Source organism: Rutidosis leptorrhynchoides, chromosome 1, assembly GCF_046630445.1.
Source record: "Rutidosis leptorrhynchoides isolate AG116_Rl617_1_P2 chromosome 1, CSIRO_AGI_Rlap_v1, whole genome shotgun sequence".
In the NCBI taxonomy this organism is placed as follows: Eukaryota; Viridiplantae; Streptophyta; class Magnoliopsida; order Asterales; family Asteraceae; genus Rutidosis; species Rutidosis leptorrhynchoides.
Window position 1 is genome coordinate 35,747,550 of NC_092333.1, and position 72,089 is coordinate 35,819,638.

General features: G+C 32.6%; 2 protein-coding genes, 1 non-coding gene and 1 pseudogene across 3 annotated transcripts; 2 read left to right on the top strand and 2 right to left on the bottom strand.

The window, feature by feature from the left end:
* Positions 1-13,759: 13,759 nt before the first annotated feature.
* On the bottom strand, positions 13,760-14,697 carry LOC139859018 (uncharacterized). Its single transcript, XM_071847858.1, has 2 exons — positions 14,528-14,697; positions 13,760-14,402 (listed from the first exon to the last, which is right to left on the bottom strand). Exons 1-2 carry the CDS (start codon positions 14,695-14,697, stop codon positions 13,760-13,762), a joined length of 813 nt encoding a protein of 270 aa, XP_071703959.1.
* A 993-nt stretch (positions 14,698-15,690) lies between these two features.
* LOC139859089 (cyclin-B2-1-like) lies at positions 15,691-44,091 on the top strand (annotated as a pseudogene).
* LOC139887394 (small nucleolar RNA R71) lies at positions 25,662-25,768 on the top strand. The gene has a single exon (XR_011773229.1). It is a non-coding gene; the product is annotated as a small nucleolar RNA R71 (small nucleolar RNA).
* A 338-nt stretch (positions 44,092-44,429) lies between the features above and the next one.
* On the bottom strand, positions 44,430-45,395 carry LOC139859159 (F-box/kelch-repeat protein At3g06240-like). The gene has a single exon (XM_071847981.1). It carries the CDS (start codon positions 45,393-45,395, stop codon positions 44,430-44,432), a length of 966 nt encoding a protein of 321 aa, XP_071704082.1.
* Between the last annotated feature and the right edge of the window lie 26,694 nt (positions 45,396-72,089).

Below are 72,089 nucleotides of genomic sequence, written 5' to 3' on the forward strand. Positions count from 1 at the left end.
AATTGTCATAACTCATAAACACATAAAGTAGGTTAAGTTTCACTTTTATTAATCTCATTAACCCTGCATAAATGATATAATAGTGTTAACTAACTTATATAATCAAACCAAACATTTTCAAAATCTATAAATTGGGGCTATTGCATTAGCATCCCCCATACGCTAATATATCAAGTTCTTCTAATCCTTAATTTACTTTAAAAAGTCCTACAACTTTTTGTTCACATAGACTCAAATTAATCTTCAACATTCGACACAAATGTATTCGACTTCACCGACCATGAAGACTATACAAAAACTTTCATCGATCGCCTCAAATAGCAGTTTGCTTTCATTTTAATCATTGCGGAATTTGAGAGTTGCAGTGTGTTTAGTAGGCGGAGCACGACAGTTCTGCTCTCGTGTGTATCTCTCTTCATCCTATTGGTCCTCATCCTTTTGTGGGTTTGTTTTTGAATTTTATATGCTCTTATCACATATTTCTCTCTCATGTGGATTTGTTGAAAATTAGCCTCATGACGTTCAGGTAACTTTAATTTATTTTATGTTTTCATTTTATAGTTTTATATTTATATTATTTTGAAGACAAAGTCAGAGGTGCATACATGATTTTTTTTTTTTTTTTTTACGAATATATATGTCAAGGTATGCCTAAAGCCGGATCAATGTGATCGACGGCTAGGAGCTCAATTTTTTTTAAGGTCCAAATATAACGCATTTGACTAGGTCTAAAAAAAATTAAATACCATGAACTATATATATATATTATATATATATATATATATATATATATATATATATATATATATATATATATATATATATATATATATTCTTTTGGTCTAGTAAAATGTGTAGCCCTTTGAGTCTATTTTTTTTAACGGCAAGCTTGCATCACATCAGTGTATCATTTATTTCAACGACACTCATCATTTACTCTTTGGATATATATATATATATATATATATATATATATATATATATATATATATATATATATATATATATATATATATATATATATATATATATATATATATAACGCCTTAACCTGCATCTCAGCGAATTATCTTTGCTCGAAATTCTCTGATCTTGTTCGTTGATTCTGGAAGCAAAGAGATACTTTTTATTTTATTTTCTCAAAACATATATAACATAAGTGATATACACATATTATTTATGGGTTACTCAATTAAATAAAGTTATTTTTTTGTATCAGATTTGTTATCATATTTGTAATATTTTATTTTTGTTTCTATTATATACTCTTTTATTATTACAATCTTTTACTTTTACCTTTTACTTTAGGCTTTTGTATGTAAAGATTTATAAATTCATTATGAAAGCCCTAAACATTTTTTCATAATTTTTGATTTATTGTTAATTTAAATTTTAAATTGGTTAATCTAATATTTAAATTGGTAAATTTTGAACGCAAGGATTGCATATAAAATATTATTCTATTCCAGTCACAGTGGCAATTATGAAAATGAGCTTTTCAAAATTGAAATTATTGAAATATTATTTACGGTCTACAATGTCCCAACAAAGACTGCGTGGATTGACGATGATGACTATTGAAAATGAAATCTTAGAGAGTATATCTCTTCTAAAGAGGTGATTAGATAATTTGCTACTATGAGCTTCAAAAATCATTGGTTAGTTATTACCGTATGTAATTCTAATGAGATAGTTTTTCCTTTTTTTTTGAACGACGGATTTTATTAATAAAATTAGCAAGGAGCTAGAAATTACAAAGGATTATAGTACCAAAGATTACAAATAGTAGCTACTTTAGACCTAGACCTTAACCATAAAAAGCCGATAGTCTAATGTTATCATATAACTCCGAAATTTTGATGTCATTGTTGCTAATCATAATATCGTTACGCAAGCGCCAGATCCACCAAAGAGTGCAAATAACGACACACGTGGCACGAATCCTTTGAACACGAGAAAAAGGGTAACCGTCAATCCAAGTGAAAAGGTCTTCAACAGAGATAAAAGAAGGCGGGTCTAGATTAAGCCAACCGAAAACACAACGCCATAACCTGAAGCTAACACTGTAATCCATGAAAGTGTGTTCTCGAGTCTCCCCTCCAACAATGCAAGTCGAGCATAATATGGAAGAGATGTCGATCCCCTGATAAAATAACTTGGTTGAAAGTCTATCCAATAGGAGGCGCCAGATAAAAATGTTAGCCTTGATAGGAACGAACGCGTGTCATCTAGTAGGAAAAAAAGATGGAAGAAAAACGTTATCTAGGTGAACACGAGTTCCTTTAACACTGAATATTCCATCTGTCTCGATCCCAATTCCATGAATCCTAAGCATTAACGTCTGTTCTACAAGTGGCAAGATCACTCAGTAGTCCGTCAAAATTAAATGAGGGGTGGCGGTTGTAACACCCACAATTATTTATCAAACTCAAGTTCTTAAAACTCCAAAAACCCATCATGATTTTATAATCCATAATCTGGTGTTACGTTATTACAAAACAGTGTCTTAATATCAAAATACGACATCAGAGTAACGACGTTTTGTCAAACTATCATCAGCCGCCCATCTTTACCTGTAACTCTAGCATGCAAAAAGTCAACAACCTGCAGGGAAGATGTAGAGGATTAACACGAAGCTAAATGAATGAAACTATTCTAACACCATTAGCATACATTATCAAATCATACAACCATGGGTAACAACTAACAAAAATCACAACAACTAACGTCCCCAGAGGACCGACGACTTGTACGGGCCTGCAACCCTAGCTGATCGGGCTAGAGTATACTGATAGTTCCTGTTACTCGCTCCTTCGCATAGTAATCCATACGCAATGAAAGCATCATTCAAAGCTATACTACACAGATAGTAACACTCGAACCCAACCTCACAAATCATGGTTAGCCTCATGAGTCCCGCCTCACAAATCAAGACCGACTCTTAACACCAACCTCTCAAAACAAGGTTAAATCAACTTTTGCACATACAGTCATATAATCAACGTAGCATATCAACAATATACTATCATAAAGAACTAATCAGGTGGTCATGACAACAGTAGCACAACTTGCTACTCAATACTAGTATCCGGAAGGATAGTTCCACTCATCGATATATGTAAGAACTTAGTAGTCTAATATTACTGAGTCTTCTGCTTTCCTTTATCACCTGAGAATAGTATAATTCAAGTCAATAATCCGCAGATCGAACATAGCACAACAGAACTCAAAGTCATAGATCAATCTGTATAAAGAGATCCCCTAATACGAAGTGATCACCGACTTCGTACGGACACAAGGTCTCCGTAGGAAGTGATCAGACATCACAGGTTTGGTTCACCAAAAATCTCTTCGCACGAGGTGCTACTACTTCGTACGAAGTGTCACTGACTTCGCACGAAGAACAATTCATTCGCACTGTATATACATACCAAATTCAACATAAACTCAACTCATAATAGTCTATAACCCATTTATGACAAGTATACATAATCCCCCCTTTCAATAGTAACACCCGTACATGCATAAAACGAAGCATACACACTATATTACATTTTTGGCCCCATTTAAACTATTGTAAAGTAGACCTCAAGACGATTCCAATGATAGTTTATTTGTCAAAAACGGAGTTACGGTTTGAAAGTTATGACCATTTCAAATTTCCAAAAATCTGATAAACGGCCCGTACGAGGAGAATCCTCTTCGCACGAAGAAGACTCACCTCGTACGAGGTGAATGTTCACTTTGTACGAGGACATCAGAACACCCATTATCTCATTTTTTGGCACTTTTTTACCTAAATTTGATATACAAACATATTTTGGTCAATTAAATTCAAGGGCATTACATAACACTTATAGAAGCTCTATCAAGCAACAATCAAGCATTACAAACACTTAAAGATCATGAATCAAGCATAAACCCATATGAACTAACTTATGAACATAAACCCTAATTATCACATGAAGTAAGGCATGAATCAGTTAATTGCTTACCTTATCTTGATCACGATATCACAAGGAAGATGAATCCACAATTTTATTTTAACAAATCCACGAGAATAAAAAGCTAGATTTAGAGAGAAATATATGTTTGTGTACGTATGTGTGTATGATCAGGTTCTAAATGAGGAAAATGATAAGTCTCAGGAGACTATCAGTCACTACATGGGTTTGAAACTCACTCCCCACATCACACAGGTATTTATCAGTTATCTGATAACTTACACACCTCGTTAAGCAGCCCTAACGGGTCCAAATTTAACAAACATATTTTGTGACCCTTCTCACAAACTGGCCTTAAGGAAATAGTTCAATAATAACAAACATATAACTATTCAAATTACATTTAATAACACATAAGGGCAAAATAGTCATCTTACGGCTAGGCCCAGATTCAGGATGTTACACAATCTTCATTGGAAACCGCTAAATTCACCAACGCGATCCGCAATGACGCCACATCTTTTAAGGTTATAACACAAGACGTCCCCTACATCAACTAAGTCGTTACTATCTACATGAACATGAACAGGTGTAAAATAGTTAACCGAGACCCCAGAATACATGTTCTCTCTATCACAATTCGCCATGTGCGTGAAACCAGGTGGGTATGGTGTACTGGAAGATGCAGTAGTTGCACTCTTTTCTTCTTTGTCACTCAATTTAATGCAACTGTTAAATAAAAAGTCAACATGTCCCGTTGATCTCACCTCAGATTCAGCTTCATTCGATTGCACATCGGCATTAGATTCAGATAATCTCACACCCAAAACTCCTTAAACTGATCAGGATGGTCATTTACCCCATCCTCATTTGACTCATCAAACGAACTACAACTCAAATCATCTTTATCCGAATCCACATTGTCATTAGATGGAGATGACAGCGTAGAATCAATATCAAACATCCAAATCCCACTTCCTGAATGTGGATCTCCACATCAATCCCATTAATCTCCACCAATTCTGTCTTGGAAATATGTTTCTTATCATAAGTAGCAATACAACCTCTTCCCATAGACAAAGGCAGTTTACAATTAGCTTCGTAAAGATAGAAAACGACCTACACAAGAGGCTACTTTTTTTGAAGCATTGGAACCCCAAGCACATGTAGGCATGCCAAATATATCAATCCACACAATTCTGTTATCATAAGCATCTTTAACAAATGAAACTAAAGATATAAGGTTTACGTTACCTTTAAATGCCATATAACTAGTTATCGATGCAAACTTAATCCAAATTCAATATTCACCCACATATTGGACCTTAATGTTCAGAAAACATTTAACATTAAGGAGTTGATACACAATACAAAAGGCGCCAATATCTTTCACTTTAGCCATGATCAGATGATTATCTTTCTTGACTGAAACCAGATTTGTGTCATCAATTTTAAATTGCTTAACATCAACTTTTACCCCTGCCGTCATCGAAGTATAAGAATTTTCTGGATGAATGACATTAACGTGAACAGATGGTTGTTTAACATGGCCCCTTTTCGGAAATCTTCTTCTCCTCCGCACGTTTAGGAATTTTCGATGCCCTAGAATATTTTGATGCTTCCACGTACAAGTGGAAACTTCCCATCCAAACGTCCGCTAACCTGTTCTCCATAGATAATTGATTTTTTAACACCCATAAAACGGATGAATGAGAATCTCTTACCAGACTTTGCACGTTTCTTAGGGATGGAAACTTCATAAGAATCAAACATTTTCCAAAGTGATTTATGTCCGCTTGTTCTGGAAACTTCATAACAAAAACGATGTGTAAGCCTTATCGTATTCATTATAACAACTGATGTCGATCTTACGATACATTGGCTTAACCTTCCTTCGATCCTTAAAAAACCAGCCATCATTTAAAGGTAGGTTACGCGTATTACCTACCATGTTGAATCGCGAGAAGAAAACAGAGGGGATTTTTAGTGGTATATATATATATATATATATATATATATATATATATATATATATATATATATATATATATATATATATATATATATATATATATATATAAAGCAGTCTTACTAAGCAAATGTAGATTTGGCTTCAAAAGCAAGAAGCAACGCCTTGGAAGGAGTAAAGAAGATGGGTCTAGAAAACATATAGCTAAAAAATTAGTTACATTACTATTATGATAAGTGTAGTGGCATTAAGCATTAGAAAGTATTCTTAACTTAAGATGTAAGCACATTAAAATTGAACACGAATTGTATTGTAAAAAATTATTTAGTATAAAGGCTCTCAACTACGTAAATTTAATAGGTGATAATGGCTGTAAAATTAAAATCTATATACAGATATATGATAAGAAATAAATGAAAAAGAGTTTTAGACTTCCATTTCTAAAGTTTGGGCCATTTGCATTTTCATAAGGAAAATAATTACAACTAAAAGTATATAAATGTGCATGGGGAATTTCTGTTAACCACACACCGTCTTTGATAAAGAACTTAATAATTAAGCGTATCTTTTAATACTATTTCTGGCAGAATCATAAAACTTTATATATAAAATAACTTGTATGCCTGAAGTGTACTATGAAATAATTTTCATACAGTACGTATTCAACTTTATTGTGCTTCCATCTTAAATAAGAATACCTTCTAATGCTTACTGCCACTACATTAATGTTAGATTACAATTAGATAAGATTGCATATGAAAACAGTATGTTATTTTCATTAATGTTAGTAACATAGATTTTTAATTCTGAATATCATATTATGCAGATAGTGATATTAAGGTAACAAGTGGATTCAGTTGATCGTATGATCTTTCCATGTATAAATTATTTTCGCTACACAATTCTATGTAAAACTTCCCTTGTCTATTACCTTAACCGATGAAAAGAATAAAGACCCATAGAATATAAAGAATGATCCAATTCACCTTATGAAAATTGAGTTTTTCTTCTTTTAGAATTTTTTCACCAGTGGTCCCTCATTTATACATCAAATTGCATGCCGCATCCCTGTCATTATTTTTAGCTCATGTGGTCCCTTAAATTTACAAATGCTGCCTTGGTATTTAACGAGCATTTTGAATGAAAAATAGGCAGAGGGACCGCCAATGCAACATTTGTAAAATTAAGGGACCTCTAGAGCTAAATCATAATGATAGGGACGCGACATCTAATCTGATGTATAAACGAGGGACCACTAGTGAAAAGATTTAAAAGAGGAAAAACTCAAAATTTTCATAAAAGAATCAGCTAAATTGGAACATTCTTTATATGCTATGAGTCTATATTCTTTTCATCGATTAAGGTATTAGACAAGGGAAGTTTCACATAGAATTGTGTAGCGAAAATAATTTATACATGAAAAGATCATACGATCAACTGAATCCACTTGTTATCTTAATTTCACTATCCACATCATACGATCTTTAGAATTAAAAATCTACGTTAGTAACATTCATGAAGATAACATATTTTTTCATATGTAATCTTATCTAATTGTAATCCACTGTTGGTACGATTTTCCGTATAGCGGCTGTAAGGTACTAGTACAAGACAATAGCTGCTCAGCGTGTGGCGTATATTGTTGATTGTTGTTTGCCCTCGAGAAATAATCTCTGCAGACCCGGAACACAGATGTAAGATCTGTGGGGTGGCCTCAATCAATCTGTGGATCAATCTGTAATGATCCGTCTAGTGTACTGCTGCTAAGCGGCTAATGTTATTTTAGAGTGAGAAAGAACTGTGTGAGAGAGAAAGTGTAATTCTCTCTGACTGAAGTTCAGATCAGAATGATGATGTGAAATGTGGTGACCCAGGGGGTCTATTTATAGGCACAGAATGTTCGAAATTCACGGGATACACGCGTCAATCACTGAATGGTTCTGTTACGTGAAGTATCCGGAATGTCGGTGGCGTGTGCTAATGTGGCTGCGTGCCGTTCACGCGCTGAATTAAAGGGCTTAAGCATAGAAGCTACCTGCAGGGCTTAAGCTTGACGCTGGGCGACAAACTCTGAAAACTGCCAAATTTCATTATGTTTTATGTTGCCTGATCCATTTTTCTGTACAAAAATAGTGCCTTTATGCGTGTATCCTCTAGGATACACCATTAAGTCCCCCCAGTTTAATGTCTTTATTTTTGTAAAAAATAAAGTCATTAAACTAAAAAATAAGTAATGCCTTTTCCTCGGGAACAAGAATCTGCTGTAGCCGAACTTTTTCTGCCATGTCAGTTACTTTTTGATCATGACCTGCAGAAAGTACCTTTTTGAAATTTGAATTTCATTTTCAATTAAATTTACTTCTCCCGCATTTTTGTACACCCGACACGTGGTAGCATATCAACCAAGCGATTAACCATCAGCTTTTCATCTTCTGCTTGCTATTTAATACCCAATTTTTACTGTGTCATATTTACTTCAATATGTATTTATTTCCTTCATCTACCTTAAACTTCTGTCACAAAATTCCTTTCTTAACTTCCCAATCAATGGCTATCTTTAATGTTGAAGACATTCCAAGCAGAATTTCCTCAATCTACCTCGATCGTGTCAGAGTCGCTTTTCCCAAAAAATTTTGGTGCCGATGTTGTTGTTCCAGGCCCACATGATCGTGCCTGTCACCCTCCTTCTGGAAAGGTTGCTCTTTACGGCCGTGCTTTATACTTTTCTTACCTTCGTATTCCTTTTACAAAATTTTACCTAGACGTTTGCTGTTTTTATGGTGTTAGCGTTGGACAATTTGAGCCTATGTCCATTCGTAAAATCATGCTGTTCGAGATGTATTGTATGGCTCGAAATATTACCCCCTCTGTTCGTCTTTTTTCTAATCTTTCAACCATAAAACGTTATGATAAAGGATGGTTTTGTCTTACTCTGGATGGGTTTTTGCTTAATTCTGGTGACACAAATGAGAATAGGCAGAGTACATTTTTCTTTATTAATAGTGAAGTTATCCCCAATGATTGCCTGCAAGCTAGTTATTGGCGTACATCGCTTGATCCTCCCAAAGTTATTCATCCAAGGTTAACATCTGAGGAACGAAAAGTACTAAATGTAATTAAAAAAGAGAGGATTCCAAATCGTCATTATCCAAAACATATGCTCTCTCTATGCTCCCTTAATGCTGAATGGGATGAAACACGTGGCTGTGCCATTGTTATGGTGAAAAACAAAGGTATAATCTGATTAGAATTTGGTTATCTATTGTTATTATCTGTATAATAATTACTGTATACCTATGATTTTTAGTGATTACTCCGCTCGTCGCTCTGCGTTACACCAGATTTAATGAACTGCAATTTAGATCTGAAAAATTGGTTGATGAGACGCTCGAGAATAGTTTATGTGAAAATGAGCTTGAGGATGATGATGATGTTCCTTTAAATCGAGCAAATTCGAGAAAATGTCGTGCTGCTGGTAACCTCTCTTTTGAATCAATAGCAGAAGAAAACCTTTATTGCTTTTTCCATATGCCTAGCAATGGTGGCTATTATAATGTTGATCCTGATAAATATGCAATATTGAATTGTGAATCTTCTTTTCTGGATTGGAAAAACTTCTTGAATAACAACTGTTATTTTAATTCAGCCCTGGCAGCGAAAGAAGAAGCACAAAAGAAACTTGCTCTTTCGCCTCCCGCTCAGCGTAGCAGAATAGGGGAAAGCAGTTCACAAATTAGCATTCCCAATTTAGATACTACTGGCTTAACAACTCTCTTAGCTGGTCCTCCTGGTAATTATGAGGATTTTATGAAATATATTGAAGCAATGCTGTCGACTTCACTTATTAAATTCTTTGAGAGTTTATCTGATGGTGACGCTCGAAAATGTCAAGCACAAGGCATTATTTGGAATATTGCATCAGAATTCAATAATCTAAGGCGTTTAGAGCGTTCTGAACAAGTGCATCGTGACAAGTCTGAAAAAATTGAGAAAAATACAGAGGCCCTGAAAGCTGCAGAGCTTGAGTTAGATGCTGCTATTGCTGCAAAGAATGCTGCTGAGGCTCGTTATGTTGAATTGGCCACCAAAGAAAAATGGCATCTTCACAAGATTGGGACATTAACTCAATCTGAATCATCATTAAAAGAACCATTGGAATCAAGCCAGAATGAAACCAAGCATCTAATTGAAGGTGTTCCGAAAATTGTGAAGAGTGCTTTCACTTCTGAGAAGTTAACTAAGCCGTTCAACGAATTTATAACTGTTGCGGTGGACGCTGATCGGATACGGTTTCTTGAGAGGTTGAAAAATTATATACCTGACTTTCCAAAGTCGTTGCCGGAGTCTCTTATATCTCAGTTGAAACCAGATGCAGAAGATAGTCTTATAGTGCTTGGTGATGAAATAGAACATCTGTCTTTTCCTGAATTAGAGAATTTGTGTAATAATGCTGCTACATCGGTAAACGATGTTCTAAATTTGAAGTTGTAATCTGTATTGCTTGTGTTATCTGTTAATTATGTAATGTATATAAATGTTTTTTACTTTGCTGATGATTTTGTCAAAGCTTTATATGTTTGATTTGAACAATCAAAATTATGACTAGTCATATACTGTTTGTATAATTTTTACGTCATGACGGTCGTAGATACATTCTATTGCCTGGATGTTCAGCGGAGTTCTACGTTATCCACTGTCATTTCAATCTTTTGTTTATGATTTAACTTCTACCACCGAGGAAAAAACTTCTCTTTTGCGGGCAGAGATGACACACAGCTTTGTGACATCTGATTAAAATCCTTGGCCGGATAAAAATTATGAATAATATGCCATAAGAAATTTTTCTGAATTCTTATTTCTTTAAAGAAATTTTTATATTTATGATTGCATCTCATGCTCTAAATAGTTGATCAAGCTATTCGAACATGCAATACTACGCATAAAATTTCTTTAAACTCATTGCATTCCATGTTCGTGGAATTTCTTCGCCGGAGGGCGCTGAGAGGGTGTATGACCCATTAGGATGTGCCTTTACAACTTTATATGGGCCTTCCTAGCGTGGTCCTAACTTCCCTTGTTTTTCCTGCCTACTTGCCTCATTATCTCTTAATACTAAATCCCCCTCCTTGAATTGCACATATCTGACTCGTTTGTTATAATATTTTGCCATTTTTTGTTTTGCATCCGCTTGACGGATGGCGGCCATGATTCTCCTTTCTTCCAATAAATTCAAGTTTTCACGTAAGATAGATGAATTATTTTCTGTATCAAATGCCAAAATCCTTTGTGTTGGAACACGGATTTCAGCTGGTATCACTGCTTCGGTGCCATATACCAAACTGAATGGTGTTTCACCCATGCTCCGTTTTGGTGTTGTGCGGTGAGCCTACAATACATATGGCACTTCATATACCCACTTAGTATGACTCAAACCCAACCTAGCCTTTATGTCGGCTACAATTTCTTTGTTCGTTACCTCAACTTACCCATTGGCTTGTGGGTGAGCCACTGAGGTAAATGTTTGCTTGATGTTTAGCTCTTCACACCAACTTCTGAAGGGGTTATCTGCAAATTGTTTTCCGTTATCACTGACAATTTCATTTGGTAATCCATATCTGCACACAATATCGTTCCACTCGAATTTCTTTATATTCTCACCAGTTATTTTTGCCAATACCTTCGCTTCAACCCACTTACTGAAGAAATCAATTGCAACAACCAAGAATTTTGCATTTCCCACACTTCTTGGAAATGGGCCTACTATGTCAATTGCCCATTTACAAAATGGCCATGCCGATGATACTGAAATTAAATCATACTTGGGTAAGCGCTGTACGGTTCCATGCCGCTGGCAGGCATCACATGTCTTAATTACGTCTGCTGTATCTTTGTAAATTGACTGCCAATAATACCCTTATCGTATAATCCGTCCAACTATAGTTCTATAATCGGAATACTATGCACATAATCCTTCATGCATTTCCTTGACTACATCAATTGCTTGCTGTGGTGTTAAACACCTTAAATTTGGTCCACTGAAGGATTTTCTATAAAGTATTCTGTTTTCCAGAACGTAAAGTGGGGCACTAACTCTTATCCGTCTTGCTTCCATGGCATCTGTTGGCAGTGTTCCGTCCTGCAAATATTTCACATAGGGGGTTATCCAACATGGTTCCCTTTCTTCAACTATTGTAACCACTACCTTTTCATCAACCGATTTATCTTTTAAGACCTCCACCAAAACTTTCTTGTGAAAATGATCAAATGTTAATGTTGCTAATTTGCTCAAAACATCTGCCTTCTTGTTTTTATTTCTTGGTATCTGCACAATCTCTAAGGTCTCAATTTTTTTTGATAGTTTCTCAACTAATTGCAAATATTGTTTCATAGAGACATCTTTAGCTTCAAATCCTCCATTAACCTGTTGTGCTACAATTTGAGAATCAACATATGCACGCAAATGTTTTATTCCCATATTTGACGCTATGCGGAGGCCGGAAAGCAATGCTTCATACTCTGCTTCATTGTTAGATGCATAGAAACAAAACCTCAATGCATACGTATGCTCTTCACCTTTTGGACTAGTAAGTACTAACCCTGCACCAACACCTTCCTCACTTGATGCACCATCAGTGTGCAACTCTCAAACATGATTGCTATCTTTAACGTTTTGCGGATGATCAACCTTTTCTGTTGTTTATAATAAAAAATCTGCCAAAATTTGACCTTTAACTGCATGTCGAGGCGGAAAATTTATTTCATATTCTCCTAATTCAATTGCCTATTTTGCTAGTCGTCCTGATGACTCTGGATTTCTCAAAATATGTTTTATCGGCTGGTCTGTCATTACCAGGATTGAATGTGCTTGAAAATATCGTCTGAGTCGCCTAGCTGTGTGTGTCAAAGCATACACCAAATTTTCAATTGGTGGATAATTAACTTCACTTTGTTGCAATATTTTACTGACAAAGTATATAGGCATTTGTATTCCCTTCCGTTCTGTGATCAAGACCGAACTGATGGCCTCTGCGGAAGCAGCCAAATACAAAATTAACGTTTCTCCTTCTATTGGTGCAGTTAAAGTAGGTAATTCTTTCAAGAGTTGCTTAATATCCTGAAAAGCTTTTTCTGCTTCTTCTGTCCATTTAAAATCTTTTTTGTTCAAACAGCTCTTTAAAACCTTCATAAATGGTAGTGATCGATCTGCTGCTCTTAATAGAAACCTTGTTAAAGCTGTCAATCTTCCATTCATGCTTTGAACTTCTTTCTTTATTTTAGGAGATACCATATTTTCAATTGCTTGAATCTTTTTTGGATTAGCCTTGATTCCCCTCTCTGTAATAATATAACCTAAGAATTTGCCTTCTTCTACACCAAAAGTGCACTTCTTAGGATTCAATTTCATATTGACCTTTCGTAATGATTCAAACGTTTCAAGAGTATCTCTGAGCATACTGTCTTCTGTATGGCTCTTGATAACAATGTCATCAACATAGGCTTCTACATTTTTACCTATTTGATCTTTAAATGCTTTATCAATTACGCGCTGGTAAGTTGCCCCTGCATTCTTCAATCCGAAAGGCATCATGATATAGCAAAAAATTCCATCTGGTGTGTGGAATGTTGTTTTATCTTGATCACGTATTGCCATTGGGATTTGATGATATCCATTGAATGCATCCAAAAAGGATTTAAATTGATATTCACTAACGGACTCTACTTTCCAATCAATTTTTGGTAAAGGGTAATTGTCTTTTGGACATGCCTTATTGATATCTGTAAAATCCACGCACATCCTCCATGAATTATCTGGTTTTCTAACCATCACCGGATTCGCTACCCATGTCTAATATTTTACTTCCCGTAATATCCCAGCCTCCACAAGTTTTTTGACTTCATCTCTGAGAAATTTTGTTCGGTCAGGAGCCATTCCTCTTTTCTTTTGACATACTGGTGAGATATTTGGATTTACACCAAGCTTATGTTCAGCTATATGACGTGGTACACCAGTCATATCAGAATCTTTCCACGCAAAAACGTCTAAATTGGTTGCTAAAATTTTATAAAGCTTTTCTCTTGTTGCCTTTGCGATTGTGTTTCCAATTATGATTTTCTGATCTGGAAACTCTGGATTTGGTGATATTGACCCATCTTCATGAATGATTGGGTTAACAGCTATTCTGTTTATTTGTACACATTCTATTGGTCTTCTCCGTTCAACATACAGCTTGGCGATGCCAGCCGGTGTGGGAAATTTCATCATTCTGTGTACCGTTGACGTCACAGCTCCGAATTTCATCATGGCTGATCGTCCTAAAATGGCATTATACTGCGAATTTGCTTTCACAACCACAAATTCGATATGAGCAGTTCTTTTAAATGGCGGTTTTCCCAATACTACTTCTAAAACTATGTTTCCTTCTGACCATGACGGATCATTAGCAAAATTTGCTAAGGGAACAAATGTGTCCTTTAGTTTTTCCTTAACTCTGTTCGGTAGTTGTATAAAACAATGTTCATACATGATATCTGATCTGTATATATTCCTCCAACAACACAATTTTCTATTCGAGCTTCAATCACTACAGGAGCGTCAGATGGATTGGTGTTAAACATGGAAGGAAAAGCAATCATTCCTTGTTTCCAATCCTCTAATGTTTCTGCTTTTCTCCGCTGTCCGGCTTGCCATGAATGTATCATGTTTGCTTCAATGGGTGCTATCTGACAATTACGCCTTTTGGTGCTCTTGAAAGTTGAGTGATTCTTTAGAACGGGTGGCGCCATTTGTTGGTACGATTTTCCATATAGCGGCTGTAAGGTACCAGTACAAGACAATAGCTGCTCAGCGTGTGGTGTATACTGTTGATTGTTGTTTGCCCTCGAGAAATAATCTCTGCAGCCCCGAAACACAGATGTAAGATCTGTGGGGTGACCTCAATCAATCTGTGGATCAATCTGTAATGATCCGTCTAGCGTACTGCTGCTAAGCGGCTAATGTTATTTTAGAGTGAGAAAGAACTGTGTGAGAGAGAAAGTGTAATTCTCTCTGACTGAAGTTCAGATCAGAATCATGATGTGAAATGTGGTGACCCAGTGGGTCTATTTATAGGCGCAGAATGTCCGAAATTCACGGGATACACGTGTCAATCACTGAATGGTTCTGTTACGTGAAGTATCCGGAATGTCGGTGGCGTGTGCTGACGTGGTTGCGTGCCGTTCACGCGCTGAATTAAAGGGCTTAAGCATAGAAGCTGCCTGCAGGGCTTACGCTTGACGCTGGGCGGCCTGATGGACGCTGGGCGGCAAACTCTGAAAACTGCCAAATTTCATTATGTTTTATGTTGCCTGATCCATTTTTCTGTACAAAAATGGTGCCTTTATGCGTGTATCCTCTAGGATACACCATTATCTACCATTAACGTAGTGGCAGTAAGAATTAGATGGTATTCATACTTGAACACATATTATATTGTGAAACATAATTTCAAAGTACATTTTAGGCATACGAGTTATTCTATATATAAAGTTGTATGATTTTGCCAGAAATAATATTAAAATATACGCTTAAAAATAATTGTTTTACCAAAATTGTAATTATTTTCCTTATGAAAATCGAATGTACATAGTTGGGACTTCAGAGCCTATTTACGGTGTATATATTTACACCAATATCAACTCCTTCCAACGTGTTGCTTCTTGATTTTGAGGCAAAGCGTACGTTAGTTTAGTAAAGTTGCATCTTTTTCTATCTCCTCGAAATCAAAGACCACTAAAATAATGGCCGGAATAAAAGAGATATTTTCAGATGTCATCCGTTTGGTTTTACGTTTCCTAGGATTTTTCGGTTCATTTTACTCGTTGTTTGGAGCAAAATCGACGCCTAAGTTAGAAGCCAACAAGAATGATCCACTTGATGTGGTCGAGTATATCGATGATATCTATGATCATTACCAAGAATATGAGGTAATGTTTACGAGTTTATGTTAGTAACTCGGATAATTATTTAATTGCAATAGTAATAACATAGAATAAACAATTTATTATAATATCAAAAAATCTTTTTGGAATATTGTCTTAATTAATCGCATTTGAGAAAATGTTTTGTAGATATAATTTTATTTTTATATGTAACAAACTACCTCTAACCTCCCGTAACAATTGTTAAATCCCTTATACCAATTGTCCTTAACTAGCTATATATAATATTGCAGATGTTGTTGAGAAAAGCGACACCGAATTATAGCAAACCGCTATTAATAATTGAAATAAGGACAATAAAGGGACACCGAGATTTAACGTGGAAAACCCCAATAGAGTAAAAACCGCAGGCAAGGAAAGAAACGTTTCACTAATAAGAATAATAGGAATTACAACTTCTCTCTAATTACAAGGATAATTACTAATCCTTATATCTCTTGTAATTAGGAGACTAAACTCAAACTCTCTATTACACTCTTAGAATATAAGAAGAAGAATGTGTTTTTGGGATGATTTGAATGCTTGCTTATGGCTCTATTTATAGTAGTAAGAATTAGGATTTGGTGAGAGTTAGGCAAGTTAGGTAATGAAAAGTCTTACCTACAACTCACCAACAACCATCCACTTATTTCACCAACTACATCCACCAACAACCAATTTTATTATTATTTCAACAATCTCCCACTTGAAGATTTGATTTAAGACTCAATCAATCTTCACACAATAATCCTTCCTTGCCGATGATGTTGCTTACGTTTCTGCTAGGCCGCATGAGGAACGGCACCAAACAAACTTGTCACGGTTGATTGACTTTGTTAGAAAATCAGCTACATTGTCGTCAGTATGAATTTTCTGCACATCCACTGTTCCTTCTTCCACTTTCTCACGAACGAAGTGATACTGAACTCGTATATGCTTTGTCTTTGAATGAAATGCCGAATTCCTTGCAAGATGCAAGGCACTCTGGTTGTCACAAAATAGAGTGATATTCTCTTGTTTGTACCCGAGTTCCTCCAACAACATCTTTAACCATACTGCCTCTTTAGTAGCGTGAGTAGCTGCTACATATTCTGCTTCTGTTGTTAATGTCGCCACAACTTAGTGCAGTTTTGAAACCCAGCTTACTGTTCCACCACAAAGTGTAAAAACATATGCAGTGGTAGATTTACTTTTATCCATATCACCTGCATAATCTGAATCAACATACCCTTTGACAATAAATTCCGATTCCCCATAACATAATGCAACATCCAAAGTACCCTTAATGTATTTTAGGATCCTCTTTACCGCATTCCAATGCTCTTTACCAGGATTCACCATGTACCGACTAACTACTCCCACTGCATGTGCAATGTCTGGTCTTGTACATATCATTGCGAACATTAAACTTCCCACTGCTGATGCATATGGTACTCGAGACATCTCCTTCCTCTCGTATTCACTGCTAGGACACATAACGGAGGATAACTTGAGATTAGTAGGAAGTGGGGTTGAGATTGGCTTACTATCTTGCATATTGAAACGCTCCAAGATTTTCCTCAAATAATTCTTTTGAGAAAGCCAAATCTTCCTATTATTTCTGTCTCGGTGAATTTGCATCCCTATAATCTTGTTTGCGGTACCCAAGTCTTTCATTTCAAACTCCCTAGCCAATTGAGCCTTCAGCTTATTAATACGATCTTTGTTGGGGCCTGCAACCAACATGTCGTCTACATATAACAGCAAAATAACAAAATCATTGTCCCTAAACCTCTTGAAATATGCACAAGGGTCTGCATAAAGTCTGTTATATTCAAGGCTCATTATGAAAGAATCAAATCTCTTGTACCAACATCTCGGCGCCTGTTTGAGACCATACAGAGATTTCTTTAACCTGCAAACCAAGTTCTTTTTTCCTTGTAGTTCAAAACCTTCTGGTTGAAGCATATAAATTTCTTCTTCAAGATTTCCATGAAGAAATGCAGTTTTCACATCTAGCTGCTCTAGATGTAAATCAAATGTAGCACATATCACTAGAACTACTCGAATTGTTGTAAGTCAAACCACATGAGAACATATTTCATTAAAGTCCGTACCTTCTTTCTGAGCATATCCTTTAACCACCAGTCTTGCACGATACCGCTCCACTTGATCATCGCCATTTCGCTTGATCTTATACACCCATTTATTTCCAATAGGTTTTCTACCTTTCGGCAATGGCACAAGTTCCCATATTTTATTTTTATGAAGAGCTTCAATTTCTTCCTGCATAGCTGTCATCCACTGAGATGCATCTGAATGATTTAGTGCCTCGCGAAGAGTTGTTGGCTCTGCTTCCTCTGTTAAAAGACAATATGCAACATTGCTTTCCATAATATAATCTGAGTGCCACCCTAGACGTTTCCTTTCCCGATTAGAAATACGAGTCGCTGGAGCTTCATCAACGACTACTTGATTTTCATCCTGCTCTGGTAGTGCTTCAGAAGAATCTTTATAAAATCCATTTCCAACCTGTATCGGTGCAGTTTCTTTTGAAGTGCTAACATCTTTAAGATCTTTATCTTCCGTAAAGACAACATCTCTGCTGATGATTACTTTGTGGGCAGTGGGGTCCCACAAGCGATACCCCTTAACTCCATCAGCATACCCCAAGAATAAACACTTTCTGGACTTCGGATTCAACTTTGTTGTTTTTTGAGAATTGTACATTGTGTACACAGGACTTCCAAATATATGAAGGTCTGAATAATCAACTGGTTTTCCAGTCCACATCTCCATCGGCGATTTCAACTCAATTGCAGTTGACGGTGACCGATTTATAACGTATCAGGAAGTACTGACCGCTTCTGCCCAGAATGAAGTACTGACCGCTTCTGCCCAGAATGATTTCCTCAAGCCTGCAGTTGCCAACATTGCCCTCGTTCTATCTAACAAGGTTCTGTTCATCCGCTCTGCCACTCCGTTTTGTTGAGGAGTGTATGCTGTTGTGAACTGCCTTTTGATGCCTTATTGTTTGCAGAACTTATCAAATTCATCACCAGTGTATTCTCCTCCATTATCTGTCCTCAAACACTTGATCTTTTTACCAGATTCAAGTTTAAACCGCACTTTGTAAACTTTGAAAACTTCAAACACATCTGCCTTCCTCTTGATTGGGTACACCCAACATCTCCTAGTGTAATCATCAATAAATGATACAAAATACTTTGCTCCTCCTAGGGATTGAACTGGTGCTTGCCACACATCAGAGTGAACCAATTCTAGAGCCAATTTACTTCTAGAATTTGATGTGTTAAACTTCAGGCAATGCTGCTTGCTGATTACACAATGCTCACAGAAAGGTAGTGATACCTTTGTAAGACCAGGAATAAGATTTCTTTCAACAAGAATCTTCATACCTTGTTCAGACATGTGTCCAAGCTTTTGATGCCATGTCATAGCAACTTTATCACCTAAACTATTCGAAGAAACAGATGCTTCCGATTCGTGTACCGTCTCACCTTTCAGAATGTATAGATTAGCACACACCTTTTCTCCTTTCATAAGTACAACCGCGTCTTTCTTGATTATCATGATCTTCTCATGTATCACCATCTTACAACCAAGATCATCTAATTGTCCTAAAGACAATAAGTTCTTATTCAAACCCTCCACGTGTCGTACACCTTGAATAGTATGAACTGTACCATCATGCATCTTCAGAATGATATCTCCAATTCCAATGATCTTTAGTTTGTGATCACTGAAACTGCATATAGATCCTCCCGAGATACGTTCATATTGTTTGAACCATTCTCTTCTAGGGGTCATGTGAAAAGTAGCTCCTGAGTCAAATAACCAGACATCAACAAATGTCTTTCTGCCTTCATTTGCTATTACTGCTTCACTAACCAAAGCAGTCCCATCTTCTGAAATGCTTGCAGTATTTCCTTGAGGATTAGAGTTATTTAAACTCCGACAATCCTTCTTCAAATGACCTTTCTTGCCACAATTGTAGCATGTATATGTCTTCTTCTTTCTAGACTTCGGTTTACCATGATTGTGACTCCCACTTGGGCCACGTTCCGTTAATCTCCCTCCTGACACCATTAAGGCCTCCACTTGACGTGAACCGGCCTGTCTGTCCTCCTTGTTATTGCATCGATTTTCTTCTTCTAGAATCGCAGCAGCAACATCATCATAGACTAGATAGTCCGTGAGAACATTATTGGTGATGTGTGCGAGGTGTAGTACGAATTACTATTATTTTTATTACGAAATACGATACAATTTACACAAGTTTTATTTATTTATATAGATGGGATATACTTAAACCTTGCTACAACACTTATAGGCAGTGTACCTAATCGTAGAGTAGTGTAGTTTTTAGTAAGTCCAGTTCGTTCCACAGAGAGACGGCTTATTGCGTACACTATATTTTTAAACAATTATATTTGTATAAATATATATATATTAGTAATATAGTAGTATTATTTTTTATAAAAGGGGGGTTTTACCGTTTAATGACCGGTTTGTCAATTTTAAATAAATCGTAAAGATAAATGACGATAATATAAATGACAGAATTTAAATTGCGATAAAGTAAATTGCAGTAATTAAAATGACAGTAAATAAAGGTACGATGAAATATGAAGTATTATGCTTATTTAAACTTTCGTAATCATGATGTTTGACGTTTTGATTAATTGTTATCCGGGTTAATTGTCCTTTGTCCTGGTTTATTTGATACCTATCTGGTTTTTGTCCATAATAGTTCATCGGTCATAATAGCTTACAGTGATTATTTATCGCGTAGCGTTACACGGACAGAGTTCCGTCTTACAAAACCTTAAAACATTTCTTACATTAACCTAATTATTATTAAACTTAATTTAAACTTTAAATTATAAATATAAATATATATAATTCTTTACAGAGGAAGAAAGAAAATTGAGGTGTGTTGAGCTCGTCCGAATTCGTGGCTATTTATAGCACTTGGCCAAATTCTGATGCCCATGCGATCGCATGGGCTTTGTGCCTATATGCCATGCGATCGCATGGCTACCTAATCCAGCTCACAATGCTTTATTTTCTAGTTTGCCGACACTTTATTTAAATATATATATATAATATATATAATTTTATATAATTATATATATATATATATATATATATATATATATATATATATATATATATATATATATATATATATATATTATATTCTTGTGCATAGTTGACTTGTAATTTTAGCTCCGTTGACTTGCGCGTTGATGCTCGGTTTATGTCCCGGTTCCGGATTTTCGAACGTCCTTTCGTACGATTTAATATCTTGTACTTTGCGTTTCGCGACTTGTACTCTTGTCATTTTTGGACGTTTCTCATCAATAAATTGAACCACTTGAATTATATCTTGTACATTTGAGCTTTTTGGTCATTTGCGTCTTCAAATCGTTGTTTTCTTCTTTTGTCTTCGCACTTATTTATTTAAATGAATATTACATAAAAATAGAACAATTGCAACTAAAATCTTTACATATTGGGATGATATTGCGCCTAAATATATGTTCATTTGGAGCATTATCAAATATCCCCACACTTGAACGTTGCTTGTCCTCAAGCAATACAGAACTTGAAATTAAATCACACTTCACTCGAATCACTTTTTTATTCTCACACTTTATACATCAGTGATTTTGATACAGCGGTATACACAATGATAGTAACGATGTGGTTTACAGTCCCGCATGACTATGAAAATTTAGATCCTTTAAGGAAATTGGATCTTTATGAAAACATTTGTTCTTTTGAAAATTCATTCTAGCTTTTATCCTAGATAAGTTTTTCGGAATAACCCTTCACCGGTGTTTGCAAAATATTTTTGTGGGTTTTGTGGGTTTCAGATTTCAAAATTTTAACTCAAAACTTGCGATTTTGTGTCACCCACTTGCTAACCTTGTATTAGGAAAGCAACACGTTCAGTATACTTGCTCCGTATATTACCTTTCGGTAAACTACCATCCGGTAATAAAGGAAAGTGATTAACAAGCAACTGTTAAGGCATTGTCTAATGACATGCATTTGTTCATGGTCCACAACGTGTCGGATGCAATTACTATCCTTTGTAGGAGAAATAGTAAAGATTACCCTATAAGTTTTTGGTCTGGCACAAGGTCCTGTCTTCGACCATGCTATGCAACCACCGTTCTTACAGTTGACACCCTATTTGGTTCAGGTGACCTAATGAATTACAGGTGAATTCCTAGGATTTTACGTTCAATGGTAATGAACGTATTGAAAATAGATTTTTCAGAAAACAAATCGGTTTTAATTTGATCAAAATATTTTCTCGTTCAAGCTCGAGTTTAGATATCATTGAATTCCATGAGTTTGTAATTCTCAATATTTAAGGTCAATCTCAAGGATTGAGTGATATCAGGCTTAAAAGCTGATTTTTTGAACTTTTAGGAGATTATCCTTTCTGGAGGTCTGATTCATTAGTCTTATCAAGCTAATTTGCACGGCGCCCTCCCCATTTTATGAGACAGATCCTCTCATGGTTAGGATAAGTCTGACCACTTGGCGACCCTGTTTAATGCTGAGGTTCGTGGATTTCCTGCTGATTTTAGAGATGACTTTTCTAGATTTTTCGTCAACCTACAGCGGGTCTGGATGACAACTTCCTGACCTAAATCAAGACGTGTCTTTTTCGGAAGACTTTACTTCCTTTTAATGATGGAATTGATTCATCGTGTAGATCCATCTTTCTTTCAAATATATTACAGTAAATCGGGTAAAACTGATTAGTTTAGTCCAAAGCAAAAGTGCCTGCAATAATCTTGTACAAATATGTGACATATGTAAATTCTTCCCACACTTAGCTTTTATTTTTCTTTGCCTTTTTATTCTCCTTTATTCCATTTTAAATGAATTTAAGCATTTTGGGTTGTTTCTCCATTTATGTTCTCTCCGAGGTAACAATAATTTCAGCATTAACACCTAGTTTTATCGTTCATAAATATGTATAAACATGATTTTGAGTTCATTTAGTTGAAAATTTTTCAAATTTTCACAAAATTTGGCAATTAAACTAAGTGTAAACCCGAGAGAATTTATAACCCTTCCCCACACTTGAGATCTTGCAATGCCCTCATTTGCAAGAAATCAGTAAAAATTTAAATTCATGAGGGTGATTAGTGTAGAAAAATGATTAAAAATACCGAGTTTGCAAACATATTGTTTTATATCACATTTGATATTTTACGTCTTGTCGTTAAAATTAGTAGCTTTTGCTGAACTTAATGTCAGTCTTTGAAAGTGCGCTGTTTTACCCTGTTTTGTACATAAGATAAACTACAAACATATATAATATATATATATATATATATGTATATATATATATATATATATATATATATTATAAAACCTTTATTTATTAAAACAATTTAAATGAATAATTAAAATTTGTCGTTTTAAAGCGAGTGTTTTAAAAGCAAAGATTTTCGGGTTTTTTAATTTTTTGGCATACTTTAGATCAATAATATTAAAATAATGATAATAAAATTTTTCGCCCCGCCCTCGGGTAAAGCAATTTCGATTCTATGATCTAGTCTTTAACTCACGACGAATTTTAGAAATCATTTTTTAAACTTAATGAAATAAAGCAAATTTTTGTTTTTAAATTCACACAAAACATAAATTTAAAAAGCGTATTAATTTCATACAAAACCTACAAAACAAAAAAAATTCAGAATGGGGGGAGAAAACTAGTTCTTTAGTGTCTGCTAGCGGAAAAGACCAATCGGATTTCATTCTCGAAACTACACGAGAACAGAACAACTAACTCTAGACATCATTTTCTTTTTAGAACATTTGAATCTCCCCACACTTAGGTAGCTGTGGTGTTGAAATTGTGATTAACTTCATCATCAATTTCTCTTGGACCATAATCAACTTGCATATCTGTGACTTTTGCTTTAAGCCATTGGTCGGATTCTTGTGTAATATCCACAAATTCAACTAGTTTCGCCTTTTCTTTAGGCGATAGATTGGATACTAACCGGTTACATAACTTAAAGTTCCCCTTGGTTCTAGCATCGCGAATCCGTTTAATAAGTTTCTTCATTGAACTGTTAATAACGGGGTCATTTAATTTCATATCAACAACGGGGTTCTTTGTTACCAGGTCATCATTAGGTGTTACTTCATTTTCCCCACACTTAGGCGTTTTATTATTGTTAAGCACTACCGTTGGGGTTGGTAAAACAATATGGTTCTTACCAATCGTTTTTGTTGGTTCAACGGTTTTGGTTGGTGGAGATTTAGTCTTTCGACAAACAAAGGTGACCAATTTTTCACCATCACTAAGTGTCATTCTACCCTCTCTTACATCAAATAACGCCCTGGTGGATGCTAAGAATGGTTGACCCAAAATTAGAGGAATGTTTGAGTCCTCTTCTATGTCAATGACAATAAATTCGACTAAAAAGGTTAAATTACCCACTTGAACGGGTAGGTTGTCAGCGATTCCAACTAGGTGCCTAATGGTTTGATCAAAGAGTCGAACACTCATTTTTGTTGGACTTAACTCACCTACTCCTAATCTCTTATATAATGAAAGGGGCATAATACTCACACTCGCACCTAAATCTGCTAGTGCATCATACATGACACAATCACTAAGTAGACAAGGAATAATAAATTCACCCGGACCACCCAACCTGGGTGGAAGTTTTGGTGGAACTGTCTTCACCGGGTTTACTTTTACGATTTTTGTTTCTTGCACTTTCTTATTCTTCTTCTTCTTTCTAGAGGTATCACAAACTTTATTACATATCACTTGCTCATACTCAACTCCTTTTCTTGGAAACGGGATGGGTGGTTTGTATGGTGCCACCACTGGCTTTACATACTTGGGTGGTGGTGGTGTTGTAACTTCTTCATTGTTACTCACATCTAAAACCTTCCCATCTTCTGGTGCTGATTTTTCAGAATTTGTTGATACCATATTAACATTCTCATTCCGAGAATTTATTTCAGTATTACACGGTAGCTTTCCTTGTTCCCTCTCACTCATCATACTAGCAAGAGCACCTACGTGTTTTTCTAGATTCAAAATGGAAGCTTGTTGAGTTCTTAATGACTGATCAAACCTCTCATTTGTTTGGGTTTGAGTTGCAATAAATTGTGTTTGAGATTCCATTAGCTTTGCCATCATTTCTTCCAGATTTAGCTTTTTCTCTTCGGTTTGTTGTGGTGGTTTATACAAGCTAGGTCTTTGTTGATTGAAAGTGTTGTTTTGAGTTGGTTGGTTATTCAGACCTTGTTGGTTATACGAGTTATTGTTGGGTCCATTTAGATTGTAAAGAATGTTTTGATTTCGATTAAAGTTTGGCCTTAGCGGTTGATAATTATTTCCCGGCCTTTGGTTCATGTAGGAAATATTCTCACGTTATTCCATCGTTTGCTCAATGTGACAATCTTTCATTAAGTGTGGTCCACCGCATTGCTCACAACTGATTCGTATCGCGTGAATATCTTTATTCATCTTTTCCATTCGTCTCTCGAAAGCATCTATTTTTGCGGAAACGGAATCAAAGTCATGGCTAGAATCGGCTCTAGCCACTTTAGATGAACGAAAAATATCTTTTTCCTGGTGCCACTCATGTGAGTGGGAGGCTGTGTTATCAATAATTTTGTGAGCTTCGGTTGCGGTTTTCTTCATAATGGAACCACCAGCTACTGTGTCGATGTCTTTTCGTGTAGCAACGTCGACACCTTGGTAGAATATTTGTACTATTTGATAAGTGTCTAAACCGTGCTGAGGACATCCTCTCAACAACTTTCCGAATCTTGTCCACGCCTCATATAATGTTTCATTTGGCTTTTGTGCGAACGTAACAATTTCTCCTTGAAGTCTCACGGCTTTAGATGCCGGAAAGAATCTTTTAAGAAAATTTTCAACTAAGACATCCCATGTGTCAATCGCCCCTTCAGGTAACGATTCTAACCAATCTTTGGCTTCTCCCTTTAAAGTCCAGGGAAATAACATGAGATAGATCTGTTCATCCTCAACTTCTCTGATTTTGAATAGAGTACATGTGACGACCCGGAAATTTCCGACTAAATTTAAACTTAATCTTTATATAATCTCGACATGATAAGCGAAGTCTGTAATGTTAAAGTCTCAAAATCCTTTGAGCTGCGTTCATGTATACATTTGACCTTCGACCATTTCCGACGATTCACGAACAATTATTTGTAAATAAATACATATATAATTAAATGAATATATAAATAATAATTTGAAATATTATTTGAAATATTATATGATTTAATGGTAGGAAATAAATATGTAAAATAATATGCGATGTAATAAAAACTATTATGTTATTAAATATATATATATATATATATATATATATATATATATATATATATATATATATATATATATATATATATATATATATACTTATATTATATATAAATAATACTTGTAAATATATAATGTTATATTTATTTGTTTAAAAAGATATAATTAATATATTTATTTACTTAAACTTGTTAATTAAGATTGGTTATATATATAGGAGGTGTATATTGGAAATGAATGGTTTCAGGTAGATTTAGTCAACAGTTGTAATACTCGGTTGACATTTCGTTAGTGTTCATATAGATCTAATACGAGTTTATGAATATCTAAAATAAAAAGTTGAACCGTAAATCGATTACGAAGATGGTAGATTTGTTAAAAATATTTTTACCTTTTTAAGTTTAAATATTTGTACTCCGTACATTTAAATTGGAACATAAAATAAATAATTATCGAACCTTTTTGATCAGGTTTCAAACAGTTAATGAGTGAAATAATTAAATATATTTAATCTAAAAATTTGAGATTTTTAGGAACATTTTTTTTACGTTAACTGTTTAGCAATGGACACGATATAACTATCCGGGAAGAACTGTCGGCAGACAAAAATAGACTATGGCACGTTTTATTTTCATAGTATTGTTATATTAATACTTTAATTATTATTACATCTTATGCAATTTATATTTAATTATTATTACATCTTATGCAATTTATATACATACATTCTTACAATGATCAACCTAAAACTATCAAAAACCATAATTCTTCTTCTGCTTGATTCTAATCCTTCTTTTCTCATTTCATCGTGAAAGATCACTGCCACCCTCGACTACCGGCAAACCATCATGAACTGCCATCATTACTACTATCTTCGATCATCACCCTCATCACATGCTCGACAACCACACAACCCAAAGTCATGAATTACTACATCCTATTCCTTTTCGATTTGCAACTAAATCATCACCCATGAATTCATGAACCAAACTATTTCGGTTGTTACCATCATCTATCACCTTCGGTCACTCTCCTCGTTGATCATCACATCATCATTAGACATCTTTGAGTCGTGCTTCGGGTTCGAATAAATCATGGTACATCACCCTTATCTTCTTGTTAACCACATTTGATCACCACTTCACCTCCATCAACGCAAAACCACAATTAACCCATTTAACCACCTTCATCAAAAAAAAAAAAAAACCGAATACCACCACCCTATCTACCTCTCGCTACTCTATTTTGCAACGTACTGTTTTTGTTGAAATCCAAACCCACACAAAACATGCTGCTACGCCTATTTTTTTTCTTTTCCTCTTCTGCCTTTCTATTCGACCAGTACCTGCTACTACTGCGTAGGGTTTCTGTTTATTGTCCTTATTGATGAAGATGTTACGCATGAAGTACAAGATGATATATAAATAATAAACACTGCGTTATATCTCTATTTGCATCGTATTTGTTTATTAAATTGAAGGGAGTTGTTGATTTTTTTGTCAAGTGGGATACACGTACGCAAGTTGGTGATGAAAATTCCACTTGCAACTAGATCGTTTTTTTTATAAAACTTTATCAAAGTTCCATGAAAATTGATTTACATGTGGGACTAGGAACCCTTTATGGCCGACCAAAATAAATGGCCACCTAAGCGGCGTTTAATTTTTTTTTTATAATATATAATAATGATGATACACTAAGTTGGTGATGAAGATAAGAAGGTGATGGGGATTTCGCTTGACGATCTTAATGATGATGGTAAAAACGATGCTATAATACCTTTGATAACGAGATGATGTGGTAATGATAATGATAAATGATGATCGTGAATTGATGATGTAGTGGTGAACATATGTTAACAACGAATTGATAATAATAATTATATAGATGTTGATCGAGAAAGTTGATGACAAACAAACGATATAATAATACATAAAATAATAATGGTAGTTTAAGATTATGAAGAAGAAGAATCGGAAAGAAATACGGAATGAATAAATATGGGTATGATAACCAACAGTTAAACAGAAACGGAGGAATAGTTTGGTATGTTTTCGGGTTAGCGGGACGTCGCGGGTTCAAACCCGGACTTGGGCATTTTTGTTAGACTACTTCTTTGAGGTAGTTATTTATTTATTTATTTGCTTATTATTATTATTATTATTATTATTATTATTATTATTATTATTATTATTATTATTATTATTATTATCATTTATATCATTATAGTTATTAAAATAAATGTTAGTAATATTATTATTAGTAAAATCATTATTTTTATAGTTATTAATATTAGTAGTATTATTATCAGTATCATTAATTATTAATATTTTCATTATTATTATTATTATTATTATTATTATAATTATAATTATTATTATTATTATTATTATTATTATTATTATTATTATTATTATTATTATTATTATTATTATTATTATTATTATTATTATTATTATTATTATTATTATTATTATTATTATTATTATTATTATTATTATTATTAATGTTATTGTTATTATTATTGTTATGATTACTACTTTTACATTAACAATATTATTATAACAAATATATATTTTCAATATAAGTATAAATATATTCCAACTACCATATTATTACATATAATTATATATATAAAGATTAATTATATAAATATTTACATATAACAAATTATTGATTTAAAAAAAATATTAAACTAAATAAATATTAACCATTTTAAATACATACAAATTAAATATATAAGGTATGTAATTAAGATATAAAATATGAATGTATTGATCACAATTATGTGTGTTAATATATACATAAATGATATAGGTTCGTGAATCCGAGATCAACCCTACACATGTTCAATGTCGAAATATGTATTTTTACTACAAAATACATTAGGTGAGTTTCATTTGCTCCCTTTTTAAATGCTTTTGCAATATATATTTTTGGGACTGAGAATACATGCGCTGTTTTATAAATGCTTTACGAAATAGACACAAGTAATCGAATCTACATTCTATGGTTGGATTATTAAACCGAATATGCCCCTTTTTAGTCTGGTAATCTAAGAATTAGGGAAAAGACACCCTAATTGACGCGAATCCTAAAGATACATCTATCGGGCCCAACAAGCCCCATCCAAAGTACCGGATGCTTTAGTACTTCGAAATTTATATCATGTCCGATAGAGGATCCCGGAATGATGGGAATATTCTAATATGCATATTGTGAATGTCGGTTACCAGGTGTTCACCATATGAATGATTATTTTTGTCTCTATGCATGGGACGTATATTTATGAGAAATGAAAATCTTGTGGTCTATTAAAATTATGGAAATGATTATTTATGTTAAACTAATGAACTCACCAACCTTTTGGTTGACACTTGAAAGCATGTTTATTCTCAGGTACGAAAGAATTCTTCCGCTGTGCATTTGCTCATTTTAGGGATATTACTTGGAGTCATTCATGACATATTTCAAAAGACGTTGCATTCGAGTCGTTGAGTTCATTAAGATTAATATTAAGTCAATTATTGTAAAATATAGTATGAAATGGTATGCATGCCGTCAACTTTCGATGTAATGAAATATTGTCTTTTCAAAAACGAATGCAATGTTTGTAAAATGTATCATATAGAGGTCAAGTACCTCGCGATGTAATCAACTATTGTGAATCGTTTATAATCGATACGGACTTCGTCCGGATGGATTAGGACGGGTCTCTACAGTTGGTATCAGAGCGTTGGTCTTAGCGAACCAGGTCTTGCATTAGTTTGTCTAACTGATAGTCGTTAGGATGCATTAGAGAGTCTGGACTTCGACCGTGTCTGCATGTCAAAAGTTTTGCCTATCATTTTTGTCGAAAATCATCTGCTTATCACCCTTAGGAAATTACCTGCTCATTATTCTTAGTCTAGACACGTTTTACTACATTGACTTCATAAATAGTGTATAGACAAAATTCATATCTTAGCGTATCTGACAATTCATATCTTAGCGTATCTGACAATTCATATCTTAGCGTATCTGACAATTCATATCTTAGCATATCTGTTACTGTAGACCTTGTCTGATATCTCTCGTAAATTTCTCCTTAATTTAAGGGATCCTGGTACTATATATATATCTATGCAAATTATGCATTGAGAATACCATCCAACTATCAATTGCTGTCACTAAACTCTTCATACCAAAAATCTTTCCTGAGATCGCGTAAGATGGCCTCTACGAATCGACCAAGTTCCTCTGACTCCGAAGACAGCGTGACAGGAGCACACCAACCAATCAACTACCGTGATTACTGGAGAAAATGGGGGTGGGTTCGCGACATACTCACACTATGAAGAAGGGAAGAAGGTACTCCATATCATGAATCGAATCTACCACCTAACCTTGGAGTACTTGACCCGCTCACCTGCGAACCCGTTCGCAACACCATTTATACCCTTTTTGCAAGAATTTTTCATCTTGAGGCTACCATTAACGGAACTAGAGAAGATATCCGACCTCTACCTCACACTGATAACCAACCAGGGTTAGTAGAAGAAGTTAAAGAACTCCGAGCTTGAGTGTTAACTTTAGAGAGCACGGTACATAATTTATAAGCACCAGCAGTATCACCAACACCAGTAACGTCACCAGCCTCAGCACCAACAACACTAGTACCACCAACAACAACATCCGCGTCACCAGCTTCGACATCTCATTCTGTACCTCGAGTATAATCATCGTTCTACTTATCGTTCTACATCATTTATCTTCGTTCGACATGACGATTATGTAATCTCTAATGTTTTAGAGATTATATATTCTTGTTCTAATGGTAAATCAAATGAGTTTAATATCATATTGACTCATTAAATCCATGATTACATCTGAAGAAAATATATATGTATATATGTTTTCATAAAGATTGTAATTAAAAATTCATTTGTACAAACTGATAATGATGAAAATATTTTAACGGGTAGGTAATACCCGAGGAATATTTAGATTTCACATTAATAAGTTACACTGTACATTCTTCGAATCTGATTCAACAATCATTTACTATCCTACTTACATCCACAGATATACATATCCGTTCACCGCAGAATAACCCTTTCCATCCAATTTCATAATTGGATTTTGATTTATCAGAATCCAACAAGTGGCATAATGAAGAAAACATTTGACAAAATAAAAATTGTTAGAAACAAACAAATTAACTATGAGAAATTTTGTTAAGAATCCACGCTAACTGTTCCTAGCTAATTGTTCCTAGCTAACTGAATACATTTTATTTATCGCAATTTAATTATCGCAATTTACATTCTCGCAATTTTATTTATCGTCATTTAAATTCTGTTATTTACTTTACGCACTTTATTTATCATCATTTAATTTCTGTTATTTATTTTTACGCACTTTAAATATCGGGACACGTATACAAGGTTTTGACATATCATATCGACGCATATATATATATATATATATATATATATATATATATATATATTATTTGGAATAACCATAGACACTCTATATGCAGTAATGATCGAGTTCTCTATACAGGGTTGAGGTTGATTCTACAATAATATATATACTTTGAGTTGTGATCGAGTCTGAGACATGTACACGGGTCACGATATGTATTAATTAATTCGAATATTATATATTAAACTATAAATGAATTATTGGACTGTCAACTGTGGACTATCGACTGAGGACTAATAACATTGGACAATTAAAATAAATTAAAATATTGATTATAACATATGAAACTAAACAATTCTTCAAGTTTGCCACTTGATTTCATCTTAAACCTCATTTGTATCTTGACGATTACAATCTGTGTTCTAACCTTTCATAATCCTTGAAAACACCTTAACCGAGAGGATGAACCAACCGCACTTCATCTACGGAAGAAAAGATTGATGCAAATAGTTATGCACCTGAAACACTCGAAAACTGAGTAAACGTTTAACGCGTAGCTGTGTTAATTCCTTTAGCGTTATTATTACCGAAAATAACTTTGCAATCTCTTTCCAAATTAGCCAATTTTGTCATAGCTCCAGCAAGTCAACTTCAACTTTTTGTTCGAAATAACCTTATTAACACCTTGATATATATATGTGTGCTCTTTTATTGTTACCGGGGAACCTTTTATATTCCACCATATTACCAGCAGACGTACCAGCCACCTCGTTGCTCCTTGGCTCAAATCTCTACGATAAATCAATATATTTATCTATTGAAGTCTTATCATGAACTCATCGGTATCTTGTAACGATAATTACCATACCAAGTACCGGAAGGCATCAATCGATAATCTCTAAATTCTCAGCGATTCTACAACAACAATTATATATATATATATATATATATATATATATATATATATATATATATATATATATATATATAACTTCTATCTCCTGGATTTACGAATTCCAATTCTGAAAAGCACCCAGTCTGCAAATTAATGCTCTGAATTTTGAAAATGTTGAATGAAGCAACAAAAACTGTAAACGACCTCAACAGCCTAAAGTTGATGATAAAGAATTGTATGTTGGCAAAGCTCAGAAAAAGTTTGAAACTGAAAAACTGAGTGAGCAAACTACGAAGGAGTCTCTGAACGAATCACAAGGACTAAACTTGTACATTAAGAATCCTGATGATTCTGTTTCTGATGAAATCTTTAGCGAATACCTTACTTCTGACTCCAAACTCTTGCGGACAAATTTTCTTCACCATCCTTCGATATTAGAAATTCCAAGATATCATCGTATCTTACATTATAAATATCCTCCATATTTCTGAAGATATTTTTATAGCTACTCTTATCTGAAATCATTAATCTTTTCGTACTATCAGTGTTACATCATATAGAAACTGTTAATTTCTATACTCTGTAAACTTTCGAGCTTAAAATATGAATGTTATTGAAGTAATGTTGGGAACTGATACATGAGTTAGTATAATATAATGACACTTGATCAACGTGATTATATTACAGTAAGTCATGCTGAGTTTCTAAATGGGACATGATGATTCACAGATTATAACGTCATTATGTGCCATGTTACACGACTCTTACATTTCATCTGATATATAAACATATCAAGAACATATTTTCTTGACAGTTCTATCTTTCCCGGATATTCTGGTAATTTGACGAATCAAATCGTGCAATTACGTTCTTTCTCGTTTAGAACATTAAGTTCATTCGAAACTCCATACTTACGAATTCTGGACCATTACTCGCTTTACTAAAGATCGAGAGGATAATAAAAAGGCAAAGAGCTCCAAAATATAAGAGAAAATATGAAGCCCAATAACAACACGAAGGTTACAAACCATGGATATTAATATGAATAGTAATATAAGGACACGGTAGAATTAAGAATAGTATCACCCCAAGGTAATAGTAGAAGTAAACAGATTTTTCTGGTGGAAAGATTGAAAAGAGGGATGACAGAATGATAATTAGGAAAATATTAAGGATTAGAACTGGACTAAGCATTTTCACAATCTTTTGGATGTATGAACTAAGAAAGAAAGTATAGGAATGGTGAGAATAATGAAACGGAAGAGCTTAAATTTATAGTGGAAATATCAGACAGAGTAATCGCGGAAGATCACCGTATTTAAATATAGAGATCTTAATTTCCTTACTCGCCGAAGAATCAAATCTTTTAGATTTAGAAGATTTTCTTTAAATCCCTTGAATTCCGGAATTCAACCCTAACTCTGTCAAAAGTAAGACAAATCTTTACTTTTCCTATTTCAATCTTTTGTGATAGCTTCATTCGTACTCTTTGAATAATCGAATTGTTTTATCCACATTACTCAATGATGATAAAACTCTATTTATCAACTCATATTCATCATGAAGACATTTTTATTGTTAGCCATGACGATCTCACTCAAATTTCGGGACGAAATTTCTTTAACGGGTAGGTACTGTGACGACCCAGAAATTTCCGACTAAATTTAAACTTAATCTTTATATAATCTCGACATGATAAGCGAAGTCTGTAATGTTAAAGTCTCAAAATCCTTTGAGCTGCGTTCATGTATACATTTGACCTTCGACCATTTCTGACGATTCACGAACAATTATTTGTAAATAAATACATATATAATTAAATGAATATATAAATAATAATTTGAAATATTATTTGAAATATTATATGATTTAATGGTAGGAAATAAATATGTAAAATAATATGCGATGTAATAAAACTATTATGTTATTAAATATATATATATATATATATATATATATATATATATATATATATATATATATATATATATATATACTTATATTATATATAAATAATACTTGTAAATATATAATGTTATATTTATTTGTTTAAAAAGATATAATTAATATATTTATTTACTTAAACTTGTTAATTAAGATTGGTTATATATATAGGAGGTGTATATTGGAAATGAATGGTTTCAGGTATATTTAATAAACAGTTGTAATACTCGGTTGACATTTCGTTAGTGTTCATATAGATCTAATACGAGTTTATGAATATCTAAAATAAAAAGTTGAACTGTAAATCGATTACGAAGATGGTAGATTTGTTAAAAATATTTTTACCTTTTTAAGTTTAAATATTTGTACTCCGTACATTTAAATTGGAACATAAAATAAATAATTATCGAACCTTTTTGATCAGGTTTCAAATAGTTAATGAGTGAAATAATTAAATATATTTAATCTAAAAATTTGGGATTTTTAGGAACATTTTTTTTACGTTAACTGTTTAGCAATGGATACGATATAACTATCCGGGAAGAACTGTCGGCAGACAAAAATAGACTATGGCACGTTTTATTTTCATAGTATTATTATATTAATACTTTAATTATTATTACATCTTATGCAATTTATATTTAATTATTATTACATCTTATGCAATTTATATACATACATTCTTACAATGATCAAACTAAAACTATCAAAAACCATAATTCTTCTTCTGCTTGATTCTAATCCTTCTTTTCTTATTTCATCGTGAAAGATCACTGCCACCCTCGACTACCGGCAAACCATCATGAACCGCCATCATTACTACTATCTTCGATCATCACCCTCATCACATGCTCGACAACCACACAACCCAAACTCATGAATTACTACATCATATTCCTTTTCGATTTGCAACTAAATCATCACCCATGAATTTATGAACCAAACTATTTCGGTTGTTACCATCATCTATCACCTTCGGTCACTCTCCTCGTTGATCATCACATCATCATTAGACATCTTTGAGTCGTGCTTCGGGTTCGACTAAATAATGGTACATCACCTTTATCTTCTTGTTAACCACATTTGATCACCACTTCACCTCCATCAACGCAAAACCACAATTAACCCATTTAACCACCTTCATCAAAAAAAAAAAATACCGAATACCACCACCCTATCTACCTCTCGCTACTCTATTCTGCAACTTACCGTTTTTGTTGAAATCCAAACCCACACAAAACATGCTGCTATGCCTATTTTTTTCTTTTCCTCTTCTGCCTTTCTATTCGATCAGTACCTGCTACTACTGCGTAGGGTTTCTGTTTATTGTCCTTATTGATGAAGATGTTACGCATGAAGTACAAGATGATATATAAATAATAAACACTGCGTTATATCTCTATTTGCATCGTATTTGTTTATTAAATTGAAGGGAGTTGTTGATTTTTTTGTCAAGTGGGATACACGTACACAAGTTGGTGATGAAAATTCCACTTGCAACTAGAACGTTTTTTTTATAAAACTTTATCAAAGTTCCATGAAAATTGATTTACATGTGGGACTAGGAACCCGTTATGGCCGACCAAAATAAATGGCCACCTAAGTGGCGTTTAATTTTTTTTTTATAATATATAATAATGATGATACACTAAGTTGATGATGAAGATAAGAAGGTGATGGGGATTTCGCTTGACGATCTTAATGATGATGGTAAAAACGATGCTATAATACCTTTGATAACGAGATGATGTGGTAATGATAATGATAAATGATGATCGTGAATTGATGATGTAGTGGTGAACATATGTTAACAACGAATTGATAATAATAATTATATAGATGTTGATCGAGAAAGTTGATGACAAACAAACGATATAATAATACATAAAATAATAATGGTAGTTTAAGATTATGAAGAAGAAGAATCGGAAAGAAATACGGGATGAATAAATATGGGTATGATAACCAACAGTTAAACGGAAACGGAGGAATAGTTTGGTATGTTTTCGGGTTAGCGGGACGTCGCGGGTTCAAACCCGGACTTGGGCATTTTTGTTAGACTACTTCTTTGAGGTAGTTATTTATTTATTTATTTACTTATTATTATTATTATTATTATTATTATTATTATTATTATTATTATTATTATTATTATTATTATTATTATTATTATTATTATTATCATTTATATCATTATAGTTATTAAAATAAATGTTAGTAATATTATTATTAGTAAAATCATTATTTTTATAGTTATTAATATTAGTAGTATTATTATCAGTATCATTAATTATTAATATTTTCATTATTATTATTATTATTATTATTATTATTATTATTATTATTATTATTATTATTATTATTATTATTATTATTATTATTATTATTATTATTATTATTATTATTATTATTATTATTGTTATGATTACTACTTTTACATTAACAATATTATTATAACAAATATATATTTTCTATATAAGTATAAATATATTCCAACTACCATATTATTAAATATAATTATATATATAAAGATTAATTATATAAATATTTACATATAACAAATTATTGATTTTAAAAAAAATAATAATATTAAACTAAATAAATATTAACCATTTTAAATACATACAAATTAAATATATAAGGTATGTAATTAAGATATAAAATATGAATGTATTGATCACAATTATGTGTGTTAATATATACATAAATGATATAGGTTCGTGAATCCGAGATCAACCCTACACATGTTCAATGTCGAAATATGTATTTTTACTACAAAATACATTAGGTGAGTTTCATTTGCTCCCTTTTTAAATGCTTTTGCAATATATATTTTTGGGACTGAGAATACATGCGCTGTTTTATAAATGCTTTACGAAATAGACAAAAGTAATCGAAACTACATTCTATGGTTGGATTATTAAACCGAATATGCCCATTTTTAGTCTGGTAATCTAAGAATTAGGGAACAGACACCCTAATTGACGCGAATCCTAAAGATAGATCTATCGGGCCCAACAAGCCCCATCCAAAGTACCGGATGCTTTAGTACTTCGAAATTTATATCATGTCCGAAGGAGGATCCCGGAATGACGGAGATATTCTAATATGCATATTGTGAATGTCGGTTACCAGGTGTTCACCATATGAATGATTATTTTTGTCTCTATGCATGGGACGTATATTTATGAGAAATGAAAATCTCGTGGTCTATTAAAATGATGGAAATGATTATTTATGTTAAACTAGTGAACTCGCCAACCTTTTGGTTGACACTTGAAAGCATGTTTATTCTCAGGTATGAAAGAAATCTTCCGCTGTGCATTTGCTCATTTTAGGGATATTACTTGGAGTCATTCATGACATATTTCAAAAGACGTTGCATTCGAGTCGTTGAGTTCATCAAGATTAATATTAAGTCAATTATAGTTAGATATATTATGAAATGGTATGCATGCCGTCAACTTTCGATGTAATGAAATATTGTCTTTTCAAAAACGAATGCGATGTTTGTAAAATGTATCATATAGAGGTCAAGTACCTCGCGATGTAATCAACTATTGTGAATCGTTTATAATCGATACGGACTTCGTCCGGATGGATTAGGACGGGTCTCTACAGTACAGATCCTATTAAAGGTTCGAAGATGTTCGTTTGGATCTTCTTTTGGCGTACCACTATATTGGCATTGATTAGTTACCATGTGTAGGATTTGTCCTTTGATTTCATAATCTGGCGCATTAACATCTGGCTTAATAATGGCGTGACCTTGGCCCGTGCGTGTGGCTCTCATTCGGTCTTCCATACTTAGAGGTTCCGTTACTTCCATAATTGAATTTGTTGAATACGAATCACTAGAGGATTCTGATTTAACAGTTTGTGGTTCAGGAGGAATGATTAGTGGTTCTGGATCTTGGAATTGTCCTTGAATATCCTCCGGGTTCTCAATTGTGAAGTTGGGTTCAAAAAATGGATTATCGAAAATTTAAATTGGGGTACTTGGTCGACTAGATGACGATTCTAAAGAAAAATCAACGGCGACAATATTGGCTAGATGTCTTGATCGAGTTACAGGTGGTGAACGCATGAAAGGTGGTGAACGTTTTACTCGGTGCATTCACTGAATATCCTATTAGTTATAAAAATAAAAAAATTATATAAGTTATCAAATTAATAGACTTTTCTGCTTTTGCCCACGTTTCGAATAGCCAAAAGATGCAGCAGGGAGCCAGGATCCTTTAAGTCGAAAAATCCACAACTCAGCCACTAACAAATCCAACTATTACTACGAAGCAGAAAATTTGGATGTCTATCAATTTAACCGCTTAAAATAATTTTTCGTCAAAATTTAAAGAAAATAAATAAAATTCTATGTCCTAAAAACTAGAGCGTAGAAATGAGAAAGAAAGAAAAAACGCGTCGAAAAATAAGAATCGAAAAACAAAAGTCGAAAATAAAAAGTCGAAAAACAATAATAAGAAAGTAGAGCGTCGAAACTTAAAAGTCTAAAAACTAAATATTAAAACTTGCGTCTAAAGGTATTAAAGCTTAAAAGGAATTCTGAATCAAAAAAGGCAATTACTTAAAAGGCACTAAAATTTATAAACGGCGTCGAAAAATTTTAAAGCGCCTAAATCTTAATCTAAAGAAAAGCACTTAAGGGATTTTACGGCAAAGCCTAAAAATCTAGAAATATAAAATAACTAAGGCAAAAATTATCTTAAAACTATATATTACGAACGACAATTATACAATTAAACGATAAAAATATACAATTTAAAAAAAGAGACAAAAAATGATAAAATTACTTATTTTTATAAAAATATAATTTTTATATTATTATTTTTAAAAAGTATTAATTTTATAATTAATAAAACTAATTAAAACTTAAAAATACAAAATTAAATAAACTAAAACTAATTATTATTAAATATAAACTCTAATTAACTAATTAATTAATTAATAATAATTAAAAACGTAACCCTAATCCGTACGTAAGAGGATTCAGACCTGTCAGACAGGCCCATGCGATCGCATGTGTTCTACGTGTCTGGGCCATGCGATCGCATGGCTTCTGGATCCAGCTCAGATCTTGGGCTGCTACAGTTCTCGGCCTGTTTACTCTTTTAATTATATATATATATATATATATATATATATATATATATATATATATATATATATATATATATATATATATATATATATATATATATATATTTCTGAGTTTAATAATTATAGAAAATAATATGTAATTTAAATAAAACTTATATTTTTAAAAAAAAATTACTTTAGTTTTTATAACTTTTAACAAAAGAAATAAAAAAATGTAAACTTTTTAATTTAAACACTTAAAAATATAGATATATATTTTTCTTTTTTTATGCTTTTATATATTTTTTTTAAAAACTTATATATTTTTCAAAAATAGCTTAAAAACTAATTTTAAATTTTTTTTAGAATATAGCGTTTCGCTTTCCCGGCAGCGGCGCCAAAATACTTGATGTGTGCGAGGTGTAGTACGAATTACTATTATTTTTATTACGAAATACGATACAATTTACACAAGTTTTATTTATTTATATAGATGGGATATACTTAAACCTTGCTACAACACTTATAGGCAGTGTACCTAATCGTAGAGTAGTGTAGTTTTTAGTAAGTCCAGTTCGTTCCACAGGGAGACGGCTTATTGCGTACACTATATTTTTAAACAATTATATATATATATATATATATATATATATATATATATATATATATATATATATATATATATATATATATATATATATATATATATATATATATATATATATATATATATATATATATAGTAGTATTATTATTATTATTATAAAAGGGGGTTTTACCATTAAATGACCGGTTTGTCGATTTTAATTAAATCATAAAGATAAATGACGATAATATAAATGACAGAATTTAAATTGCGATAAAGTAAATTGCAGTAATTAAAATGACAGTAAATAAAGGTACGATGAAATATGAAATAAAAGTATTATGCTTATTTAAACTTCCGTAATCATGATGTTTGACGTTTTGATTAATTGTTACCCGGGTTAATTGTCCTTTGTCCTGATTTATTTGATTCCTATATTGTTTTGTCCATAATAGTTCATCGATCATAATTATAAAATGCTCGTCAAATTAACCTTATTCCCGAAGTCAAATATTCCAACTAATTAGGGATTCGAACTGTAACAAGGTTTTAATACTTTGTTAATAATTACACCAGGTTATCGACTGCGTGTAATCCAAGGTTTTAATACTTTGTTAACAATTACATCAATTATCCTTGTATGTAATCCACCCCTGTTTTAATTAGTCCATGATACATTAATTTATTCACTTGGCTATAATGAATAATCAATTACCCAATCCAATTGATTAATTAAATGATTGTAAACGATGTCGTATAAACGTCACTAAATAGGACATGCATAATCATTTAATAATTATTAGATTAACTAATTTGAAGATAGGTTCGACAGATTCCAATGAATTGTCGCTCAAAACCTTATTTATTAGATTAATAATTATTAGATTAACTAATTTAAAAAGGAAGAACATAGCTTACAGTGATTATTTATCGTGTAGCGTTACACGGACAGAGTTCCGTCTTACAAAACCTTAAAACATTTCTTACATTAACCCAATTATTATTAAACTTAATTTAAACTTTAAATTATAAATATAAATATATATAATTCTTTACAGAGGAAGAAAGAAAATTGAGGTGTGTTGAGCTCGTCCGAATTCGTGGCTATTTATAGCACTTGGCCAGATTCTGATGCCCATGCGATTGCATGGGATTTGTGCCTATATGACATGCGATCGCATGGCTACCTGATCCAGCTCACAATGCTTTGTTTTCTAGTTTGCCGACACTTTATTTAAATATATATATTATATATATAATTTTATATAATTATATATATATATTATATTATATTATATTCTTGTGCATAGTTGACTTGTAATTTTAGCTCCGTTGACTTGCGCGTTGATGCTCGGTTTATGTCCCGGTTCCAGATTTTCGAACGTCCTTTCGTACGATTTAATATCTTGTACTTTGCATTTTGCGACTTGTACTCTTGTCATTTTTGGACGTTTCTCATCAATAAATTGAACCACTTGAATTATATCTTGTACATTTGAGCTTTTTGGTCATTTGCGTCTTCAAATCGTCGTTTTCTTCTTTTGTCTTCGCACTTATTTATTTAAACAAATATTACATAAAAATAGAACAATTGCAACTAAAAGCTTTACATATTGGGATGATATTGCGCCTAAATATATGTTCATTTGGAGCACTATCAATTGGTTAGGTTAATAATAAGTTGATCATACGAGTCAGGTAGACTCTGAAGATGAAGTTCAGCACGTTCTTTTAGCTCTATATTGCAACTCAATTAAGCGAGTTGAGAAAATAGAGTATTTAAGCTATTAATGTGCTCATTCACTGAAGTGGATTCACTCATGCGTAAAGCATAGAGTTTCCTTTTTAGGAATATCTTGTTGTGGAGTGATTTGGTCTCGTACAATTTTACGAGGTGATCCCAAATCTCTTTCGCCGTCTTCTTTTCTTTAATGCTAGACAAAACGACATCTGTTAGTGCCAGATGAAGATTTGCGATAGCCTGGCCATCCATCTCTTCCCATTTTCACCAGTGACTTCGGCGGAACGTCCACCGATGGCCGCCAAACACTTATCCTTTCTCAGGATAGCTTTCATCTTTAGTTTCCATAATGAGAAGTTACTCCCGTTGAACTTTTCAATTTCGAATTTCGTAGACATTGCTATAATCACAATCTTCTTTTCGACAATACTATTTTTCAGAGAAATAGTACCCGAGAACTTTTATCGAGTGAAATTAATCTTACTTATTTTCTGATGTGGACGATCCACTCCCGTGGCAACCACAGAGCATACGATAAGTGGATTAATACACACTAGATATTAAAACATTAGCTCTTGATACCACTTGTTGAGAAAAGTGACACCGAATTATAGCAAACCGCTATTAATAATTGAAATAATGACAATAAAGGAACACCGAGATTTAACGTGGAAAACCCCAATAGGGTAAAAACTACGGGCAAGGAAAGAAATGTTTCACTAATAAGAATAATAGGAATTACAACTTCTCTTTAATTACAAGGATAATTACTAATCCTTATATCTCTTGTAATTATGAGACTAAACTCAAACTCTCTATTACACTCTTAGAATATAAGAAGAAGAATGTGTTTTGGGATGATTTAAATGCTTGCTTATGGCTCTATTTATAGTAGTAAGAATTAGGATTTGGTGAGAGTTAGACAAGTTAGGTAATGAAAAGTCTTACCTACAACTCACCAACAACCATCCACTTATTTCACCAACTACATCCACCAACAACCAATTTTATTATTATCTCAACAGATGTTGAGCTGTGTTTCACCTATGTACATGGTACAACAGAACCATGACATAACTGACAGGATGAGAGGCGTTCTTGTTGACTGGATAATTGAGGTTGTAAATTATGCACTGATTATTATTGCTTCTTTATTATACCAGACTAGAGTAGATGCCTAAGGAAAGCGTATAGTAATTTATGATGTTGTCGTTGAACTTATGAATATAAAAACAGATTCATTACAAATTTGAACTGAGGGAAGAGACCTTATATCTAACGGTTAACCTCATTGATCGATTCTTAGAACGTCAAACTGTATCACGAAAGAAACTGCAGCTTGTTAGAGTGACAGCTATGCTTCTTGCATGTAAATACAAAGAGGTTTAGGAGAAGGAAATGGTGAATACACTTCAATTCAATCTCTCAGTTCCAACACAGTATGTGTTTCTCAAGAGGCTCCTAAAAGCCGCAGAACCTAACAGAGACGTATAATAATAAGTTTATTTTGTTTTTAGAGTTCTTTTTATTTGTTGTTCCGATTTTGATATATACAATGGATTTTCAAAAATATATGTTTTATCTGTAATTATTTTATCTATATGATTATGATTATTATTTTATAATAGATGTTGTCGTTTTGATTACAGTTGGAGCTGCTATCATTTTACTTGGTTGATTTGTGCTTAGTGGAATATGAAATGCTAAAGTTCTCACCTTCACTACAAGCAGCAGCTGCTGTTTTCACTGCTGGATGTACTCTCAACCGATCAAAACAACAATGGACCAAGACAAGTGAATTTAATTCAAACTATTCTGAGCATCAGTTGTTGTAAGTATTATAATATTTAGATCATGATAAATTACTCTTTCTTATATGATATATTTTGGAGTTCTATAACAATGTTTTTGGAAGATCATTTTTCTCATTTTCGGCTATTTTTATGCATAACTTGATTGCAAAAGTTGTTTTGTAAATCATTTAGTATATATATTGATGTTATATTGAGATTGAGATGTTTATTTATTGGAGGATTTGGCATGTTTATTTAAGGGAATGCTCGAAGATGATGGTGTGTCTACACCAGAAATCAGGAAGTGGAAAACATGTTTTAGTATTCAAGAAGTACAGCACCTCAAAATATGGCCATGTTGCTCGAACCCAGCCTGCTAACTTCATGTTAGAGGGGGAGCTTTAAGCTTGATTATGCAATGCAGATCACTACTTTGGAGTCGCATGAAAGTATCACTGAGGTTTTATGTTTTAAAAAGACACACATTTTTCATGAACGAGTTGTCTCATGCACTATAAGTTAAATTGTTATAAAATCTACTATTCTGTTCCCCCCTTTTCAACTTAAAATTTTCAAGTTTCACAATTTAAATCTGCAAATTTTGCTTGTACAGCATGCATCACAGTGTTAGAAAGAAACAAAAGTTAAAACTATATTAATACACACAAGCAATTATTCCTTTATATAGCATTCGGATAAAACGCTTACCAGGACAGCCAGTATCATATTGTACCTTATTTACTTCAAATAGATTGATCAATCAAAAGAAGCATTTCATGGTAATTATATACCTCAAATCCATACCCTGCTTCCTCAGTCCCTATCTTCTTAGTGAAGCGTTCTGAGTTGGGTTCAAAAACATGAAGTCCACCCAGAACGAACCAATTTCCCATTTTAATTATAGGTGTGCCACTCTTTGTAAATCCTCTAACCTGCCGGTATGGTAACATGTTTGGTAGTGTAATGTTGTATAGCTTTGTAAACGTTTTTGAAACACCATTATTATTCATCATCCACATATCACACACTACTTTATCGATATCGAATTCTTTATTATATGTAAGCAACACAAGAGAGTCTCTTCGCTTGGAGATCTCATATTTATGATCTGCTATATAATCTGGGATGTCAATTAATGTAAATTCTTCACTTGTCAAATCAAAAGAAACCACCAACCTCCTACTATCATTATGCAGATCAGTAGCATTCCAATAGATAATCCTATCTGTAACTACCATATCATCCTGACTATAAACATTAATTGTTCCACGTGGCACCTTGTTAGTAATCCCCCTCCAACTGCCTGAACTCAATGAATAAACTTCTACAAACCACTTCAAGTCAACATCAATGTTAACTCTAACAAGTTTTGGGTCGCGAGTAACCGGGAAAACGCCAAAAGAAACTCTCCTTACAGTACGGTTTATTGTTTGAGGATCCTTAATAACAACCGATTTTCTAATTGATGGATTCCAGATTACATATATAAATCTGCGTGTAATGGGATGTTGACAATACAAGCAGAACAAGCCATGGGAGCTACCAAGTATTTTGTAATTATCACGAACATGAACTTCTGATGGAATCACGGGAACAATAGTTTGACCAAACAAGAGACTGTCATCATCATCATTATTATCATCATCATCAAATGACATAATAGCATAAGTAAACGGTTTCAAGTACCTTACAAGTAAGCGATGATTCATTTGAATACAGTCGATGATGCCATAACTAGCAACAAATTTAGGGCTGCCGATCAAAGACTTCCATGATTTTGAGACTGATCGGAATCGAAGTAAAGACTTAACATCAAGTCTTTTTATGATTTCTATTTGGATTTTAAATGAGATGTGGTCTGACATTAATTGATCTGCTTCTGGCCGGTATTGTTTTCGGCCAAGATATGAATGAACTTGTTCAAGGGATTCTGTTTTGCTTTCTTGACACTATGAAAAACAGTTGCGTTGCCTACCTTTATTTCATCGTTTATAAGTAATTATTTGTTACTCCAAATTCTCGGTGGCAATAGCTGCCCTACGATTCCTTTAATTGAAAGCCCGTTTAGGCCCCATATTTCTATCCCAATTAGACACATTTAGCTCACGCGTTTACTTTTATTTTATTAGTAACATTATTATTATTATTATTAATTTATAATAATAATAATAATAATAATAATAATAATAATTATTATTATTATTATTATTATAATAATAATAATAATAATAATAATAATAATTATTATTATTATTATTATTATTATTATTATTATTATTATTATTTTCATATTATTATTATTATTATTATTATTATTATTATTATTATTATTATTATTATTATTATTATTATTATTATTATTATTGCAAAACTGTTCTCATCATTGGCAAGCGAATGGCGTTGCCTTTGTGATTTGTGAATTCCTCAATTTTAGATCATGACATGCAAACTTTGAAAAGTCATGGTTATATATATATATATATATATATATATATATATATATATATATATATATATATATATATATATATATATATATATATATATATATTTGGACAGTGATTGGGATCACCCGAGGAGACTAAACCACCCGTTACGATCATCTCCCGTATATTTATGTGTTGACAAATTGTCAAAATTCCATTTGTCTTAATTCGACTTCATATTTCCGATTTGCATTCTAGGTAAAATGTGCGTTTGCGATTTATGATAACACAAAGAATCCTTCATGACACTTTAGGAATCATATTAAATTCCGTAGCTAAATTAAAATACTAGTTTTATGAGCCCGTGCCGCCGTGCGTTACATGACATTTGTATAAATTAGTATACGATAACGTTAGTATTGATACTCACCGAATGTATAATACAATTATAATAAAAAAATCATTTATCACTGATAACATTTGTATAGAAAGCATTAGTATCAAAAGCATTGTATACGATAACATTAGTATTGTACAGACTTTATATAATGTATGATAACATGAGTATAAGGTATTGAAAACATTATGTAACAACCCAACCCATTATCCAACCGTAAACAGCAAACAATTTTTTTTTGTACAGAGGGGTGCGCGGCGCGCAACACCCCTTGTGCACGGCGCGCACAAGCTGCTTCAGGTTCTGTCCGGTTTTTGCATTTTTCATTTAATGATCTCCCACTTCCCGACATATTTAGACGAAACGCTTTTCACAACACATCAATATAAGTATAACTAACACATTTCAATAATAAAGCTAGTTTTACGACACCGGGCCCACATATGGCCGTATTACGAGTTTCGTACAAAATATAAGTTTCGACCAAATTAGTTTAAATTCCAAACGACACTAGAGCATGATGTTTGGGGGTTAAACTACCCAAATCTCGGTCAAACTTCAAAAAGCTATACTCCCAAAAGCTTCTCCTAACATAACAAAGCGGGATCACTAGTCCAAACGAATACCCTTTCCCTTGTCCACGCCGGAGCCTATAAAAAGGTAAACAACGAGAGAGTAAGCAAAACGCTTAGTGAATGCAATAATTATACACATACATATATAATATACCTACTTGCAAACACTCACACAAATACTTCATACACGCTAGCATTTTAAATTAGCATACCATCTCAAAGTACAATGCTAAATCCACGATATCACAAGCTAGCACAAACAATAGCATATAACACGAACGATATAATATATGTTATACTACAACACATAACCATGGTTGACCAATCGTACAAGGAATGGTACTCGAATTTTCCATCGGTGTTCATAACAACCATTAGAGTACTTAACACGTCGTACACTAATCCCACGGGTGGCATCTTAACACGTCGATGCTTCACCCCGGGTGGCGTCTTAACACGTCGACACTTCACCAGTCAAAATTCTTGGAGTGACATCTTAACACGTCGATGCTTCACCCCGAGTGGCGTCTTAACACGTCGACACTTCACCCGTCATAATTCTTGGAGTGGCATCTTAACACGTCGATGCTTCACCCCGAGTGGTGTCTTAACACGTCGACACTTCACCCGTCATAGTTCTTGGAGTGGCATCTTAACACTGATGCTTCACCCTGAGTGGTGTCATAACACGTCGACACTTCACTCTTCATATTACTTGGGGTGGTATCATAACATGTCGATACTTCACCCCGAGTGGTGTCTTAACACATCGACACTTCACCCGTCATGCATCTTACTTGGAGTGGTGTCTTAGCACATCGACACTTCACTCACTACATGAACGTGGTGTCTTAGCACATCGACACTTCACATCTCCGGCTACGCAAATAAATACATTATATACCTACGCATATAATTATTCCACTCACCTTAACGATTCGGTGACGGTTTTATACTTCCGCAAGCTTCAAAGCAAAGTACCACCACAATCACAACGTAGCTAGTGGGTAGATGAACAACTTTAATACACGCGATTTGACCCGAAATCAACTTCTTCCTTCTCGATTCGAGCTTTCTCTCTCTTAAAGGGTTTCTCACTCTAGGAATTGAATTTGAAGAGATGATGTGGTAGGTGATAAGGTTGAATGTGTTTCAACCACCAAACAACTGGCCATTACAACCCCAAATGTCATGACCCGTCCTAATCCATCTGGACGAATACATTACATTTAGTTACATCGCGATGTACTTGACCTCTATATGATTCATTTTACAAACATTGCATTCGTTTTTAAAAGACAAACTTTCATTACATCAAAAGTTGAGGGCATGCATACCATTTCATAATATATCCAACTATAATTGACTTAATAATAATTTTGATGAACTCAACGACTCGAATGCAACGTCTTTTGATATATGTCATGAATGACTCCAAGTAATGTCTCTAAAATGAGCAAATGCACAGCGGAAGATTTCCTTCATACCTGAGAATAAACATGCTTTAAAGTGTCAACCAAAAGGTTGGTGAGTTCATTAGTTTATCACAATCGATCATTTCCATCATTTTAATAGATCACGAGATTTAATTTTCATTTTCATAAACATACATCTCATATCAGGCATTTCGCAAACTGCATAGAGATAAAAATCATTCATATGGTGAACACCTGTTAACCGACCTTAACAAGATGCATATAGAATATTCCCATCATTCCGGGACACCCATTGGACATGATAAACTCGAAGTACTAAAGCATTCCAAATTCCAGAATGAGGCTTGTTGGGCCCGATAGATCTATCTTTAGGATTCGCGTCAATTAGGGTGTCTGTTCCCTAATTCTTAGATTACCAGACTAAAAAGGGGCATATTCGGTTTAATAATTCAGCCATAGAATGTAGTTTTAAGTACTTGTGTCTATTTCGTAAAACATTTATAAAAGCAGCGCATGTATTCTCAGTCCCAAAAATATATATTGCAAAAAACATTTAAAAAGAGAGCAAATGAAACTCACAATACGATATTTTGTAGCAAAAATATGCATACAACGGAACTGAACAATGCAAGGTTGGCCTCGGATTCACGAACCTATATCAAGTATATATATTAACACAGATAATTAACATGTAATAATAATCAAATTAGTTTATATATATTACTTATTTAATTTAATAATATATTTATTATTTCAAAGGTTATATATATATATATATATATATATATATATATATATATATATATATATATATATATATATATATATATATATATATATATATATATATATTTATTTATTTATTTTGTATATTGATATTTATACATATAGTTATGCTAATACATATATATCTATATATAATTAGTATTATATTGTTAAATCAAAATTTGTTATTGTGTTTGTAGTAATAATAATACTGTAATAATAATAATATTGATGATAATAATAATGATAATAAAAATAATGTAAATAAAATTATATATAAAAATCATGTTAATGAAAATAATAATTATGATAATATTAATAGTTTTGATAACAAATGATAACTTTAATAATACGGATAAAATAAAATGATTGTTTTAAATAATAATAATAATGTTTTTAATAATAATAGTAATCTTAATAATAACGATGGTTTTAATATAAATTTTAATAGTCATATTAATAATAATACTAATTTTAATAATAATTGATAATTTTAATAAAAATGATAATTTTTAATAATAATCTGAAGAATAATATTAGTAATAATAACTATTATAGTTTCTGATTACAACTAATAACATTCTCTTTAACATGTTTATTTCCTAATACCAATATCGTTCTTAATACTTAATATTTTAATCGTATCGTTAAGCATAATCATAAACATACTTATTATTCATATTAATAATGATAATACTAATAATTAATAATAATAATAATTATAATAAAATTTAGTAATACTTAATAATAATAATAATAATAATAATAATAATAATAATTCTAATAATATCAATAATAATAATAATAATCACATTAATAATAATAATAGTAAAAATAATAAATTGATAAGATGAATACCCTCGTGTATCATTATCGTATAATGACATCGTTAACATTATCATCATCATAACATGCCATCATCATAATCATCTCGTTCACATCATCATCATTGTATCATGATCATCATCACCATGATCATCCGTAACCATCATCTCGGACATTTCTTGGTACACGTTCATCACTCACACCCGTTTCATATTTTACCTCATTATCACGAGTTACAAAATCAACACCCATATCATCATCATTTTAGTCACCATTTTAATCTCTTCATCATCCGTTTACCATCACCATTCTTCATTATTATAGCCATCGTCAAAAAAAAAAATAATAAACAGCAGTAACAAGTCGGTCGGCAGGTAACCAAGTTAACCCGGATATTGGGCCGATTAGAACCCCCTTTTTTTTATTAAGTGTGTAATGGGCTTCAGCCCAAGTGTAATTTAAATGGATCACAAACAACCCGGTTTATCAAATAATAAGGTTTTGGTTTCAAGAGAAAAAGTCACGATACAGCTGTAACATCATCATTCTTCTTTATCACGTGTCATCTTTATCACCAAACACAAAAAAAGAGTGTAAATGTACAGGGGCATAATGAAATGCGTATGGCAGTCTCAACAGTAGCAAATGATGGTTTTCGGCCTATACACAGACCCATCACTTGTTCGAAGGTTAGTTGGGTGTTCAAACAGAAATATATGCAGCATAGCTTGCAGGTGGTAGTGGTTTACGGATCACAGCAATAAACGGGTTTTGGTTTTGTGGTAGCCGATGGTATTTGAAGATCACAGTGGTCGTGGTAGGAAATAACAGCAGCAGCAAAACAATCAAACAAAGAAACAAAATGGTTGTGGTTATTTGAACAAAACAGAAAAATGGGTGCAACAGACACAGTGATTTTTGGTGTGAAGTGGTGATAAGTTTCGATGAAGGTGGTGATTGGTGTAGTAATTTACGAACACAAATAGTAACATGATGGTGGTTATAATGGTGGTGGAGTATTGGTGAATGTGGTGTTTGGTTGTTGGAGTGGTGGTTGTCGATTACTTGCAAAACTGAAAGAAAATAAAAGGTGGTTGTTTAAATGGGTATCGTAGGTAGGAGGGTGATGTATGGTGGTTTCTAGTAGTCGAGCATGAAGAGGCAGGAAACAAAATAAGAGATCGAGAGGGTGATGATTTATGAGGGTTAATCGGTGGTGGTTGTGATGATAATAAAGTAGTGGTAGAAACGTGATAGGGAGAAATAAATGGGTGTCAAGATTATTTAAACTAAATCAATGGTTTTGAGGTGGTTTAACAGTGACGTGGATTAGTGGATGGTGTTGTGCGAATCGACACAGAAAACTGTAGACGATGAGGGTGGTGGGAGTGAGGTGGATGAAGGGTGGTCGTGGTCATGGTAAGGGGTGATGGTGGTGGTTGGTTGATAAATAGTGGTGGTTACAAGATGGTGAACCATGGTGTTGTAGTGGTAGAAGGTATTGAATGGGGCGGTTTAGAGACCTTTAGATGATTGTTTATGACGTTTAACAGTCGTGATTCTTGAATATTAAGAGTGATGATCGGTTGTACAAAGAGAAGAAGTAAGGAAATATTAAGAAGAAAGTTTGAACATAATAATGGATAATGGGTAAACAGGAAGAACAAAGAAGTTGATGGGTGTTCCTCTAATTCGCAAGTGTATGTATATATTTATATAAACTAGATAGCATAGATATAAGTGGCAGACAACACAATTCCCTTTTTAAATAATTCAAGCTTTATGATGTAAGTGTGTATGTCATCAAACAAGAATCAAGAATGAGAAACGGCTCATAATGTAGGAGTTGTTGTATTTCAAGAAGGAAAGTAGAGATAACAAGTTACAACACAAATCATAAAGGAAACAGTAAACGATATTAATAATTAATAATTCGTACCCTGTTAGAATAAATAATTGAACTTAGCAGCCATGAATCTTATTTTCTTTCTACCGACATTGCGGACTACTATTTCGTATCCCGTTGATAATTAGTGGTGGATAAAAGTCTTTCAAAAAAATCCCAAATTTTTAAATTAACTATATTTATTTATTTTGGTTATTATGGTATAAAATTCGATCCTTAATTTGTTAAATAAAAATTACATCAACTGTCCCTCTCATTTTTTGGGTAAAATATAAAAATGTTAAAATTTAATAACTAGATCCTAAATACATTTTTAGTAAGCCTAAAATTTATAGAACTCATTTTCGGATCACCATTTATTTTAAAATCATATGAGTTCGAATTAAACTTCTCTAAAAAATAGTTGAAACGTCCAACGAGTATTACAATCATTTAATATTTCTTTTTAATATACTTTATATATATATATATATATATATATATATATATATATATATATATATATATATATAGACATATTTTTAAATAATAATTATTATAATATCATATTTTTATTTTATCTTACTTAATTGATTTTAATAACAACAACATATAATACTTCAAATTATATTTCAATTATTATTTATATATACATACACACAAATCTATTTACCATTAATGGTTCGTGAATCGTCGAGAGCAGTCGAAGGTCAATTGAATATATGAAACAATTCAAAAATTTTGAGACGTAACATAACGGACTTTGCTTATCGTGTCAGAAACATATAAAGATTAAGTTTAAATTTGGTCAAAAATCTCCGGGTCGTTACAGTACCTACCCGTTAAAGAAATTTCGTCCCAAATTTGATTGGTATAGTCATTGCTGACAATAAATATGTTTTTATGACGCATATGAGCTGATAAATAGAGTTTTATCATCATTGAGTAATATGGATAAAACAATTCGATTATTCGAAGAGTACGAATGAAGCTATCACAAAAGAGTGAAGTGAATAAATGCCAGTTCGTCTTAACTGGTGACGTAGTCACGGTTGATTTTCGGAATTCAAGGAATTTAAAAATAATCTTCGAATCTATATAAGATTTGATTCTTCGGTAAATCAGGAAATTAAGATCTTTCTAATTAAATGCGGAGATCTGCCTTGATTTCTTTATCAAATATTTCACTATAAATTAACTTCTTCCGTTCCATTACTTTTACCACTCCTATACTTAATTTCCAAATTCAAAAGATTGTGAAAATGCTTAATCCAGTTCTGATCCTTGTCCTTATCCTGACTATCGCAACAATCATTCTCCTCTTCCAACTTCCACCGGAGGAATCTGTTTATTTCTACTTTGCCCTTGGGGTTATAGTGTTTTTAATTCTCCCGTGTCTTTATGTTGCGATAAACATTGATATACATGGTTTGTAGTTTAAGTGTGGTTATCAGGCTTTATATTCTCCCTTATATTTCAGAGCTCCATGCTTTTGTATACTCTTCCCGACTTTAATTCAAGAGAATAATGGTCCAGAATTTGTAGATATGAGTTTCGGTATGAACATAGTTAATGTTCTAAGAAGGATATTGCAATGGCACGATCTTGATTTGTCAAATTACCAGAATATTCAGAAAATAAAATTATCAAGAAGATATGTTCTTGATACGTTTATAGATTAGATAGAATGTAAGAGTCGTGTAACATGGCATATGATGATGTTAAGGTCTGTGAATCATCACGTTCCATTAGATACTCAACATGACTTACTGTAATATAATCACGTTGATCTAGTGTCATTATATTATACTAACTCTTGCTTCAGTTTCCAACACTACTTCAAAAACATTCATATTTTAAATTTGAATTTTGCAGAATTTTAGAATCTGAAACAGTTTCCTTTCTGATATAACACTGATATCGCAAAGAGATAAATGCTTTCAAATAAGAATAGTTATGAAAATATCTTTAGAATTATCGAGGATATTTATAATGAAAGATATGATGATATCTTAGAATTTCTGATATCGATGGATTATGATGAAGATTTGTCCGTAAGAGTGTAGAGTCAGGAGCAAGGTATTCGTTAATGACTTCAGCAGGTACTGAATCATTTGGATTCTTTGAAGGCAGGTTTAGTCTTTGTGATTTGTCACAGCCTCCTTCATGGTTTGCTCAATCCGTTTTCCAGTTCCAAACCTTTTCTTTTTCTGAGCTTTGCCAACACACTATTCTTTATCATCAAACTTTTGACTGTTACGGTTGTCTACAGTTTCTGTTGCTTCATTCAGCTTTTTCAAAATTCAGAGTATTGATTCGTAGATTGGGTGCTTTTCAAAATTTCAGAATGGAAGATCATAATTCTAAGAGGTAAATGTTATACATATAACTGTTGATGTAGGCATGCTGTGAGTTTTCAAAGTACTGATTGCTGATTCCCAGTAATTGATGTAGTAATTCTCGTTATAAGATGTGGATGAGTATATGAATAGGTTTTAACGAACAAATATAATGGTTTTTCAGAGAGTCTTAGATCAATGAGTAATGAAGTTGTTGGTAAGTTTACTGCTAATGTGGTGTGATATAAACGGTTCCCCAATGATGACGAAAGGTAACTTATATATCAAAGTTATAATAGAGTTTATTCGAATGAAAAGTCGAAATTGTTTTGCTGAAGCTGTGATGAAATTGGCTAATTTGGAAAGGAATTGCAAAGTGATTTTCGGTAATAACAACGCTAAAGGAGCTAGCACAGATACGTGTTAAATGTTTATTCAGGTTCTGAGTGTTTCCAGGTGCATAACTACATGCATCAATCTTTTCTCTCGTCGATAACATGTGATTGGATCATCCTCTCAATTGAGGTGTTTTCAAGAATCATGAAAGGTTTGAACGCAGATTGTAATCGTCAACATAAAAATGAGGTTTAGGATGAAAGCAAGTGGCAAACTTGAAGGAATGTTTAGTTTCATATGTTATAATCAATATTTTAATTCATTTCAATTGTCCAATGTTATTAGTCCACAGTCGATAGTCCACAGTTAACAGTCCAATAATTCATATATAGCTTAATATATAATATTCGAATTAATTAATACGTATCGTGACCCGTGTACATGTCTCAGACTCGATCACAACTCAAAGTATATATATTATTGTAGAATCAACCTCAACCCTATATAGCTAACTTGATCATTACTGCATATAGAGTGTCTATGGTTATTCCAAATAATATATATAGATGCGTCGATATGATATGTCAAAACCTTGTATACGTGTCCCGATATTTAAAGTGCGTAAAATAAATAATAGAAATTAAATGACGATAAATAAAATTGCGAGAATTAAAATTGCGATAATAAATTGCGATAAATAAATGTAATATGAAATCAACAGTTAGCTAGGAACAGTTAGCTAGGATTTTGTTAGCGTGGATTCTTAACCAAATTTCTCATAGTTAATTTGTTTGTTTCTAACAAATTTTATTTTTGTCCAATGTTTTCTTCATTATGCCACTTGTTGGATTCTGATAAGTCAAAATCCAGATATGAAATTGAATGAAAATGGTTATTCTGTGGTGAACGAATTCGTATATCTGTGGATATAAATAGGATAGTAAATGACTGTTGAATCAGATTCGAAGAATGTACATTGTAACTTATTAAAGTGAATTCTAAATATTCCTCGGGTATTACCTACCCGTTAAAATATTTTCACCATTAACAGTTTGTACAAAAGAATTTTTAATTACAATCTTTATGAAAACATATATACATATATATTTTCTTCAGATGTAATCATGGATTTAATGAGTCAATATAATATTAAACTCATTTGATTTACCGTTAGAACTAGAATACATAATCTCTAAAACATTAGAGATTACATAATCGCCATGTAGAACGAAGATAAATGATGTAGAACGATACGTAGAACGATGATTATACTCGAGGTACAGAATGAGATGTTGAGGCATGTAATGTTGAAGCTTGGGTTGTTGGTGGTGCTGGTATTGATATTGGTGATACTTGTTGGTGCCGGTGATGTTGTTGAAGCTGGTACGTTTTGCACTATATTTTCCAAGGCTACAACTCGGGCGCGAAGCTCGTTGACTTCTTCTATTATACCGGGATGATTGTCTGTTCGGACGAGTGGATGAATAAGATTCTAGAATATGAGATAGTATATAATCGTGACGGGATACTCTGGAAATGAGAGAGAAAATGGTATTACGAACAGGTTTGCCAGTAAGTGCTTCAGGTTCATTGCCAAGTGGGCAATATGGTGGATGGAAGGGATCACCTTCTTCTTGTCTCTAATGATTAAGTAGGCTACAAACCCATCAGATGAATTGGGGATGGCTGATTGATTGATTCGTTCTGGTGACACCGCTTTCGGAGCTTAGGTGAATATCCATGTCGGAATAGCTATCGGAATCTGAGGGACTCGAACTGGTTGAGGGATTCATCTCGTACGATCAGATGAAGGATTTTCGATATGAAATAGATTATAGGATGTAGATTAGTACTCTGCAATACATAATTTACATATGCATATATATAATACTAAAATCCCATAAGTTACGGAGAAATCTACGGAAGCTGTCAGACAAAGGTAACAATATCAGATACGCTAAGATATGAATTTTGTCTATACACTATTCATGCAATCAATGCAGTAAGATGTATCTGGACTAGGAATGATAAGCAGGTAATTTCCTAAGGATAATAAGTAGATAATTTTCGACACGAATGATAAGCAAAACTTTTGACATGCAGACATGATCGAAGTCCAGACTCACTAATGCATCTAAACAACTATCAGTTAGACACACTAATGCAAGACCTGGTTCGCTAAGACCACCGCTCTGATACCACATGTCGTGACCCGTCCTAATCCATCTAGACGAATACATTACATTTGGTTACATAGCGAGGTACTTGACCTCTATATGATTCATTTTACAAACATTGCATTCATTTTTAAAAGACAAACTTTCATTACATCGAAAGTTGAGGGCATGCATACCATTTCATAATATATCCAACTATAATTGACTTAATAATAATTTTGATAAACTCAACGACTCGAATGCAACGTCTTTTGATATATGTCATGAATGACTCCAAGTAATGTCTCTAAAGTGAGCAAATGCACAGCGGAAGATTTCTTTCATACCTGAAAATAAACATGCTTTAAAGTGTCAACCAAAAGGTTGGTGAGTTCATTAGTTTATCATAATCGATCATTTCCATCATTTTAATAGACCACAAGATTTCATTTTCATTTTCATAAACATACATCTCATATCAGGCATTTCGCAAACTGCATAGAGATAAAAATCATTCATATGGTGAACACCTGGTAACCGACCTTAACAAGATGCATATAGAATATACCCATCATTCCGGGACACCCATCGGACATGATAAACTCGAAGTACTAAAGCATTCCAAATTCCAGAATGGGGCTTGTTGGGCCCGATACATCTATCTTTAGGATTCGCGTCAATTAAGGTGTCTGTTCCCTAATTCTTAGATTACCAGACTAAAAAGTGGCATATTCGGTTTAATAATCCAGCCATAGAATGTAGTTTTAAGTACTTGTGTCTATTTCGTAAAACATTTATAAAAGCAGCGCATGTATTCTCAGTCCCAAAAATATATATTGCAAAAGCATTTAAAAGGGGAGCAAATGAAACTCACAATATGATATTTTGCAGCAAAAATATGCATACAACGGAACTGAACAATGCAAGGTTGGCCTCGGATTCACGAACCTATATCAAGTATATATATTAACACAGATAATTAACATGTAATAATAATCAAATTAGTTTATATATATTACTTATTTAATTTAATAATATATTTATTATTTCAAAGGTTATATATATATATATATATATATATATATATATATATATATATATATATATATATATATTTTGTATATTGATATTTATACATATAGTTATGCTAATACATATATATCTATATATAATTAGTATTATATTGTTAAATCAAAATTTATTATTATGTTTGTAGTAACAATAATACTGTAATAATAATAATATTAATGATAATAATAATGATAATAAAAATAATGTAAATAAAATTATATATAAAAATCATGTTAATGAAAATAATAATTATGATAATATTAATAGTTTTGATAACAAATGATAACTTTAATAATACAAATAAAATAAAATGATTGTTTTAAATAATAATAATAATGTTTTTAATAATAATAGTAATCTTAATAATAACGATGGTTTTAATAGAAATTTTAATAGTCATATTAATAATAATACTAATTTTAATAATAATTGATAATTTTAATAAAAATGATACTTTTTAATAATAATCTGAAGAATAATATTAGTAATAATAACTATTATAGTTTCTGATTACAACTTATAACATCCTCTTTAACATGTTTATTTCCTAATACCAATATCGTTCTTAATACTTAATATTTTAATCGTATCGTTAAGCATAATCATAAACATACTTATTATTCATATTAATAATGATAATACTAATAATTAATAATAATTATAATAATTATAATAAATTTTAGTAATACTTAACAATAATAATAATAATAATAATAATAATAATAATAATAATAATAATAATAATAATAATAATATCAATAATAATAATAATAATCACATTAATAATAATAATAGTAAAAATAATAAATTAATAAGATTTATACCCTCGTGTATCATTATCGTATAATGACATCGTTAACATTATCATCATCATAACATGCCATCATCATAATCATCTCGTTCACATCATCATCATTGTATCATGATCATCATAACCATGATCATCCGTAACCATCATCTCGAACATTTCTTGGTACACGTTCATCACTCACACCCGTTTCATATTTTACCTCATTATCACGAGTTACAAAATCAACACCCATATCATCATCATTTTAGTCACCATTTTAATCTCTTCATCATCCGTTTACCATCACCATTCTTCATTATTATAGCCATCATCAAAAATAAAATAAAAATAAAAATAAACAGCAGTAACAAGTCGGTCGGCAGGTAACCAAGTTAACCCGGATATTGGGCCGATTAGAACCCCCTTTTTTTATTAAGTGTGTAATGGGCTTCAGCCCAAGTGTAATTTAAATGGATCACAAACAACCCGGTTTATCAAATAATAAGGGTTTGGTTTCAAGAGAAAAAGTCACGATACAGCTGTAACATCATCATTCCTCTTTATCACGTGTCATCTTTATCACCAAACAGAAAAAGAGAGTGTAAATGTACAGGGGCATAATGAAATGCGTATGGTAGTCTCAACAGTAGCGAATGATGGTTTTCGGCCTATACACAGACCCATCATTTGTTCGAAGGTTGAGTTGGGTGTTCAAATGGAAATATATGCAGCATAGCTTGTAGGTGGTAGTGGTTTACAGATCACAGCACTAAATGGGTTTTGGTTTTGTAGGAAATAACAGCAGCAGCAAAATAATCAAACAAATAAACAAAACGATTGTGGTTATTTGAACAAAACAGAAAAATGGGTGCAATAGACACAGTGATTTTTGGTGTGAAGTGGTGATGAGTTTCGATGAAGGTGGTGTTTGGTGCAGTAATTTACGAACACAAATAGTAACATGATGGTGGTTATAATGGTGGTGGAGTATTGGTGAATGTGGTGTTCGGTTGTTGGAGTGGTGGTTGTCGATTGCTTACAAAACCGAAAGAAAAGAAAAGGTGGTTGTTTAAATAGGTATCGTAGGTGGGAGGGTGATGTATGGTGGTTTTAGTAGTCGAGCATGAAGAGGTAGGAAACAAAATAAGAGATCGAGAGGGTGATGATTTATGAGGGTTAATCGGTGGTAGTTGTGATGATAATAAAGTGGTGGTAGCAACGTGACAGGGAGAAATAAATGGGTGTCGAGATTATTTAAACTGAATCAATGGTTTTGAGGTTGTTTAACAGTGACGTGGATTGGTGGATGGTGTTGTGCGAATCGACGCAGAAAACTGTAGACGATGAGGGTGGTGGGAGTGAGGTGGATGAAGGGTGGTCGTGTTCATGGTAAGGGGTGATGGTGGCGGTTGGTTGATAAATGGTGGTGGTTACAAGATGGTGAACCATGGTGTTGTAGTGGTAGAAGGTATTGAATGGGGCGGTTTAGAGACCTATAGATGATTGTTTATGACGTTTAACAATCGTGATTCTTGAATATTAAGAGTGATGATCGGTTGTACAAAGAGAAGAAGTAAGGAAATATTAAGAAGAAAGTTTGAACATAATAATGGATAATGGGTAAACAGGAAGAACAAAGAAGTTGATGGGTGTTCCTCTAATTTGCAAGTGTATATATATATTTATATAAACTAGATAGTATAGATATAAGTGGCAGACAACACAATTCCCTTTTTAAATAATTCAAGCTTTATGATGTAAGTGTGTATGTCATCAAACAAGAATCAAGAATGAGAAACGGCTCATAATGTAGGAGTTGTTGTATTTCAAGAAGGAAAGTAGAGATAACAAGTTGCAACACAAATCATAAAGGAAACAGTAAGCGATATTAATAATTAATAATTCGTACCCTGTTAGAATAAATAATTGAACTTAGCAGCCATGAATCTTATTTTCTTTCTACCAACATTACGGACTACTATTTCGTATCCCGTTGATAATTCGTGGCGGATAAAAGTCTTTCAGAAAAATCCAAAATTTTTAAATTAACTATATTTATTTATTTTGGACATTATGGTATAAAATTCGATCCTTAATTTGTTAAATAAAAATTACATCAACTGTCCCTCTCATTTTTTGGGTAAAATATAAAAATATTAAAATTTAATAACTAGATCCTAAATACATTTTTAGTAAGCCTAAAATTTATAGAACTCATTTTCGGATCACCATTTATTTTAAAATCATATGAGTTCGAATTAAACTTCTCTAAATAATAATCGAAACGTTCAACGAGTATTACAATCATTTAATATTTCTTTTTAATATACTTTATATATATATATATATATATATATATATATATATAGACATATTTTTAAATAATAATTATTATAATATCATATTTTTATTTTATCTTACTTAATTGATTTTAATAACAACAACATATAATACTTCAAATTATATTTCAATTATTATTTATATATACATACACACAAATCTATTTACCATTAATGGTTCATGAATCGTAGAGAGCAGTCGAAGGTCAATTGAATATATGAAACAGTTCAAAAATTTAGAGACGTAACATAACGGACTTTGCTTATCGTGTCAGAAACATATAAAGATTAAGTTTAAATTTGGTCAGAAATCTCCGGGTCGTCACACCAAACTCGTCCTCATGTGAAAAGACAACAATGCCTTTCATTTAACTTTAATTTAAAAAGCTGAAATCTGTGCACAGGGCTAGTGCGCGGCGCGCACACTTAACCCTGCGCGGTGCGTACAATGGTCTGGGCAGCTTCTGACTTCTGTTTAACTGCACAATGATACCCACACTCTATGTACCATATTTACACTGCTGTACAATAGATAATCGGGTCTCACAACTTTCCCCCACTTAGATTGGATCACGTCGTCGTGATCCGCACCAATTACTAGAAGTTAAGCACTTCTACCTTGAACATTTCCGTCTCCAATGCGGAATTACACAAGTAGTAATCACCCATCCGGGTTCTCACTTCGTACACTAACGCATCATATTACAACCAACAAGGGTAATCATCCCTCGAGACAAAGCAACCGTAACCGCTTGCTCCTACACCGAGTATCTAACTCGTACAATACACTTCACAACCGTCCTAAAAGTAGAACAATTTACCGACAATCATCGTCGTTACGCCTTTCAATCGTGGACTACTCGGGAATTATCCCGACATTTTCCGGAAGTTTCCCGTAACTGCCATCGGGAAAACTCACCATTTGACTCACGTCGCTAACTACCTTCCTAATTCATTCCAAAGTCCAACTTGGGACTTTTTTGAAGACCATCAAAGCCTTCCTTTCCTAAATAAGCGACTCCCGTTCGCTTATCACATCTATAAGATAGGGATTTTTCCACATTCTTCGGTACTTAACTCCCCCATTTTGGTTTTTAACCCCATACTTTCACCGTCGATATGATAACGTCCCGCGGAATTTTGACATTCCACGAGGCACATTACCTCCTCCGACGTTGGTCATACTCAATAGTTTTTCCAAGGACTCATTTTAAGGTATTCGAACCTCGATATTTCAAAACAGTTAAGCGCTAACGCTCACTAAACATCGCAATAAACTGAAATTGTATCCTGGGATTTCTCACCGGTCCCCACATACAAGGTAATCACACCATCGGAGTCAAAAGTTACACTAGCGGGTGTAAGGAGGCACCTAACGTTGTGTTATCCAACTCCAATTACTAACACTGAGTCATCAAGGGCTCAACCCTTACCAGGTCTACTCTCGGTGTCATGCGTCTTCTGACTACTCGAAGTCACCCAATTTCCAAGAACCTTACGGCTCAATGCCCACAAATTCTAGTGACACCCGCTAGCCACAATTTCTTCTAGGTCGCATAGCTAGCCTATTAACCTTTCAACTCATCAATAAGGAGATGCTTGGAAACACCAAGGCTTATACTCTTCCAACTTCGTCCTAACCATCATCACGGTTTCCTTCTCACACCAAGTCTATGAACTCTCGCTACATGCACCGCATCGAACCGCAATCGTGGTTAATGAAGAGTGAGATCTTACGGAATCACTCACCATATTGTACCATGTAGCCTTCGAAAAGCCGAATCCTTATGTCGGGATGTCACCCGACACTTTACTCACCGAATCATTAATTTAACGTGTAGATATAAATCTAACATGTCAATATCATCAACATACATTTGGATTCTGGCTACTCCTTACACGGTTTCATCACCATACGTTTAGTTGTTAAACTGATACACGAGCAACAGTACACGACACAATCTACAAATTCTACAGGTCTCACTCGAACGAGTTTAACGACCCTATGAAAGGACCCGTTCATATACATTATAAATGATTCACAATAGTTGATTACATCGCGAGGTATTTGACCTAGATACATTTTACAAACATTGCATTTATTTTTAAAAGACAAACTTTATTCACATCTAAAGTTGAAGGCATGCATACCATTTCATAATACATCCAACGATAATTGACTTAATAATAATCTTGATGAACGCAATGACTCGAATGCAACGTCTTTCGAAATATGACATGAATGACTCCAAGTAATATCCTTAAAATGAGCTAATGCACAGCGGAAGATTTCTTTCAAACCTGAGAATAAACATGCTTTCAAGTGTCAACCAAAAGGTTGGTGAGTTCATTAGTTTATCATAATCATTCATTTCCATTATTTTAATAAACCACAAGATTTTTATTAAACATAATTCCAATAGCAGAATCCTCTCGTCTGCATAAAGGTAAAATCATTTCCAATAATATAATAGACTACAAGATTTTCATTTTTCATAAACATAATCCTCAAGCAGAATCCTCTCGTCTGCAATAAGGTAAAATCATTCATATGGTGAATACCTGGTAACCGACATTAACAAGATGCATATAGAATATCCCCAAAACAGAATCCTCTCGTCTGTATAACAGAATCCTCTCGTCTGTATAAAAATCGAAGTACTAAAGCATCCGTACCTCGGATGGGGTTTGTTAGGCCCATAGATCTATCTTTAGGATTCGCGTCAATTAGGGGCACTGTTCCCTAATTCTTAGGTTACCAAGCTAAAGGGGTGATATTCGATTTCGATAATCCAACCATAGAATGTAGTTTTGAGTACTTGTGTCTATTTCGTAAAACATTTATAAAAGCGCATGTATTCTCAGTCCCAAAAATATATATATTGCAAAATCATTTAAAAAGGGAGTAAATGAAACTCACAATGCTATATTTTGTAGTAAAAATACATATGACGTCATGGAACAAGTGCAATGTTGGCCTTGGATTCATGAACCTATATTAATTATATATATTTATATGTTTGATCAATATCTGTCTAACAATTTAGGTCAAGTCGTAGTGTGTCACATATTTATACGAAGTAAAATATCTTTGTATCACATATTTATTTGATAAAATAATATTGATAATAATAATAATAATAAGTAAAAGTTGTATTATTTTGTAATAATTATTATTATTCTACTAATAAAAATAACAATAATTATATTTTCTAAAAATGATAAAATGATAATTTTTATTAACAATAGTACTAAAATGATAATAATAATAATAATAATAATAATGATGTTTTATATTAACAATGATATTTTTATTAAAAATAATAATTTTAGTAAAAATGATAGTTTTAATATTAATAATACTTTTAATAATAATAATAGTAAAATAATGAAAATGATATTTTTCCTTTAAATCAATATCTTACAATATCTTAATTTTATCATGATACTCATACTCATTATTTCCTAATAGCTTCGTTTAATAGCTTTTAGTCATTTTTTTTATATCGCGTTCATAATAATAATAATAATAGTAATCATAATAATTAGATGTTACTAATATTAGTTTTAATTATAATAATACTAATAATAATATTAATGATAATACTAATAACTATTTGAATGATAATAATAATAATAATAATAATAATTATAACCTTAACGATAATAACGATAGTAATAATAATAAAAATAACAATAATATCTTTTATTAATAACGACAATGATAATAATAATAATAATAATAATAATAATAATAATAATAATAATAATAATAATAATAATGATAATACTAATAATAATAATTAGATTATAACGACGATAATAACGACGATAATAATAATCATTTTTAATAATAATACAAAAATTCAATTGACTATAACTTCTAAACCGTTCATCGAAACCATTCGATATCTAAATGAAAAGTTCTCAATTTTTCGCTAGCTTTCCAACGACATGCACATCATATACCTTATCTTAATAGCATATGTATTTAATTCATGATTCGACATAACCTATCTAACGACAATAACGAACATATAAGCATGCATAATCCTATATACTCGAGCACTAGTCAGGGATACACTAATAATATATAAAAGTTAAGTTACGAGTGCTCACGTATCAATATTGAGATTCAATATTGCAGGAAAAGTACATAGATGTAACGGAGATGATAAACACTAGTTTGACTCACGAGCAATACTCCCGAACCATACCCATAACCTCCATAGCTATAACCAATAATTTCCTTAGCTCTATCTCGCTTGAAAAACAATTTCAAAATCACTCGGATAGCACTCCGTCGTAATATTTTATGTATACTAATAATATCTTGAAATAATACGGAGTAAATATATATATGTAAATCGATTGAGAGAAAAATATTTTCAAGTTTCTATGAAATAATGAAACCTATTGAATTCTATTTATAATAGATTTTTGAATTATTAAAGTGAATTATTAAAGTATGAATTATTAAAGTGAATTATTAAAGTATGAATTATTAAAGTGAATTATTAAAGTATGAATTATTAAAATGAAATATTAAAGTTAAAGTAAAGTAAAAATAAAGTAAAGGTAAAGTTTAAGTATAGTAAAAGTATAAAACTATGTACGTATAATACGCGTATAAATATATATAATATTAATTTAAATCGTTATATACATTTAATAAAATAAAATATAAATATCGTTATCTTTATCATATTGGTTAAGTAATGAGTTGTCAAAAGTGGTTCTAGATATTTATAAAAGTTATATATGTTTTAATAATAAAGTTCTTTTTAAACTGAAAACGTTTTTGTACGTTTGAAAGTAAATCAAATAAATATGATAATTTTGTTTTCCAAAACTAAATATATTTAAGAATCATTTTGTTTAAAGGTTAAAATAATGAAAATCGTTATATCATAAAACGTTTTAGAAAAGTAGAATCATATATATTCATAATAGGTTTCAAGTTTTTAAATTACAGTCTGTTGGTGAAGCATGGGATAAAGTTCAAAGGTTAAATAAACGTATGAAATCATCTTAATGGAAAATGTCGAGTTACTTAACTTGTCGATATCCAACATCTAAGTTATTTACACTCCACGTTCTTACTTATAAATCACTTTACCATTTTCTGAATGTTGTCAAAAAGAATAGATTTCTTAAATCACAGTGGACCTCATAACATAGACCCGTAATCATATCACAATGTATCTGATAAATCAGTCATTTGATATTATCTTCTAATTCCATCGATAAACATATTGAAACAAATACGTTCATGTAAAGTATTGTACGTTTAATACTTTATTAATATTCTCAAGTTATAATATATATATATATACATATATATACATATTTATTTATATATAACGGTTTGTGAATCGTCGGAATTTGGTCGAGGTTATAATGAATGTATGAACACAATTTAAAATTCTTGAGATTTAACTTAACAAACTTTGCTTATCGTGTCGAAATAATATAAAGATAAAGTTTAAATTTGGTTGGAAAATTCCGAATTGTCACAGTACCTACCCGTTAAAGAAATTTCGTCCCGAAATTTGAATGGGATGGTCATGGCTGAGAATAAGTATGTTTTCATGACGTATGCGAGTTGGAAATTAGAGTTTTATTATCATCAAGTAATATAGATAAAGCAATTTGATTTTTGTGAATAGTACGAGTGAAGTTATCACAAAAGAATGAAATGAGTAATTGCACGTTCTTTTTAACTAATGACATAGTCACGGTTGATTTTTGGAATTCAAGGAATTTAAAGAAAATCTTCGTAATAAGATTTGGTTCTTCGGTAATTAAGGAACTTAGGATCCGCTTTGATTAAATGCGATAATCTGTTTTGATTTCTCTGTCGGATATTTTACTATATATCCACCCCTTCGTTTCCTTATTTCCACAACTCACATTATTCTTTCTCCCTCAATTCATACTTTATAGCATTCGCTAATATGCTCCATCCAGTTCTGATTCTTGATATATTCCTAACTTTCATATCTGTCATTCTTCTTTTTCATCTGCTGCAGGAAGAATCTATTTACTTCTACTATACTCTGGGTTTTATAGTGTTTTTAGTTCTCCCGTGTCTTTATATTGCTATATGCATCGATATATATGGTTTGTAATTTCTGGGTTGTTGTTGGGTTTTATATCTTCCCTTATACTTCAAAGTCCCTGCTTCTGTATTCTATAATCATTGTCATTCACAGTTAATACTCCCTCCTATTTGCTGCGATTTATACTTCAATTTCTATTTTGGAGCTTTGTCCTTTCGTTTCTTCTTCTTGCGATTAACAATCGCTTGTAATGGTCCATAATTCGCAGATATAAATTTCGGAATGAACATTGTTAATGTTCTAAGAAGAAAATGGTAATGGCATGGTCTTGATTTGTTAAATTACCATAATACCCTGGAAAAGACCGAATCATCAAGAAATATTTTCTTAATATTTTAGAGGTTAAATAGAATACAAGAGTCGTGTAACATGGCACATGATGATGTTATGATCTGTGAATCATCACATTCCATTTAAAAACTCAGCATGACTTACTGTAATATAATCACATTGATCAAGTGTCATTATATTATACTAACTCATGCTTCAGTTCCCAACACTACTTCAATAGTATACATATTTTAAATTCGAATTTTTCAGAATTTAGAAACTAAAATAGTTTCTTTTATGATGTAACACAGATAGCGCAAAGAGATAAATGATTTCGAATAACAATAGTTATGAAGATATCTTCATAAACATTGAAGATATTTATAATGAAAGATATGATGATATCTTAGAATATCTAAGATCAGAGGATGATGAAGAATATTATTCACAAGGGTTTAGAGTCAGAAGTAAGGTATTTGATAATAATTTCAGCAGACACTGAATCATTTGGATTCTTTGAAGGCAGGTTTAGTCTTTGTGATTTGTCAACAGCCACCTTCATGGTTTGCTTAATCCATTTTCCAGTTCCAAACCTTCTCTTTTTCTGAGCTTTTCCAACACACTATTCTTTATTATCAAACTTTTGACTGTTAAGGTCGTTTACAGTTTTTGCTGCTTCATCAGCATTTTCCAAACTTCGGAGAACTAGTTCACAGTTTAGGGTGTTTTTTAGAAACTTCACATTCGAAGTATATAAGTCTAGAAGATAGACATTATATATACACCTATAACCGTTAGCGGAGACATGCTGCATGATTTCAAAATACTGATTGCTGATTCCCAGTAATTGGCATGACAATTCTTGTTACAAGATGCGGATGAGTAAATGATGGGGTTTCGATAAATATAATGATTTTTTGGAAAGTCAAAATTAGTGAAGTTGTTGGTAAGTTTATTGCTAATGTGGTGAGATATAAATGGTTCTCCGGTACCGATGACGAAAGGGCAACGTCTGTATCAAGGTTATAATAAGACTGTTTCAACTGAAAAGTCGAAGTTGACTTGCTGGAGCTGTGACAAAACTGACTAATTTGAAAAGGAATCGCAAAGTTATTTTTGCTAATAAATGCCAAAGGGTCTGACACGGATACGTGTTAAATTATGACTCTGGTTTTGAGAGCTTTTCAGATGCAAGACTGTGGTTAATATGTGGTTGGATCATCATCTCGATTGTTCATTATTTGAAGTGTCTTCAGGAATTTCGAAGGGTTTTGAACACAGATTGTAATCGTTAATATACATATGATGTCCTAACACAGTTTTGAAGTCAAAGTATAGCTTGTGAAAGATGTAAGGATCTAAGAGTGATGATTTTGGTCATATCTCGATTTGAATTCTGAGATTTTAAAATCAGAATATGTAATTAAATTTTGAATGAGTATGGTTGTTTTAATTTCTATAAAAGAATGTATATTGTTGTGAAAGTAGGGAGTATAATGGATGATTTGCTGAATCAGATTCGAAGAATGTAACATATTAATTGTGAATTTATATATCTCTCGGGTATTACCTACCCGTTAAAAAAAAATTCATAATTAATATTTTGTACAAAAGAATTTTATTACAGTCTTTATGAAAATATATATATGTATATTTTCTTCAGATGTAACATAGATTTAATGAGTTAATGTTAAATTAAACTCATTTGATTTACGGTTGAAACTAGAATTGAATAATCCCTAAAGGCTTTAAAAAATTACATAACTTTTACGGAGTATTTCTTTAATGACATTGAAATTATGAATCAATACTTCGTTATTTGTTGATGTATGATGTTCGGTTCGTGGAATTCTTGTGAATTTCGCAAAGTACGAATGATGTTATTTGAAAAGTTTTAAGTAGATCGATGATGAAAGTGTAAAATCAAACATATATTTGAATAATACACTTGATTTATTATGAGATGAAATTTATTGAATTAAAACAGAGATTGTAGTTAACGATGGTTAAGTTGTTAAGGAAGGATGTACATCTTAGCATATTAGTAATATGAATTTAATCGAGTAGTATCTACCCTTATTTAATTCATACATAATAGCTTAGTACGAAAGATTTATTTTGATCTCAACATTTATATATATAATATACATATAATTTCTTCAGAGAGAATGAGTTAATACTTCATAACTCGTTGATACAATATACGCGTTATTGATTCGTGATGATGTCCACGGTGATTCTTGAACTGGCGGAGCTTGTGATGTTATAGGTGCTGCTGATTCTGACGATACTGACAGCACTGACTGTTCTGGTGATGCTAACGGTACTGTTGATGCTGCTGGTAAAACAAGACTAGCTTGTAAATTGCACACCACCCTATTAGGGTTTCTATTCTTCCTTCTACCATTTCGGTTCACTCATCTAATTTATGGTTAAGGCTAGAATAGATAATCTCTGAGACTTTGGAGATTACATAATCGCCACCGAATGTTTCTCAATGAAGTTATAGATTAATACTTCATCGGTCATTGTTGTTGGTACTACTTGGTATCTATGGTGCGTATGATGTTGATGCTTGAGGTACAGATTGTGATGTTGAGGTGTGGGATGCGGATGTTGTTGTTGGTGGTGGTGATGGTACTGTTGGTGTTGATGATGGTGGTACTAGTTATGCTGCTGGTGCTGCTGCTGGTGTTTGTAACCTTTGCACCATATTCTCCAAAGCCACTACCCGAGCGCGAAGCTCGTTGACTTCTTCTATTACACCGGGGTGATTGTTGGTTCGGACGAGCGGATAAATAAGATCTAGAATTTGGTATAGTATATAATCATGACGAGATACTCTGGAAATGAGAGAGAAAATGGTATTTCGGACAGGTTCGCCGGTAAGTGCTTCAGGTTCTTCGCCAAGAGGGCAATGTGGTGGATGGAAAGGATCGCCTTCTTCTTGTCTCCAAAGATTAAGGAGGCTACGAACCCATCCCCAATTCATCCAGAATAGATGATGGCTTATTGGTTTATCCATTCCGGTCACACTGCTTTCGGAGCTCGAGTGAAACTCCATATCAGAATCCGAGGAACTTGAACTAGTGGCGAGTTCCATTTCGTACGATTGAATAAAGGATTTTTTTTTCGATATGAAATGATTTTTGGCTTTCGGATGGTATTCTAATTACATAGAATATCTATATATATAGAGTAAAAGATTTCATAGATTACGGAGGAATTTACGGAATATGACAGGCAAAGTTTACAGTAACAGATACGCTAAGATGTGATTTAGCAGATACGCTAAGATATAAATTTTGTCTATACACTATTCAAGCAATCAATGCAATAAGATGTGTCTAGACTAAGAATGATAAGTAGGTAATTTCCGACAAAAATGATAAGCAAAAATTTTGACATGCAGACACGGTCGAAGTCCAGACTCACTAATGTATCCTAACAACTATCAGTTAGACACACTAATGCAGACCTGGTTCGCTAAGACCACTGCTCTGATACCAACTGAAAGGACCCGTTCATATACATTATAAACGATTCACAATAGTTGATTACATCGCGAGGTATTTGACCTAGATACATTTTACAAACATTGCATTCGTTTTTAAAAGACAAATTTTATTCACATCTAAAGTTGACGACATGCATACCATTTCATAATACATCCAACTATAATTGACTTAATAATAATCTTGATGAACGCAATGACTCGAATGCAACGTATTTCGAAATATGACATGAATGACTCCAAGTAATATCCTTAAATGAGCTAATGCACAGCGAAAGATTTCTTTCAAACCTGAGAATAAACATGCTTTCAAGTGTCAACCAAAAGGTTGGTGAGTTCATTAGTTTATCATAATCATTCATTTCTATTATTTTAATAAACCACAAGATTTTTATTAAACATAATTCCAATAGCAGAATCCTCTCGTCTGCATAAAGGTAAAATCATTTCCAATAATATAATAGACTACAAGATTTTCATATTTCATAAACATAATCCTCAAGCAGAATCCTCTCGTCTGCATTAAGGTAAAATCATTCATATGGTGAACACCTGGTAACCGACATTAACAAGATGCATATAGAATATCCCCAAAACAGAATCCTCTGGTCTGTATAAAAATCGAAGTACTAAAGCATCCGTACCTCGGATGGGGTTTGTTAGGCCCGTAGATCTATCTTTAGGATTCGCGTCAATTAGGGGTACTGTTCCCTAATTCTTAGGTTACCAAGCTAAAGGGGTGATATTCGATTTCGATTATCTAACCATAGAATGTAGTTTTGAGTACTTGTGTCTATTTCGTAAAACATTTATAAAAGCGCATGTATTCTCAGTCCCAAAAATATATATATTGCAAAAGCATTTAAAAAGGGAGCAAATGAAACTCACAATGCTGTATTTTGTAGTAAAAATACATATGACGTCATGGAACAAGTGCAATGTTGGCCTTGGATTCACGAACCTATATTAATTATATATATTTATATGTTTGATCAATATCTGTCTAAAAATTTAGGTCAAGTCGTAGTGTGTCACAATCCTAATGCTCGAGACTAAATATGCAAAAGTCAACAAAAGTCATATTGACCAAAATGTCTTCCAAAATTTATACATGATTATTATATAGTTTAAATATAGTCGTTTTATTCATTTAAATA

Bases quoted from the DNA above. Each gene is read 5' to 3' on its own strand.
- LOC139859159 (XM_071847981.1), bottom strand. From the start codon at position 45,395: ATGAATCATCGCTTACTTGTAAGGTACTTGAAACCGTTTACTTATGCT.
- LOC139859018 (XM_071847858.1), bottom strand. From the start codon at position 14,697: ATGGCGCCACCCGTTCTAAAGAATCACTCAACTTTCAAGAGCACCAAA. The intron at 14,403-14,527 runs GTTTAACACCAA...ACTACCGAACAG, and splicing joins ATGATTGCTTTTCCTTCCAT to AGTTAAGGAAAAACTAAAGG.